The 68,603-nt window shown below is 43.6% G+C and overlaps 1 long non-coding RNA gene across 1 annotated transcript; it reads left to right on the top strand.

Annotated features, from left to right (window-relative positions):
• The first annotated feature begins 40,950 nt into the window (after window positions 1-40,950).
• Window positions 40,951-42,596, top strand: LOC139363654 (uncharacterized). The gene is made up of 3 exons (XR_011624376.1): window positions 40,951-41,053; window positions 42,030-42,158; window positions 42,531-42,596. It is a non-coding gene; the product is annotated as an uncharacterized lncRNA (long non-coding RNA).
• Window positions 42,597-68,603: the final 26,007 nt, after the last annotated feature.

The following is a 68,603-nucleotide window of genomic DNA, read 5'->3' on the forward strand; positions in this document are numbered from 1 at the left end:
TGTAACAAACGTGCACATTCTGCACATGTATTCTGGAACTTAAAGTAAAAAAATAAAAGTTGATGCTAGATTCTAAACATGCAAAGTTGTCAAAGACAATCTCCACCTGACATGGCAGAAGTGCAGACCAGATTTGTTCAATCTCTGTTTAGCTCACACGTTGTTGGGTGTATGTGGGCCTTGTGTGAGCCACCAGTGATCCCAGGTGAACACCAAGCAGACCTTGGTTTAAACCACAAAGAGCTCACGGTGTGAAGGCAGGTAATAGCGATGTAATGTAATAAGGCGGATGGAAGGTAGGGAGCTGCGGAGGGTGAGACCGCATGGCGTGCAGGAAACACGTGCGGTTCCCGCTGTGATGCCTAAAGTACGAGGCCGAAAGACAGTGAGCGCGCCTCTCAAGGTGTGACGCAGGGTCCAGCTTGTGAGACTCCACGGGGATATTGAAGAACTTAATTCCCCAGGACGACAGGCATGTAAATTAGAAGCAAAGGTTCTCAGTAGGGAAAGTCACACAGGTCTTACAATGACGTCCCTGCAGCCACGGAGGAAACCCCAGAGGGAAGCCTGGAGGAGGGGGCGTGTGAGAAGTTGCTGCATGGTCTGTGGAGAGTGTCCACAGGCAGGGGTCAGTGGCAGACGTGATTTGCAGATCCGATAGGGTCAGGGAGGAGAGTGAAGAATTCCCAGGAGGGCAACTGAGGGACATAAGCTCCAGAAGCAGCTCAGAGAGGATGTCCACAAGGTCTGGACCTCAGAAGCTCAAAGTCCAGGGTGAAGGAGGGCAGGAGGTGTGATTGGAACTGTGTCTAAGGCCATCCAAGCAGACGAGAGTGAAGGCTGCAAAGCTCACGAAACAGCTCAATGTGGGGGTGGCCTCGTGCTCCTGTTCCCCTGGCAGCCCTGGCATCTACCTCTGTCCCAGCAGCATGCAGAGCTCCCATGCACACTCCCAACACCCCACGTGGATGGTAAATTAACACGATCGAGCTCCTCGCTAACAGTCAAACACTCCCTCACTATGGGGAGGGATAGGCGGGGCTGGGGAAGATTGGAGGTCAGCCTTGCTGGTGATGAGTTGGCTGGAAGGCCCTCTGTGCACAGGTGGTCTCTGCTGAGGTAAAAGTGGGAAATTCAACTGCAGATCCAAGCTCGCGGTGGAGGGGAGATTTAGAGTTCGAGCAGGAGGAATCTCGGCCTCCCCATGGGGAAAGAAGCAGGTGTTTGGCTTGTGGCTCCAGAGTCCAGCGAGATCCTCTCACCCAACCATCTCCAGGAGGAGTAAACTGGTGGCCACCAAGCCAAGCAGAGGGAGCGATGCTGTGCAGAAAAGGAACCTAGCATAGTAGATCACCGTCGCTCAGCACAGCCCCAGAGCTTCCACGCACAGCCGTGAGACTCATGCCAGGTGCAGCAGAGGCAGGTCCCTGTCCTGTGCAGCTGCTGGTATCTGCACCGTGTGTTTACATATTAGCCAGGGAAATGGATTCCACCTTCACGGTGAGGGGGGCGGGGGGATGGGGGACATTCTGACGAACTCCTTTGTCAAATGAAGTGAAGTTTGCATCACTTCATTTACCCGTCTGATGACTCCAGGAGGGCCTTGTTATTATGACCATTACACAGGCAAGAAAACAGAGGCTGCTAACCCTGGAGCTGTTCGCTGCCTCGCTCCATGTGGTGCAGCTCCAGGAAGGGTCAGAGAGGATCTGTCCACGCCCCGCAGCTCACTGCTTTGTCCATTGTGTGTGGCCCACGCGCAGGGTGGAGGTGGGCCTGAGGGCACCAGGCACAGGGTGGCACTAGGAGGAGACCTCCAAGAGCCTTGCCCTCCCACACACAACCATCACAGCCTTCGCCAAGACGCCGGCATTCACCATTCCTCCCGCAGGGCCTGGGCTCAGATGGGGTCATGTCTGGTGCCGGTTTCTCTGATGCCGAGGATGTTGCGTTTGCATCTCTGTGATGAGGGCCTTTGTCCTGATTCCTGGAACCCTGGGCACCTTCCTCCACGACAGGACCCAGTTGTGACACTCTGGGGGTTTTCCCCGGCTGGCTCTTTAAAGACTCCTGGTTTGAGGTTGCAGCTTCTGTGGGGCCTGAATAACATGGAGCTGGACTCTTGGTGTTCATGGAGACGCTCTCACAGTGCCTCCTGGCAGCCTGGTGAGGCAGCCGTGTCAGAGGACGTCCAAGTGCCGCTTGTTTTAACAGTAAGTTTGAAGAGGGGCGGTCACAGGGGGATTAAACCAGCAAGGTCCCCACAGGGGGGCATGCTCAGGACCCACCAGCTCTCACTCCCCCATTCAGGGACCTTTCCCATGCGTCACTGAAATACATGGTGGGTGCTCTTGGCTTGTGGACATTGTAGTAAAGATCAAGTCCTTCCTGGGAACATGCAGGACGACTGAGTGAAGAGAGGCTGGAGCACCGAATCTGACTGCCTGGAAAATGGCCAGCCATCCTTTAAACTGTACCGGAAACACAGAATCTGAGTAATGATCTTTGTAAAAGACACGTTTTCCATCAGGAAGGTCCTTTCTGCTATTACCCATTTTTGAACTCTTTGATAATGAAAAGTCGGGAGAAAGAAATCTTTAGGAAAGGCAAGTGCCTTCCCCTTGATCTGAGAAGCCCATGGAAATTCCTCTGGAAGAGGAGCCCCAGTTGGCACACCTGTCAGGAAGACCTCGAGGGCCGGACCGCGTGCTGCGTGCTCCTCCACTGCTCATTAATCACAGCCTGTTACTGTAATTTTAATGAATGTTTATCTTATTTTCTTTGTGTAATCCAATTACTTTTGTTTTCTTAGCCAGCGTCAGGGATCTCTCTGTTGCCAGCATTCTGCCAGTCAGTCCACTTTAGATAGGAACAATTCAATTCATTATCATTAAGTGACTACTTTTAATACCACTTTGGGGGAAAATCGGTGAAAGAAACTCCATGTGGCACAGCCCTTGCCTGGTAGGGGGGAGGCGGTCTGTTCTGGGCACCTGAGTGCCCCAAGCCATGGTCCTGTGGGTCCCTGATGCCACTCTGAGCTCATAGCTCACAGCTCATTATTAACCTGGCATCTGGCAGTCCCACTCATGGGGAAGAAATTCAAAGTTAAATGTGAAGGTCGTGAAAATGGTCACTAGTGGAGGGATCCACGTGAATCGACCACTGATGCTGTCATTGGCCAGGGTGCCTGAGGTGGGAGGAATGCCCTGTGTGTGTGTGTGCATGCATGTCCCGCATGTGCATGGTCGTGTGTGTGCATGCATGCCTATTCATATTTGTGTGTTCTGTGCTTGCATACCCATGCATGTGTGTGTTCTGTGCTTGCACGCCCATGCATGTGCATCTTTTCTGTGCATGCACACCTATTCATGTGTGTGCTCTGTGCATGCATTTCCAGCATGTGCATGCTTGTGTGTGTGCATGCATGCCTATTCATGTTTGTGTGTTCTGTGCATGCACGCCTATTCATGTGTGTGTGTGTTCTGTGCATGCATGTCCAGCATGTGTGTGATGTGTGTGCTTGTTTGGGTGCATGCATGACTATTTATATTTGTGTGTTTTGTGAATGCACACCCATGCATGTGTGTGTGTTCTGTGCATGCACACCCATGCATGTGTGTGCATGTGCATTCTGTGCATGTACAGATGTGTGTGTAAACAGGAGGCCACCATGTTATTCCAATGGCCCCAGCCCTCTCTTGTGACTCGTGCTGGTGGGAGCAGCAACCAGGAGATCACAAGCAGGGGCAGAAAAGAGCCCAGACTCCTGGTTCCTCAAGTCAGCAGAGAAGACAGCAGCAGCTGCAGCAGCCGTTTCCACTTGATGATGTGTGAGATGTGAGAAACCTGCTGCTTTCTATCTCTCAGGCGCCAATGCTGGTAGAGTCCAAGACTAGAAACCATACCCGACATTCTTTACCTGCTTCTCCAGACCAGCCCCTTTAGCACATGCTGAGGGAAGGAGGTTTCTGCCTACCTTGTTACCCAGGGAGCCTTTCTGCCAGTTTCTGTGGAGCCCCCAGAGTTCAGAGCCTCCCCGCTGGCTGGAGGGGTGCTGGGGCAGTTGTGCGAGCCACTCGGAGGCCGCAGTGCAGCACAGAGGGGCCTCAGACCTAGGAAGGAGATAACTGAGCATAACCAGAGGCCTGGATAGAGGGAGCAGAAACGCAGAACAAAGTATCTTTTAAGTGCCAGGTGATCTTGTCCAAGCAGCAGAAGTAACTGAGAACCACAATCACCCATTGGGGGTCAGCAGATTGCACAGAAGGTGAAGGTCTACATTTACAAGGTAATGGCTTACCCTAGAAAAATCATTAGAGAACTGCATGGTTGAATTGTACTGGGTGAGTGGATGAGGAGGAAAACAATCAGAAACAGAGAGCTTATCTAGTAATGTCTAGTTGCAGACTAGCCCGGCATCCAAAGTTCACAGGGAAAATGAGCAAAGATTAAGGATTTTGTTAGGTAATAAATGCTAAATTATGGAATATTCCTGAACAGTTAGCCAGTCAAAAAGAATACAGCTCTTTCAGTATTGACACATCCAGGGGCTTCGTTGAAAATGTGCATGCTTGGCTGACCCCAGCAGTGAGGACTGAAATGCATTCTCATTCTGATGGACAGCATCTTGAATATCCAACACACGGTCTAACGGGCTTCTAAGCCTGCGGCACTTACCTCCAGCTTGAGTTGTGTTTGTTTGTTTGTTTGTTTGTTTGTTTGTTTTTGAGACGCAGTCTCGCTCTTGGCCCCCAGGCTGGAGTGTGATGGCACGATCTTGGCTCACTGCAACTTCCACCTTCTGGGTTCAAGTGATTCTCCTGCCTCCGCCCCCTGAGTAGCTGGGATTACAGGCATCTGCCACCATGCGCAGCTAATTTTTGTACTTTTAGTAGAGATGGGGTTTTACCATGTTGGCCAGGCTGGTCTAGAACTCCTGACCTCAGGTGACCCACCCACCTCAGCCTCCCAAAGTGCTAGGATTACAGGCGTGAGCCACTGCGCCCAACCTGTTTTTACACATTTTTGGAGCAAAGATAGTTCACAGAGAGCATCTGCTGCTATGAGTGGATTCTCAACGTAGTCAAAAGTGTGCGTTGTACTTTTCTATCTGCTACTTATTAAAGCACAAGAATCAGCGGCAATTTTCTCAAATGTCTCTGAACTACGTGAAAATAATGACAGGAAATGATTCACTCGAAAGTATTGCTTGAATCCTGGAGCAGCAAACAAATGCAAGGAGGCGTTATTACAAAAGCGTTTTGTGTATTTACTTATTTCAATAAAATTGAAAATAATCCCTGACATTGTTTGGAGCAAACACGTGCAAAGACACCATTCTGTGTAGACAGATGATCTTGGGGGTTTGTTAAAATTTGAATTCTGATTCAGGATATGAGGTTGGGGTTAAGTCTGAGATCCTCACGTCTGACAAACTCCCAGGCGACGCTGATGCTGCCAGACTGTGTATTGAGTCCAGGTGATGTCGGACTGCGTTGTGAGTGGCAAACATTTCCAGAACAGACTCTGAAACTTCCTGTGTACCAAGCCTTGTGGAAGGGGTCGGGATCATCGCCTACTGCATAGAGCTGAGAGGAGGATTCGACCCGCTGAAACATGGAATGTCTTTGTTCTGACACTGAACCAGCAAAAAACTATCGGCTATTGTTAACACTGTTGAGTGTTCTTTATTTAATCATTGGGTGGTGCTAGATATATACTGATATCCTGATCTTGGGAAAAATATTGCTTATCTCACAGTTAAAAATTGCTGTTTTATTGTGAATATGTATAAATAAAATCATAATTTTCAAAGACTCAAAACATATTATTTGGTTATTAAAAGTTTGATAGGTAACTACTGCATTTTATTTATACTGTATTTGAAGCATTCTAGATACTTAGACAATTTTTTCATAAAAGCCATTTTCTAATGTTTGATCTGTGAAAAGTAACCTCAATTAAAGCATGAAATAATGAAATAAACCATCGTTATATTGGTTTCTCTAGCCACAAATGTATACAGGAGGCTAATTAAATATCACCACGTTAAATATATAATTTATCTCTATTCTATGATTGCTACTTTTATTTTAAGTGAAAAAGTTTCAGCTTGAAGTACTTTGGCTTTTAAACTACTTCTCTATATGTTTTATAGCCACGCACAACTAGGGACACAAGGTGGGGCTTTAAGAGGCCGGGTTGTGAAACTGAAACCATACGAATTTGACTCGAGTCATTTGACGACGAATATTAAACCTGTGCCTTAACCCTTGCTGCACAGGCACACAACTGGAAAGCCGCTGAAAGTGCCCATGATAGTCTTCACGGAAGAATTCCAACTTCTTCATCTGTTTGGAGTGTAGCCCCGCATTGGTAATTTTTGGAGCTCCTAATGGAACCCAGAGTTTAGAACCACAGTCACAGCAGCATTCTCTGATGTGCTTTTGTGTTTTTCTCCGCATCGTGTACGTTGGAAAGCTACTAGAGAATCAAGTTTTCTTGATCGTCCAGGGACCATCATTAAAATCCAAGGTGAACTGGAGTAAACACATTTTAGGCACTTCTGTTCCCAAATTCTATAGATGCAGAATGTGCACTAAGTCTGTCTACTGTTTATATACATTTGGTTTAATTGCTAGAATTTTTTTTTTTCCTGCAATCTTTAAAGGGCTTAGAGAATCAGAAGAAAAACACCCAATAGTCAATCAAGTTTCCCCTCATCTAGGATTTGTTCTCTTGCCTGTGTCCACAGCTTTGGGAACTTTACTGCACCCAGGATTTGTGCCCTGGAGTGAGCATTTGGTTAAAGATGAAAGTTGTACAGAGGCCCTCCAGCTGTGGAAGAAACCCTGGCCCAGGCAGCTTACTCTCCACATGAAGATGAACTGAATGTGAGGACCAAGGATTGGCAAGTGGAGTGTCCTAGCTCTACAGACAGAAGTGAATCCTTAGAGCAAGAAATACAGCATGTAGCTGACTAAATCACAACAATGAAACAAACATAAAACAACAACAACAAAAAGGAAAACATACAACTCTTCTCACTTGCCATGACTCTTCTGTTCTTTGCAAAGGAACATTGATCTGGGTATCAAAATCCATCATGCATCCTTTCTTTGCTTTGCAAGCTAAAATGATCTAGGAAGTGATGTTTATTATCTTCTCTGTTGATGACATACTACTTTGTGGGCACTTCTTACATTCTTACAAGAATTATAGTATTCTTGTTTAAGTATTTTCTTAATACACTTCTCTTGCATTTAACTTCGTATTTCCTACATTTTTGTATAAGTTATATTGCAGAGTGTCAGTCATGTATGCGTTTTATCCTTCCAAAGTAACCAACACAATAATTTACTTAAGAAAAATATCAAGAAGAATTGGTTTTAATAAAATGTATTTTAAGACATAGAAAAGGAATTAAAAACCATTCATATGTTTAAAACTAAAAATGAAAGGTCTCATCACTGAAATTAACTAAGGAGTGACATAAAGATGGCAGAATAGGAGGTCCTCAGTTTCAGTCCCCCTCGCAAAAAGTCTAACTAATGACTATCCACAGATAAGAACACACACAAGATTTTTGCGAAAAATCCCAAAATTCAAGAGTGAAGTTGAAATATCCTCTTCAACCACAGAGCTGTGAAAAGCAGCATTAGAGGAGTAGGAGGAGCAGTTTCACTTTGACAACAGCACTCTGCCCCACTCTCAACAAAGAGGATTCCCCTGGGCCTGTGGTTTCTAGAAAGGGTAAAAGAGAGTCCAAGGTGGGCGTTCAGCTTCCCTAGCTTTCTGGGATTCTTGCCAGGAGGCCCTACTTCTGTTTCACCTCACAGGGAACACTGAAGTTACATGCAGGACTAGACCACTGAGGGCTGGCTAGCAACAACATGGAAGGTGGGTGCACAGAAACAAGGGCATGCAGCTTCACAGTAGCTCTGTGTTCCTCCCAGTGACAGCACCCAACCACAGATGCCAGCCAATAGCACAACCCACACACAAAGCTGAGCTAGTTGCTTCCAGAAGCATGGTTGAAGGTTCCACCTGGCTTGAGTCCCCAGTCAGCCACCCTGCTCAGCCTCAGAGCCCACCCCAACCTCTGACCTGGCATGGAGGCTAGCTGAAACCATGGATGTCTGCAGAGCATAGTCTCTGACACCCGATCCTGAGTAGCCAAATAGTGACCCCAACCAATATCACAGCTTAGTATTTAGTCCTGCCAGACTGCAAAATTCAAAGAGTGGTGCCACCTGGCCAAGGAATACAGCCTTTGGCCCTGCCCACTAAGAGGCAAGAGTAGTGCTCAGCCAGGAGCTCTACCTGATAGCAGACCCAGTCAGTGGCCTCACAGGACAGCAGAGCCCAGTCAGCAACCCCACATGACCTAAGAGTGCAGGCAGTGGCCCAGTCCAACTAGAGTCTGATGGCAAGCTCTGTCTGCCCATTGTTGGCACTAGCTGGCACATCCAGAACCACAGGCTAGACTAAGAGTAAAGGTCTATGTCTACCAAAAAACAACTATAAATGCCAGAAGAGATGGCTTCTTCCTCAAATCAACAGACGCCAATGCAAGTACGCAATGACTCTTAAGAATCAGGGGGTTTTTGACACCACTAAAGGAAACTAATAAGGATGCAATACAAAACACTAAATAAATGGAGATCTATGAACTGACTGACAAAAAATTCAAAATATACCTCTTAAAGAAGTTAAGTGACCTAGAAGGAAATACAGATAGAAAACTAAGTAAAATTTGAAAATTAATAAATGAACAAAATGAGACGTTTGACAAAGAAATGTAAATAACCACCCTAAAAGCAAACAAATAAAAATCCTAGAGATGAAGCATAGATGATTGAACAGAAAAATTCAGTAAAGTTTTGCACATAATCAAGCCGAAAAATCAGTGACCTCAAAGACAAGACTTTTAAACTATCCAGTCAGAGGAGGAAAAAGAAATATAAAAAGATGAAGAAAGCCTACGGGAACTATGGGACACCATCGAGAGAACTAATGTTCATATAATGGGCATTCCAGAAGGAGAAGAGTGCACATGAAACATTCTCAATGATAGATCATACTTAGGTCGCAAAATTGTTAACAAATTTAAGAAGACTGAAATCTTATCAAGTTTATTTTCTGACCACAATAATATATAACTAAACATCAATAACAGGAAGAATCTTGGAAAATTCACAAATGTTTGAAAGTTACATGACATGTTCCTGAACAACCAGTGGATCAAAGAAGAAATCAAAAGGAAAATAAAAATATCTTGAATAAAAACACGACATACTAAAACTTACGGAATGCAGAATGTAGTTCTAAGGGGAGGGTTTATAGCAATAAGCATCTATATCAAAAAAGAGAAAGAAATAAGTAACTTAGCATTACACTTTAAGGAACTAGAAAAAGAAAAGCAAAGCCTGAATTTAGCAGAAGGAAGGAAGTAATAAAGACCAGAGCAGAAACAAATGAAAAAGAGAATAGAAAATCGATAAAACTAAAAGTTGATTTTTTGAGAACATAAACAAAATTGACAAACCCTTAGCTAGAGCAACTAAGAAAAAAAAAAAGAGGGGAGACTCAAATAAATATAGTCAGAAATAAAAGAGGAAACCTTGCAGCTGATACTACAGAAATACAAAGGGTCATAAGAAACCACTATAAACAATTATATGCCAAAAAATTGGATGATATAGAAGAAACAAATATATTCCTAAAACCTACAAACTACAAAGACTAAATCATGAAGAAAGAAACAATAGGAGTAGACCAATAATGAGTAAGGAGATTGGATCAGTAATAAAAAGTCTCTCATCAAAGAAATGCTCAGAACCTAGTGCTTCACTGGTGAATTTTACCAAACACATGAAGAACTAGTATCGGTCCTTCTCGAACACTTCCAAAACATTGAAGTGGAGGAAATACTTCTCAACTCATTTTAGAAGGCCCACATTACCCTGATACCAAAGCCAGAAAAAGGCGTTTCAAGAAAAGAAAATTACAGACTAACGTCCCCGATTAATGTAGATACAAAAATCCTCAATAAAATACTAGCAAACTGAATTCAACAGCACATTAAAAAGATAATTGATCATAATCAAACGATTCACTCCTGGGATACAAGGAAGTTTCAACATATGCAAATCAATAAATGTGATACACCATATTAACATGATGAAGGACAAAACCATATGATTATTTCAATAGATGCAGAAAAAGCATTGGACAAAATTCAACATTTTGTATGATTAAAAACTCTCAACAAATTTGGAATAGCAGAAATGTACCTCATCACAGTAAAGCCCATATATGGCAAGACCTCAGCTAACATCATATTCAATGGTGAAAAGTTGAAAGCTTTTCTTCCAAGGTCAGGAACCAAACAAGAATGCCCACTCTCCTACTTCTTTTAAACTTAGTGCTGGAAGTGCTAGCTTCCAGCAACTAGGAGCAACTAGGCAAGAAAAAGAAATGAAAGGCATCCAAATATAAAAGGAAGAAGTGAAATTGTCTCTGTTTGCTGATGATATGATCTTATACACGGAAAACCTTAAAGACTCCACCAAAAAACTTTTTAGAACTGATAAACAAATTCAATAAAGTTGCAGGATACAAAATTATATACAAAAAATCAGTAGCATGTCTATACACTAACAGCAAACTACCCAAAAAGGAAATTAAGAAACAATCCGATTTACAATAGCATTAAAAATACTTAGGAATAAATTTAACTAAGGAAATGAAAGATCAATATACATAAAATTATAAAACATTGATGAAAGAAATAGAAGAAAACACAAAGAAATGGAAAGGTGTTCTGAGTTCATGAGCTAGAAGAATTAATATTGTTAAAATGTCCATGTTAAAGAGATCTATAGATTTAATGAAATTCTTATCAAAATTCAAAATCCAATGACTTTTTCACAGAAGTTCATATCAAAAAATATCACAAGGATTTAGTAATCAAAATAGCAAGGTACTGGCAAAAAACCATAGCAACCCATGAAACAGAATAGAGAACCCAGAAACAAATCCACAAATTTTGAATCAATTTATTTTCAATAAAGTTACCAAGAACACACAATGGAAACAGATAGCCTCTCAATAAATGGTGCTGGGAAAACTGGATATCTACATGTAGAAGAGTAATAGTGGATCCATATATCATGCCATATATAAAAATCAACTCAAAGTGGATTAGAAATTTACACATAAGATCTAAAACTATAAAACTACTAGAAAAAAAAATAGGTGAAAAGCTTCAAGACATTGAGCTGGCAATTACTTTTGGATAAGACTCCAAAAGCACAGCTAACAAAAGCAAAAACAGACAAACAAGATTGCACCAAATTCAACAGTTTCTCCACAGCCTAGGAAAGAATCAACAGAGTGAAGAAACAATTCATGGACTGGGAGAAAATATTTTCAAACCATACATATGATAAGGGTTTAATATCCAAACTATATAAAGAACTCAAACTACTCAAAAGCAGGAAAATAAATAATCCGATCAAAAAATAAAAGATTAGACATTTCTCACAAGAAGATATACAGCCAATAGTTTTATGAAAAAAAGTGCCAAAGGACTTATCGTTAGAGAAATATGGGTTAAAATCACTACATATCACCTCATACCTATTAGAATAGCTATTATCAAAAAGACAAAAATAACAAATGTTGGTGAGAATGTGTATCAAAGGAAACACTTACATACTCTTGATGGGCATGTAAATTAGTACAGCTATTATGAAAAACAGTATGGAGATTCCTCAAAAAATTAAAAATAGAGCTATCACATGATCCAATAATCCTGCTCCTGTATATATATCAAAAGGATTGAAATCGGTATATGGAAGAGAGGTCTGCACCCCATGCTCATTGCAGCACCATTCATAATAGCCAAGATAGGAATGAACTTAAGTGTACATCAAGGATGAATGAATAAAGAGCATGTGGTAAATATACACAGTGCAGTACTATTCAACCTTGAAAAAGACAGAAATCCTGACATTTGCAACAACATGGATGAGCCTGGAGGGCATTATGCTAAGTGAAATAAGCCAGGCACAAAAGGATAAATGCCGCATAAGCTCACTTAATGTGGAAAAAAAAAGGTATAACTCTATAAAAGTCAGACTTACGTAAGTAGAGAGTAGAATGGTGGCTACCAAAGGTTGTGGGAACAGGAAAGGTGTCGGCCAGAGGGTAAAAATTTTCAACTAGACAGGTGGGATGAGTTTTAGTGATCTGTTGCATAGCCTGATTACCATAGTTAATAATAATATGTATTTCAAAACTGCTAGCAGAGTAGATTTAAAATGTTCTCACCACAAAAAAAATATAAGCATGTGAGGTGATGGATATGTTAACTACCTTGATATTGCCATTCTACAATGTATACACATATGAAAACATCACAGTGTACCCCATAAATATATTCAACTCTTACTTGTCAATTACAAATTTAAAAAATCTAAAAAGGAAATTAACCAAAAAGTATTGAAAATAGTGGATTCAATGGGTTAATTTTTATATCAGCAATGTGCTTGATTCTGAGACTGCAAAGGTGGACCACACAGAGAACCCCTGACCGAATGAAGGTTATGGCACCAGGCCGAGGAAGTGGACAGCCAGGGGGTGAATAAAAAACAGCAACTTCGTCATCACCCGATGGCTAGGATAGTAAAAGTGAAGAGGCAAGTAGCTTAGGCCAGGGAGGGCAAGGGTTAGGAGGTGAGTTCAGAGAAGCCTTCCTGGAAGAAGTGGTCTCAGATGAGACCAGAAGAAGTAGCAGAAAGGAGCCCGGTAGGCCACACATGGGCAGGGATGGGTAAGGGCCACACGCAAAGGAGCATGGGTAAAGTTGGGGTTGTCAAAAAGAGCCAGGGTGACTGGAAGTCACGGGGAGGTCACCAGAGACCCAATGGTGCAGAGGCTGTCAAATCACATCAGGGATTCTAAACTTTATCCTAAGGACAAAGTGGGGATGTGACCACGGGAAAGACCCTATCGGATCAGGCATTTAAAAAACTGCCCTGACTTCTGTGTGGAGAGTCTCATAGCCATCTGGGTGGCATGCTAGGTTTGTGTGCATGAGGGTGAGGCCTGAGGAGAAGAGACTGAATCAGTGGCATTTAGGACTTAGAAACGGGCAGAGTGGGAGCAGAGCTGGGCGTGACTCCTGGGATGCCGTTCTGGGTAACAGATACTTCTCCAATTCCCCAGTGTGACTACACAGGGTCAGGTTTGGGGACTTGGTGGAAAGGAGACGAGAACGGTTTCAGATGTGAGTGTGGGAGGTGTCCACGGAACACCAAATAGAGACGGCCAGCAGGCTTTGTCCAGATGACTTCGGAGCTCAGCAGAGAAGGCCGAGCACAAGCTAGAGACTTGTGAGGGATTGGTCAGTAAAGATGTGAGGATCTCAGTGAGGGAAGTTGACATCACCAGTCAGGTGAATATGGATAGGAATAGGAAGGAGGCCCCAGGAAATGTTTTAATGTTGCTGCTATTTAAAGGCAAGACAGAGAAGGAAAACAACTTGGAAAGGAGCTGAGAAGCAGTAGCAGGGGAGGTAGAGAGAAAGCCACAACTGCCTGCAAACACGAAGGAAAACGTTATTCTGACCGCAAGTCTCTCCAGAATGGAGGGCCCTATAGAGTTTCCAGCGGCTGTTCCTCTGTGTAAGATCGGACAAGATGATCACAGATTTTGAAACCAATGCAGCAGCCCCTGTTCTATGTTGAAGTCCCACTTCTTCCCTGGGACGTGATGGGTCTGCCCCTGAAGGGACAGAAAGAACCAGAAGGGTCCCTCAGCTGCCTGGATGGGCACATATGCACCAAGGCACAGTGGATGTTTCTGTCCAATACCCATGATATTTAGTTTTTAGGAAGGCTAGAGAAAACCACAAACAAAAAAGTAATAAAGAGAAAGGAAGGAAGAGAGAGAGAAAGGGAGAGGGAAGAGAAAGTTAGTGCATCACTCAGTCTCTCAGAGCACTATTGGCATCTTATTTCAATAGTTCATTTCTACTGGTGTTTATTTCGCAGAAACCGACATCACAGAATAACGTCCAGATGCACATGCGTCACTCGGCTGCCCCCAGGTTCCAATGTTTGAAGTTAACTGCTGGACTCTTTGGGATTTGCTGCTGGGCTCTGTGTTCTGTGCTTTCATGAACAGCGTCAACATTTACTCACTGCTGCTCATTTAAGTGGCACCCTGCTCATTGTCTTTCCCTAGGGATGATTCATTTCCCCAGCTGCCTAGTGTCCCTTTGAGCTGAGGAACCAACCTCCATCTCCCAAGGGGCACCCACGGCTCCATTGCCATCTCAAGGTGCATCTCTCTTACCTTGGAATCATCTTCCTCCATCAGCCGTTAGCAGTCAGAAACCATCAAGCCATCCCTGAGCAAATATTAAAACATCAAACCCACCATACTACTCAGCACACACACTAAAAACATCAACCCTAATTATGTTTTATGTTTGCGCAAATCTTACACATTTGTTTTATGTTTTCATGTGTATATTTGCTTCAATGTTATCTCTTTTAAATTGTTAACTAGAGAGCAGAGAAGTATATTTTTAATGATGTTTGCACAAGGCTTAGCATTAAATCTCAACTAGAAGAACAAGGTCAAATCAAGTAATTCAGGGGAATTCAAACATGTACATTTTTCCAAATCAACAATTTAAAATGTGTATTATGGTGTATCTCTTGTCCGTGTAGGTATCAGAAGCTAACATTTATTCAGTGCTTACTACACGTGTGTGCCTTTTCGATGCATTTATATCTCCCAGTATAATAAAGGCAGACATTATTATTACCTGCACCTGACAGGTAAGGTTCTTAAAGCACAAAGCATATCACTAATTTGCCCACATTCACACTGCTGGTAAGCTGCAGAGCCAAGATTCAAACTTTCTCAGGTGGACTCTAGTGTATGCTCCCTAAACTCTCTCACTCAGACTCCTCAGTGATGGCATCTCTATGGTTTTCTAGGCTGCATAACAAGTTGCCACAAACTTGGTGGCTTAAAACAACATCCATTTATTATTTCAGGATTTCTGTGGGTAACAGGAATGAACACAGGTTAGCTTCATTCCCTGACTCAGGGTCTTAGCAGGCTACAATCCATACATCAGCCAGGGCTGCAGTCTCATCAGAGGCTCAACTGGAGAAGGATCTGCTTTCCAGCTGTTATTACTGGCAGATGTGTCCATCTGCAGTTGTAGTACCAAGGTCTCTATTTTCTTGCTAGCTGTCAGCCAGGGACCACCCTCAGCTCCAAAAGGCCACTCTAAGTCACTACTGAATGACATTTTCACAGCATGGCAGCTTCTTCTTCAAAGCCACAAAGGGACCCTCTCACTTGAGTCTGCTGAGTGCCCTCACATGATTACATTATTACCTAATCATAAGAGTGGTAGCCCATCATCTTTGTCACACTTGGTTGGTTAGAAACACATCCACACTCAAGAGCGGGGGTTATACAACAGCATGACTCATGGGTCACCCTAGTGTGTGTTTGCCTCAATGCTAGTAAGAAAACAGTATTAATGCCGGAACCTCACAGTGTTAACTGCACTTGGTTGAATTTAATCTCCATTAGATCTCAACTTTTCTATCTGTGAATCAAGGAATACAACACTGGAAAGAGGCTTGCCTGGTAGGAGACCTGGGCTCTCTCCGGAATCTGCCACTGACACCCTCGGTAAGCACAAAGAGACCAGCACTGGATGGGCATACTGAGAATGTAATTTATTGTATAAGTCAGAATACTTGGAGAGTGAAAGAGAATAATGTTTTTTAATTTTTTGTGTGTGGAGATAGGGTCTTGCTATGTTACCCAGGCTGGTCTTGAGCTCCTGGCCTAAAGCAGTCCTCCCACCTCAGCCTCCCAAAGTGCTGGGATTACAGGCAAGCCACCATGCCCAGTCAGCTGAGAACAATTATAATAATAATTCCATGATAAGCCAAACCAGAATCCCCCTGAACAGATGAGGCTCTCTGGCCTTGCTGGTGATACTCACCCCTTGGCATAGCCCTGGGAAGTCCAGAAGCCACAGGGAAGATGGATAATGTGGCAGGGGACTCTGTGCATACGCACGATGACAGGACACAGGTGCAAAGCCCACTGCCCACCCTCACCTCCATGCAGTCTTGGATAAGCAGCCCTCTCCCAAGTGCAAGTGAGGACAATTGAATATCTTGCATTAAATATTTGATGGTGTACATAAAATTCTTAGCAAAATGTTTAGAATATGAAAGTCCCTGATGAGTGGCAGCTGTTGTTATCATCATTATGAAATGAGATTCAATGTTTAGATTGCATTTTGTTGTTATCATTGTGTAACTTGTTGAAAATCAAGCACAAATGAGAAGCCCACCACTTTTACTGAGGTAAAAATCTTTCCCTGAAAATGGGAGCAGGATCTGCAGAAAGAGCCACAGACAAGAAGTGTCTGGTTGGAAATTGAGTGGAGGTGCCTTCTCTTGGAGGGAGCAGGGAGGCTGGGACAGAGAGGGAGGAAGGAAGAGAGATAGGGTTTGGAGGTCCCCAGAGAGGAGCAGAGTGGAGTCACATGAAATGGCCCACAAGCAGACAAACAGAAAACATGCATAAATGGGTATAGAGATGTGGCCTCTGCAATCCTTTTGATTTGTTTTCACTGCATTTTCAGTAGACATTTTAGTCTCCATGCTCGAACGGTGGGCTCCAGCCACCAGCTGATGCATGGTCCTGGGTGAGTGTGGGATGGACTGAGTGTGGCCAGCCTGTGAAGGGCTGGGGTGAAGTCCCAGTGCCTGCAATACAGCCTGGGTGGCAATCAAAGGTCATGGCTGGGTTCAAACGTGAAGGAAAAGGAGACAAACAGATGTGTTCACAAAGGGAACTCCTGTGGGGGTGACAGATGCATGGGGCTGAGCAGAAAGTGCCGGTGAGGAGGTGAGGAAGGAGGCATGGGCCAGGCTCTGGAGAGCGGATACCAGGCTCATGAGGGTGGTGGGCTGGAAGGGAGAGGAGAAGTGAGGAGCCCCATGGCTGGGCAATGGCTTTGCAGGAAACTCACTAGAAACACAACTTACCAAGGCTCCCTCCACAGTCTAAGCAAATTAATTCTCTTATTTAAAAACACCCTGCATCTCTGTCACTGAATCCTGCTTTAAATGTGCACACCAGATGACATTTTCAGATAATTGGCCAAGCACCTTGTCATTGTTTTCCACATATCCGTAGGAGTGGATTTCATGCCACTCACATATTTCTAATATTTTGCACTTACCTTGAAGCTAATTCCTATCTGTTTTTAATATCGTGGCTTTTTGATGATCATAGCTCTGTTCGCAAGTGCCTTGAAGGGGCGTTAAACAAAAATGCAAGGCAGGCTGGGATCCTGTGCTGTTCAGTGTTGCCCCATCGTGTTCTCTTTCTGACATTAGCATAAAAGAAAATTGCTGGTCATTACAGCATCCTTAACACTCTTACAGTTCCTCAGTACACTGTATAAAAATCTTTAATTATTGCAATAAAGTAGAGGCACATATTATCTGTGGTGCATCTTGGTTCCTCTTCTGCAAGTCCCTCCCTGGGGCCTGTAATTGCTTTAGCCAACCATTTACCCAAAGCAAGAGACTAATAGAGAGTATATTATTGTTTAAATAATGCATTTGCTTTGAGTATACAATTACGGAGAGGGGATGGGGAATCATGAGAGGAATATAATTTAGTGTGGATCTTTAGCAACTGAGTTGGGTGTTTTAGCCAGTTTCTTCCATGTTCTCCTTTCAAAGGCTCTGAAAGGAATCTGTTCATTTGCTTAGCCTGCATCTTAAATAAGGCTTGTCTATGCATGAATGGGGACAAGAATGTGTGGACTTTACCCATTTCTCTTATCCCAGTGATTCATAGCAAGCCCCATACTTTCATTGATTAATCAGTGACCTGCATCAATGACTAATAAATTGAACTAAGTGATAATTTAGTTGTCATTGCCACAGAAGAGAGATGGCTGCCCTTGTTGAGCCAGCCAGATTCGAAGCACATTAAGCAGATATTTATTGAGGGTCTGTTATGGGCCAGACACTGTGGGATTGTAAAGATAAATACACTGAAATCATTCACCTTGAGTATCTATAATCTAGGCTGGGTGGAAAGATAAAACACTCCACGGAATAGCATGGTACACAACTTGGAAGCTGCTAAGAGTCAAATATAAAGAGAGGCAGCCTCAAAGGAGCAAGTCATTTCTGCCTGCCTGCAGAGTGGCTACTGAGCTCAGCCTTGACAGACAGACAGGTGGTGCATCAGCAAACCAGAGTCAATGAAGCACCCGGAGGATCCCGTCTCAGACGGGGGAAACTGAAGACAAGAGACAGCCACAAGCAATGGTTAGGCAACTCCAAGCAGCTCAGAAACTTGGGAGACAGCAGCATTGGGCAAACCACGGACCCTGAACTCACATCTCCTCTGGACCAGAGGGCTCTGCGGGGTATGGAGCCTGCTCATGAAGGTAGTTGGTTTGGGAAACCCAGCAAGCGGGTCGAGTTTTTCCCACGAGTGCTTATAGTCCATCCATAGTCAGATTTTTCAGGCCCTTGAAGGCTTCCTAATCAACGAACTGGCATTTTCAGAAACTCTGGGATTGTACAGACTTTAAGGCACCTCTGGTCTAAGGAATAAGCGTAGTAGGCGATCAGGAGTACCTCAGCGACCCTGGGGCTTGGCAGGCAGAGCTAAGGAGGGAGACGCGGAAGGTCTGAGCACCAGGGAAGCCAGAGCCTGACCAGGCTGCAGAGAAAGCCAGCCAGGTGTGGGAGGGTGGACCATGTGCACCAAGAGAGCACAGCCCAGTCACGGCCTGTGGACGGGAAATCAAGGAGGCCTGGAGGCCATGCACACTGTGAGCCCCACACCAAGAGGCTGGAGTCCCACATGCAGGGGAAGGGGCGCTGTGGGGGTGGGGATGTGCAGGCCGAGCCTCCTTCTTAGGCTGCTATCAGAGCATGGTCGGATCTGAGTTGCAGAAAGAGAAACAGACACCACTCAAAGGACCACAGTGCAGAGGGTGGGGATTTCCATTTAGTCCAGCCGAGGTTTGCAGGAAGTGCATCCTGGTCAGTCCCTGGGCACCGCCTGATGCAATGGCATAAAGATGAAGAAGCCATGACCCGGTCCTGGGGCTTTCCGCAGAGACTGTTAGGGGTAAAAAGGCCTGGGAGCCAAGGTCAGGTTCTCAGCTGGGGTGGAGCAGAAAGCATGCCTGCACACACGAGGGCAGGTTTGTAGATCTAGGGACTCCCCAGCGGCATGGAAATTGGGCATCCCTGGCCACCTTGTCATCTAAAGCCCAGTGAGTGGGATTCCAGGACAGCTTCCAGCCATAGATGTGGTACTCATGGAAGCCATCACCTTGGGCCACTGCGTAAGTGAACATGGAGGATCCCAGCTAGGAAATTCCTGCTTCGACCTCTCCCACCATGCAGGGTGGCTCAAATCATGCGCGGGACTCAGACTTGTCAAGACTAAGAAGGCCTCTCCCTCTCTATCAGCTTATTTTGGAGAATTTTTTTTCAAGAGGCCAAGTGCTTGAGGAACAGGGAGTGTCGCCAGGCGTCTCAAGTACCAGGCTGCTTAATGGCAAAGACGAGATTCCACCGCTCAGTGTGGAACTCAGGGGCAAAAGATCTGCTGCTCTTTTTCTCTCCACGTTGCTTTGAAAGTGTATGCTAATTCTAATCCCCAAAGTGCCCTGCTGGCTCTCAAAATCATAGAAAAGAAAATAATTAGCAGCTGTACCAGCAGTCGGGGGCAAACCACCCACCATTGTGATTCTGGTGTAGATTTCTGGCCAGTGTTCTTAAAAGCTAAATTAACTCCAAAGTACATTTGAGCATTGAAATATATATTCTTAACTTCTCGGGAGTTGTGGTCACAACCTTGTGTTAGGGGCAAGACTACTATCCTTGCCTAGCACTTGGCCTCATGCACAAAAACCATCCGACAGATGTTTGAGGAATTCACTCAACTACCCACTGTTCTCATGTGTGAGGAGTGGGTTGCAGAGAGAACTGGCAAGGACTGCTCATGCTAGAGGGGCTTAGGATGCAATGCTTTTATCACATTGTCTTCCAGTTTATATAAAAAAATCAGAATGTGAAAGATGATACAAAAATCTGTCAATGGTTTCCTAAATTAAATACCAAGTACTACACTTCCAACGATATAGGACACAGATAGATAGGAAGGGTTGTGTGTGTGTGTGTTTACTGGACGTGGACTCCACAAGGATAAGTCACTTGCCCCAGGGTTACACAGCCCAGTGATGGCAGCTGGATCTAAGTTCAAAGACCACTTTCGATAATAGTCCTCTTCCCAAATGTTTGCTCAAGGCACTGATGCTGCCACAGACTAGATCCCCAGACAGAAACTCACATAAAACCCATGCAGTGCATGCACCCACGTGCTTCTGCACAGATGTGAAAGGGCAGGTGAGGAACACACTCACACTTGTCCTCCCAGGGATGAAGAACAACTAACAAGCTGATTGATAAGGAGGAATGTCCCCTTATACTCAATATTCGCCATGGCAATCACCTGTGTGGGCTTCTTCCAGACAATGTTCCTGAAGGGGTAAAGAAGCGGCAAAAGTGGAAACGTGGAGAGCTGGGTTCTCCCCGAACATGCGTGATCTCCTTGTTTGCTAGGAATGGCGGCACCTTGGGCAGCCGCTCTCAGGGCCCCTGCCACCCGCCTCATCCTCGTTCTTTGTATTTGATGGACACAGTTGAATGTGTCAGTCCTGTCCTTCATGGTTTCATTTTTTTTTTTACTTATTTTTATTATTTACTTATTTATTTATATATTATATTATTTTATTCCTTCATGCTTTTATTTTTTAAAGTCTTGTTTTGGAAATCTGTTTGTATGATGAAGCCATAAAAATACTTTTCTACAAAAGTTGCGAAGCTACTCCTATCATATTTAGTCTTTTAATTTGTGTATCATGCAAGTTAGAGAACCCCAGACTCCTCATTTTTGCCTGTGGGTAATTAATTTTCCAGACCAGTCATTAAGTCTTCCACCTCTTTTTTTTTAGGAATTTTTTTTTAGGAAAAACAAATTTAAGATACTGAGGATTCCAATCTATAAATATCTTTCCATTCAATTTAGATCATCAACAAATTTATCTATAATAAAATGTTATAATTTTCTCCAAATAAAAGTGATACGGTTTGGCTGTGTCCCAACTCAAATCTCATCTTGAATTGTCCCCACATGTTGTGGGAGAGACCTGGTGGGATGTAACTGAATCATGGGGGTGGTTACCCTCATGCTGCTGCTCTTGAGATAGTAAGTGAGTTCTCACAAGATCTGATGGTTTTGTTAGGGACTTTTCCTGCTTTTGCTCAGCACTTCTCCTTCCTGTCACCATGTGAAGAAGGACATGTTTGCTTCCCCTTCCGCCATGATTGTAAGTTTCCTGAGGCCTCACCAGCCATGCTGAACTGTGAGTCAATTAAACCTCTTTTCTTTATAAATTACCCAGTCTTGGGTATGTCTTTATTAGCAGTGTGAGAATGGACTAATACAAAGAGTATACAAATAATCTTTTGTACATTATTTTAACTAGTGTATTTTTTAAATTACATCTTTGATTTTTTGCCGGTATATTAAGATTGATTTTTGATATCGAATTTGTATGTAGCAAATGTACTGATTTTTCTCAATGACATAACAGTTTGTAAATTTTCCTGCATTTTCTATATACGAACATTGTATTATTAAAAACAAGAACACTGTAGCCTCTTCCATTAAAATTTAATAACTTTGTTTTTCTTATGTTGCTGCAATGACTATGACTTTCAGCAAAATACTGCAATAAAAAAGCGTACTAGCAAATACCTTTGACCTGTTTAAATTATGGCAAATTGCTTTAATACATTTCCTAATGTTTAACCATCTTGCATTCCTGGGATAAGCTTAACTTGTTCAATATGTGTAATTACCACTTCTCAAATTAACTTCTGTGGGAACGTTATCTTGACATTTGTTTGGCATTTTGTGTGTTCAATAGTAAAATTGGATTTTGGTTTCTACTTTTTATCATGGCTTCATCTGATTTGTGAATTGGATTTGAAAAGTCTCACAAATATACCTGGATAATTTTTTTTATTCTTCTGGAAATTTTTTAAATGAGATTGCATTTTTCTGGTTTTTGAATGATTGCTGGAATGTGCTTATAAAAACATCTGAACCAAATTGTTTTTCTGAGTATTGAACTATTAACTAGTTCTTCAGGGATTTTAGTATTATTCTTGAATATTTTGTCCCCTCAATTCAGTTAAAGTACATATTTTCTAAGAAATAATCTAATTCAGTCTCAGTATTTAAATGTATTGGCCTAATATTTTTATAAAGCCTTTGGTTATTTTAAAAATCTCAAGTGTATTTACAGTCATTATCTTTTTACTTGTAATGTATTTGAACCTTATCCTTTTTATTGATCAATCTTGCCTGATATTTTCTATTTAATTTATATCTTAAAGCATTATTATCTGCATTTGTCCTTATCAACTGTACTCTTATTTTCAATTTCATTAATTTTTATATAGTCTTCATTTTCTCCCTTTCACTTGCTTTGGGTATCATTTTTCTAATTTCTTAAGACATTACTTTTTTTAACTTCTCTTTTCTGACAAAATAAAAGGACAACACTACTTTCCTTAGCTTCTTTTTAAAAAAAAAAATAAGCATATGGACCTCTATATAGTCCTTAAATACTTTTCAAAGATTTTGACATATACTATTCTCATCATCAGTCTGTTCTTTTTAAAGAGGTTTACTAGGCATAATTTGTAAAATTCACCCATTTGAATGTATAGTCAAAACACTTGTTAGTAAATTTATAACATTGTACAATAATTACCACAAGTCAATCCTAGAACGTTCCCACTGCCCTAGAACATCCCTTCTGCCCATGTGCCGACACCCTCCACTTCCAGTGGGAAATCACTGAACTCATCACTGAACTCTTTCTGTCTCTACAAATCTGCCTTTTTTACAAAGTTCACATTGATTTTTTGTGCCAGACGTGCTTCGATGTCTTCTCTTCCTGGTTATGTGAGAATTCAGAGCTTTAATGATGATAGGAAGTCTATCAGGGACTTCTAAACTGGAGACAGACAGGTGCATGTGTCTGTTTACCTCCTGTGGACTCTTTTCTGTCTTATTTCTTCCACTGAAAACGATGCTTTTGAAGTTCGTGTTGTAGGACACATCAACACGTGACTGCTTTTCATCGCGAAATGACATCCCATTTTATGGGTGGACAACATTTTACTTATTCATGGGTTGATGGACTCTATTGTTTCCAGTGTTTTGCTTCTATAAATAATGCTGCTATGAACACGGATGTACAAGACTTGGTGTAGACTTATGTTTTCAGCCCTCTTGGCTGGATTTTTAAGAGTGGAATTGCTTAGTCATCTGATAAGAACATGTTTAATATTTTAAGAAACTGTCCAAAGTGTCTCTACCATTTTACATTTCCACGAGCAATGCGTGAGGATGCATTTCTTCATGTCATCAGCAACGCTTGGTATTGTCAGTCTTTTCAAAAAATTAACCTTATGTTTTAATGCAGTTTTAGGCTCCCAGCAAAATTGAGTGGAAGATACAGATTTCCTATATTTCCTCTGCCCCAACTTGTGCATAGTTTCCCCCCATTATCAACATCCCCCACCAGAGTGATCTAATTGTTACCATTGCGGAGTCTCCACTGAAGCATCATCATGACCCAGAGTCCACAGCTGACATTAGAGTTCTCTCTTGGTGGTGTGCACCCTGAGGATTTGGATACATTCATCATTACAAGTATCTACCATTATAGTATCAGTCAGAGTCGCTGCACTGACCTAAATTCCTCCATGCTGCACCTGGAAATCCTTCCCTCCCCCCACATTCTGGCAACCTGTTTTTGTCTACCTGTTTTGCCTTTTCCAGAATGTCATATGTTAGAATCATACAGCGTGTCGCCTTTCAGATCGGCTTCTATCACTTTGTAATAATTCTATCACTTTATTTATCCGTTCACCTACTAAAGGGCATCTCCGTTGCTTCCAAGTTTTGGCAATTATCAATCAACATCTGTGTGCTGCTGTAAACCTGTGTGTGTAGGTTTTTGTATGGACAGAGGTTTTCAGCTCCTTTGGGTAAATACCAAGGAGCATGATTACTGGATCACATGATGAGAGTATGTTTAGTTTTGTAAGAAACTGCCAAATTGTCTTCCAAAGCGGCCGCACCATTTTGCATTCCCTCCAGCGATGAATGACAGCTTCTGCTGCCCCACATCCTCACTGGCCTGTGGTGGTGTCTGCGTTCTGGATTTGGGCCATTCTAATGGGTGCGTAGTGGAATCTCAGTGTTGTTGCAGTTCACATTTTCCTGATTACCTATGATGTGGAGCACATTTTTATATGATTATTCGCTATCTGCATTTCTTCTGGATTGAGGTGTCTGTTAAGATGCTTGGCCCACTTTTTCATCAAGTTGTTTGTATTCTTATTGTTGAGTTTTAAGAGTTTATTCGTACATTTTTGATAACAATCTTTTATCAGATATGTCTTTTCCAAATATTTTCTCCTAACCTGCAACTTTTCTTTGAATTCTCCTGACAGTGTGTGCGCCGTGCAGAAATGTTTAATTTCAACAAAACCCAGCTTATCAATTCCTTTTTCATGGAGTGTACCTTTGGTGTTGCATCTAAAAAGTTATCATCAAACCGAAGGTCATCTAGATTTTCTTCTTTGTCTTCTTGACTCTAATCACTGTAATGTGCATGCAAGGATTTGTAATTCCAGTTTTAATTTGTGTTACTCTAATGATTTATGATTTTTACCATCTTTACAGGTGCTTATTAATCATGTATACACCTTCTTAGGCAAAACGTCTATTTTACCTATTTTAACTGGGTGATTAGGTTTTTGTTTTTTTATTTTCATTTTTTCCAGTTTTATTGAGGTATAATTGATAAAATTATATATATTTAAGGTGTACAGTGTAATTTTTAATATACATTGTGAAATTATCACCACAATCAGACTAACATATTAATAACCACATAGAGTTATCATTTTTTGTGGTGAAACCATTTGAGATCTACTTTCTTAGCAGAATTAAAGTACACAATATAGTATTATTAACTGTAGTCCCGTGCTGTACAGCAGAGCTCCAGAATTTATTCATTCGACATAGTTAAAACTTCATAGTCCTTTAACCAACAGCACTTCATTTTCCTCACTCATTGGTCCCTTGCAACCACCATTCTAATCTCTGCTTCCGTGAGTTCTACCTTTCTCGATCCTATATATAGACAATAGCATGCAATATTTGTCTTTCTGTTTCTGGCTTATTGTACTCAGCATAATGTCCTCCAGATTTATCCATGTTTTCACAAATAATGGGATTCCCTTTTTATAAAGCTGACTAATGTTCCACTATTTGTATATGGCACATTTTGTGCACACACACACACACATACACCGACACTGGGTCTTCAAAAGTTTAAGAACAAATGCAAGTGAAAGAATAAAAATAAAAACTTTATTTCTTCACATAGACACCATCAAATTCAAGATACCTTTGTAAGTGATGATGTCTACCATTTAGTCCACCCCTAAATAACTGAGGGTCCTGGGAATTTAACGATGTAAATGAAGCCATTTCTACATTATTAATTAAAGAAAAATGGCTGCGCTTTACAGATTTGTTTTTAGATTAGAAAACAAAAAGGAGTCAGAAGAAGCCAAATCAGGACTGTAAGGTGGAGACCTATTGATTTCCCATCAAAACAATAAAAAAAAATTCCCTTATTTAGTGAGAGAAATGAGCAGAAATATCGGCATGGTGGAGAAGGACCCTCTGGTTAAGATTTCCCAGGTGTTTTTCTGCTAAAACTTTGGCTAACTTTCAAAAAACACTCTCCTAATAAGCAGATTTTACCATTCTTTGGCCCTTCAGAAAGCCAGTGAGTGAAATGCTTTGAGCACCCCCAAAACTGCTGCATGACCTTTGCTCTTGACCGGTCCACTTCTGCGTTGTCGGGGCTACTCCACCTCTCAGTAGCCATTGCTTTGTGCTTTGTCTGCAGGGTCCTGCCGGCAAAGCCCTGTTCCATCTCCCACACAGTTCTTCCAAGAAATAGCTCAGGACCTTGAGGACACTTGTTTAACTTTTCCACTGAAAATGTCATTCTTGTCTGCAGCCGATCTGGGTAAAATGGTTTCGGCCACCCTGGAGTGAAAAGTTTGCTCAACTTGAATTTTTCAATCAGGACTGTGTAAACGGCACTGACTGAGACGTCTGTGGTGTTGGTTGTTATTCATGCTGTTCGTTGCTGGTCTTCTTCGATTGGGGCACAAACAAGATTCATCTTTTCCTTGCAAATTGATGTGGATTATCTCCTGAGGCCTGCTGCATGTTCAACATAGTCTCATTCTCTCTTAACACAAGTTATCGCTTTCTACACTTCTGATTTCTTTGGGGCAAGGTCTTGATAAACTTGTTTAAAGTACCAATGATTTCACCATTCTTCTATCCAAACTTCACCACAAATGTGATGTTTTTTATTGTTTCAACTTTAGCAGAACTCATGTTGCTTGGATAGGAGCTCTTTTCAAACTACTTTCTTATCCTTCTTTGTGCCTCAAACTAGATTCTGTTCAGATATGTTATAACAAGTTACTACGAGTTTATTCCACTGCAAAACTTTCTGAAATCGTGCATTTTTTTATAACAGACATTTTTCTTGAACTTTTTGAAGATGATTTGTGTGTGTGTCTGTGTGTGTACAACATGCTTCTTTATTCATTCATCCATTCGTGAACACTTAGGTTGATTCCTTGTCTTGCCTATCGTGAATAACGCTGAAATAAATATGGAACTGCTGCTATCTCTTTAAGGTGGTGATTTCTTTTCCTTTGAATATGCCCAAAAGTGGAATTGCTGAATTATATGGTAGTTCTATTTTTAATTTTTTAGAAACCTCCATACTGGTTTCCATAATGGTTGTACTAATTTACTTTCCCATCAACAGTGTACAAAGGATCTTTTTATTCCACACCTTTGCCAATGCTTGTTATCTTTTGTCTTTTTATAATAGTCATTCTAACAAGTATGAGATGATTCCTCATCTCATGCTTTTTTTTTTTTTAAGACGGAGGCTTGCTCTGATGCCCAGACTGGAGTGCAGTGGCACAAACTCGGCTCACTGCAGCCTCCCCTTCCTTAGTTTGAGAGATTCTCCTGCCTTAGCCTTCCAAGTAGCTGGGATTACATGTGCCCGCCACCACACCAGCTATTTTTTCATATTTTTGGTAGAGACTGGGTCTCACTATGCTGGACAGGCTGGTCTCAACTCCTCACCTCAAATGATCCACCTGCCTTGGCCTCCCAAAGTGCTGGGATTACAGCCATGAGCCATCATGACTGGCCCTCATGTGGTTTTGATTTGCATTTTCCTGATGATTAATAATGTTGAGCATTTTTTCATATACCTATTGGTCATTTGTATGTTTTCTCTTGAGAAGTGTATATTCAGGTCTGTGCCCATTTTAAAATCAGGATGTCTGTTTTATTGTTATTGCATTCAGTTCCTCATATATTTTGCATATTAACTCTTTATGAGATTTATGGTTTGCAAATATTTTCTTATATCTTGTAGCTTATATGTTTACTCTGTTGTTTCTTTGCCATGCAGAAGCTTTTTGATTTTATGCATTCTCATTTGTCTATTTCTTGCTTTTGTTGCCTGGGCTTTTGAAATCATATCCAAAATTCATTGGCCAGACCAATGTTAGGAAGTTTATCTGTACGTTTTCTTCTGTTACTTTTACATGTTCAGGTCTTATATGTAATTCTTTAATCTATTTTGAGTTAAGTTTTAAGTTTTATATATGATGTGAGGTAAGGTCCATCTTCATGCTACTGTATGTGAGTATCCAATTTTTCCAACCCTGTCTATTGAAAATATTATTTTTTCTCTATCATGTGTTCTTGGTAACCTCTTCAGAGATCACTTAACCAAAAATGTATAAATTTATTTCTGGGCTTTCCATTCTGTTCCGTTGGTTTATGTCTGTTTTTATGCCACAACCAAACTGTTTTGTTTATTGTAGTTTTGTAGTATATTTTGAAATCAGGTAGTGTAATGTTTCCTGCTTTGTTCTTTTGCTCAAGATCCTTTTAGCTATGCAAGGAATTTTGTGGTTTCATTCAGAGCCAGTTGATATTGACTGCTTTTTGTCCTTAGTGTGAGTTTCATTTTCCAGTTTTGTAGGATGTCTTATAATTTTTTTGTTACATTTGAAGATTTTAGATACTGTATTGCAGCAATTCGGGGCCTCAGAGGTATTCTCTGAGTTTTTCTTTTCCTTTTTTCAGGTTGACCATTCAATTATGCTTCTCTAGTATTTCATTCAGTGTCACTTGTTGTACAATGACTTGATTTGTGAATGAGGTCTTCACTCTTAAACGAGGCTTTGCCAGTGTGTGCCGCTGACATGGAGACAAATAGAAGGAGCAAGTAAATACATCACCTTCAACTGAAACATCCAGATGCATGTATCAGGATGCATCAAGGCAATAACTCCACCTGTGGAGAGCAGAGAAAAGTAAGACAGAATGACTACCCACCCAGGAATGACAGAGAGCCAGGGGAGTCTCCCCTGCCCAGGGGAGCAATGAGTGAGTGACTGACGCCGGAGGACCCATGCTTCTCTCACAGATCTTTGCAACCCTTGGGTTAGGAGATTTCTTTATGAACTCACTCCACCAGGGCTTGCAATCTGACATGCACAGCTACATGAAGTCTTAGTAGGGCATCCACCCAGGCACATGCAGAGCCCAGGAGTTTTAGATACCTGGACTTCCCAGTAAAAGCAGCTGCAATTCCAGCCAAGTGTGAAGTTAGACCTCCATACGTACCCTTAAGAAAGGGGCTGAGAAACAATGGTCTGCAGACCCCACTTCCACAACACCTTGCAGAATAAGACCTACTGGCCTGGAAATCCAACCAGCCACCAGTAGCAGTGTTACACCTCCTTGAGATGGAGGTCCCAGAGGAAGGGCTGGGGCACCATCTATGCTGTTTCAAAGCAATTAGCCATTTCAGTGCAGCCACCCTACAAAAAAGCAGCCAGACTGCTGGTTTTATGTGAGCCCCTGACCCCATTTTTCCTCACTGGACAGGACCTCTCAATCAGGGTCACCGGCTACCCTTGCCAGTGTTTTCCAGCTGGCACTGGTTCTGAGCCTTCCTGGGGCAGAGCTTCCAGGGGAGGGGATGGGTCACCATCTTTGCTGTTTCATAGCTTTAGCTGTTGTTGCCTTCAGGGTCTAAGGAGTCTGAGGTGACTAAGAACTGGAGCGGTCCCCTGGCACAGCACAGTAGCTTTACAAAGAAGTGGCCAGACTGCTTTTTCACCCAGGTCTTGGATCTCATTTCTTTTCACTGGGTGGAGTCACCTGACTGAGGTCTACAACCACCCCTGTCAGTGTGTTTAGGTCAGCAACAGGTCCATACCTCCCCAGGATGGAACTCCCAGTGGAAGGGGCAGGCTGCCATCTTTGCTATATTGCAGCCTTCATTGTTGATACCTTCAGATGCTGGAAAATCTGGGGTGACTAGGGAATGGAGCAGACCCCTAGCATACTGCAGCAACCCTACTAATACATAGGTCCCTGATCCTGTATCTCCTCACTGGGCAGGTCCTCCAAACTTGGGTCTTCAGCTACCCCCTGCTGAGGTCATTGAGTCTATAGCAGCTCTGCAACTCACTGAGGCAGAGCTCTCAGAGGAAGGGAGCTGTTGCCATCTTTGCTATCTCACACTTCTCGCCTTTGCTGTTGCCAAGCTCTGGAGAGTCTGCAGGGACCAGGGGCAGGTTCAGACCCCAAGCACAGAGTACCCACCTCACAGAAAAGTGGCCAGACTGTTCTCCACACAGGTCCTGGTGTTCAGTTCTCCTCACTGGTCAGGGCCACCCAACCTGAGACTTCAGCACAACCACCCTGCCCCCCATCCCCCCCACCCCAGTTACTACAATCAGAGGCAACTCAGTGGTAAAAGGCTCACTTACACACAGAGATGAGAAAGAACCAATGCAAGAACTCTGGCAACTCAAAGGGCCAGAGCGTCTTACATTCTCCAGATGATCACACTAGTTTTGCAATAAGGGTTCTTAACCAGACTGAGTTGGCTGAAATGACAGAAATAGAATTCAGAATATGCATAGGAATAAAGATTATCTAGATTCAGGAGAATGGCAAAATCCAATCCACGGAAACTAAAAATCACCATAAAATGATACAGGAGCAAACAGATGAAATAGCCAGTAGAAAAAATAACCTAATTTATCTGATAGCACTGAAAAACCCACTAGAAGGATGTCACAATGCAATCACAAGTATTAACAGCAGATTAGACCAAGCTAAAGAAAGAATCTCAGAACTTGAAGACTACTCTCTAAAATAAAACAGACAAAAATAAAGAAAAAAAGAATAAAATTGAATGAACAAAACCTCTGAGAAATATTAGATCATGTAAAGAGGCAAAATCTATGAATCACTGGCATCCCTGAAAAGAATGAGGAGTAAGCAAACAACTTGCAAAACAAATTTCAGGATAACATCCATGAAAACTTCCCCAACCTTGTTAGAGAAACAAACAGTCAAACTCAAGAAATACAGATAAACCCTGCAAGATTCTACACAAGAAAATATCCCCAAGACACGTAATCAGCAGATTTTCCAAGCTCAAAATGAAAGACTGTTAAAGGCAGCTAGAGAGAAAGGGCAGGTCACCTACAAGGAAACCCCATCAGGTTAACAACAGACCTCTCAGCAGAAACCTTACAAATCACAGGAGATTGAGGGCCTATGTTCATCATTCTTCAAGAAAAAAAAATCTTAAGCCAAGAATTTCATATCCAGTCAAACTAAGCTTCCTTAGTGAAGGAGAAATGAAATACTTTTCAGATAAGCAAATGCTGGGGGTGTTTGTTACCACCAGACCCATCTTACAAGAGATCTTGAAAAGAGCTCTAAATGTGGAAAAGAGAGAGACGATTACCAGCGAATACAAAAACACATTTAAGTATACAGACCAGTGATGCCATGAAAGAACAACATACACAAGCCAGCAAAATAACCCACTAACAGCACAATGACAGAATCAGATCCACACATATAAATACTAACCTTGAATGTAAATGCGCTAAATGCCCCATTTTAAAGGCAAAGAGTGGCAAGCTGGATGAAAAGCAAGACCCAATGCTATACTGTCTTGAAAAGACCCATCTCACATGCAGTGACACCCATAGCCTCAAAATAAAGGGATGGTGGAAAATCTACGAAGCAAATGGAAATCAGAAAAAAAAACAGATATTGCAATCCTAATTTCAGACCAAACAGACTTTAAACCAATAAAGATCAAAAAAGACAAAGATGGGCATTACATAATGGTAAAGTATTCAATTCAATAAGAAGAGTTAAATATTCTAAATATACATGCACCCGACACAAGAGCACCAAGATTCATAAAGCAAATCCTTAGAAACCTGCAAAAAGACTTAGACTCCCACACAATAATAGCGGGAAACTTCAACACTCCACTGACAGGACAGATCACTGAGGCAAGAAATTAACATACATATTTAGTATCTGAATTCAACATTGGACCAAATAGATCTAATAGACTTCTACAGAACTCTTTATCCAAAAACAACAGAGTAGACATTCTTCACACTCCACATGACATGTACTCTAAAATCACCCACAGAATCAGACAAAACAGTCCTCAGCAAATGTAAAAGAGCCAAAATCATACTAAACACACTCTTGGACAATAGCACAATAAAAAAAGAAATCAAGACTGACAAAAATTGCTAAAAACCATGCAATTACATGGAAATTAAACAATCTGTTCCTGGATGACTTTTGAATAGTGAAATTAAAGAAAATAATGAAATTAAGGAAGAAATTACGTTGTTTGAAACTAATGAGAAAAAAAATACAAAAGTATCTTTGCAACACAGAATCTTTGGAACGCAGCCATTGCGGGGTGAAGAGGAAATTTATAGCACTAAATGCCACATCAAAAAATTAGAAAAATCTCAAATTAACAATTTAACATCACAACTAAAAGAAATAGAGAAGCAAGAGCAAACCAATCCCAATTGAAGGAGACTGACACACAAAAAACAATTCAAAAGATTGATGAATTCAGTTGTTTGTTTGAAAAAAGAATCAATAAGATATGCCATTAGCTAGACTAATAAGAAGAGAAAGAAGTCCACATACACAATTCGAAATGACAAAAAGGGCCAGGCGCCATGGCTCATGCCTGTAATTCCAGCACTTTGGGAGGCCAAGGCAGGTGGATCACCTGAGGTCAGGAGTTCGAGACCAGCCTGGCCAACATGGTGAAACTCCATCTCTACTAAAAATACAAAGCAATTAGACAGGTGTGCTGGCAGGTGCCTGTAATCGCAGCTTCTCGCTTGAACCCGGGAGGCAGAGATAACAGTGAGCAGAGATCGCATCATTGCACTCCAGCCTGGGCAACAGAGCAAGACTCTGTCTCAAAAAAAAAAAAAAAAAAAAAAGAGAAGAAAAGAAAAGAAATGACAAAGGGGATGTTGCCACCAACCCGACAGACATACAAACAACCATCAAATACTGCTATGAAAACCTATATGCACACAAACTAGAAAACCTAGAAGAATAGAAGAAATGAATAAATTCCTAGAAACACACACCTTCCCAAGACTGAACCAGGAAGAAATTGATTCTCTGAACAGACTGATCACAAGTTCTAAAATTGAATCAGTAATAAATATCCTACAAACCAAAAATAGCTCAGGACCAGAAAAATTCATAGCCAAATTCTACCAGATGTATAAAGAAGAGATGGTACCATTTCAACTGAAACTATTTTTAAAATATTGAGGATGAGGGACTCCTTCCCAATTCATTTTATGAGACCAGCATCATCCTGATAAAGAAAAAAGAAAAACTAGCAGAGACACAACAAAAAAAGAAATCTTCAGACCAATATCCTTAATGAACATTGATGCAAAAATCCTCAGCAAAATATTTGCAAACAGAATCTAGCAGCACATCAAAAAAAACTAATCTACCATGCTAAAGTAGACTTTATCCCTGGGTTGCAAGGTTGGTTCAACATATATGCAAATCAATAAATATGATTCATCACATAAACAGAACTGAAGACAAAAATCACATAATCATCTCAATAGACGCAGAAAAAAATTTTGATAAAATTTAACATCACTTCATGTTAAAAACTCTCAATTCAGATACTGAATGTGTATGCTAATTTCTTATCTCAGTGATCTGTCCTGTCTAGGCATTGAATAAATATACCTCAAAATACGAAGTGTCATCTATGACAAACCCACAGCCAACATTATACTGAATGAACAAAAGCTGGAAGCACTTCCCTTGAAAACTAGCACAAGACAAGTATTCCTTCTCTCACCACTCCTATTCAGCAAAGTACTGAGAGACCTGGCTATAGAAATTAGGCAAGAGAAAGAAATAAAGGACATCTAAATACGAAGAAAGGAAATCAAACAATCCTTGTTTGCAGACAACATGACTCTATACCTAGAAAACCCCATAACATTGGCCCAAAGTATCTTCAGCTGATAAACAACTTCAGCAAAGTTTTAGGATACAAAGTCAACATACAAAATCAGTAGCATTCCTATATACCAGAAACAGCCAAGCCAAGAGGCAAATCAGACATTCAATCCCATTCACAACTGCCACAGAAAATAAAATACCAAGGAATACAGCTAAACAGGGAGGTTAAAGATCTCTACAATAAGAATTACAAAACATTGTCTAAAGAAACTGGACATGAAAAAAACAAATGGAAAAACATTCTATGTTCAAGAATAGGAAGAATCTATATCATTAAAATGGCCATCTGCTCAAAGCAATTGACAGATTCCATGCTATTCCTATCAAACTACCAATGACATTCTTCACAGAACTAGAAAAAACTATTTTAAGATTCATACGGAACCAAAAAAGAGCCCAAATATCCAAGGCAATCCTAAGCAAAAGAACAAAGCTGGAAGTATCACAGCATCTGACTTCAAACTATACTACAAGGCTATATTAACCAAAACAGCATGGTACTGGTACAAAAACAGATACAGAGACCAACGGAACAGAATAAAGAACCCAGAAATAAGACTGCCCAACTACTACTATCTGATCTTCTACAAATCTGACAAAAACAAGCAATGGGAAAAAGATTCCCTATTCAATAAATGGTGCTGGCATATCTAGCTAGTCATATACAGAAGATTAAAACTCGGCCCCTCCCTTACATCATATACAAAAATTAACTTAAACATACAACCCAAAATTATAAAAACCTTGGAAGACAACCTAGGCAATACCATTCTAAACATAAGAACTGGGAAAGATTTTATCATGAGGATGCCACGAGCAATTGCAACAAAAGCAAAAATTAAAAATTGAGATCTAATTAAGCTTAAGAGCTTCTGCACAGCAAAATAAAGTATCAACAGAGTAAACAGACACTCTACAGAATGGGAGAAAATATTTGCAAACTATGCGCCTGACAAAGGTCTAATATTCTGCATCTATAAGGAACTTGAACAAATTAAGAAGCAAAAATCAACCAACGTCATTAGAAGTGGGCAAAGGACATAAACAAACACTTTTCAAAAGAAGACATGCATGCAGCCAACAAGCATATGAAAAAGTTTAATATTATTGATGATTAGAGAAATGCACATCAAAACCACAATGAGATACGATCTCACACCAGTCAGAATGGCTATCATTAAAAGGCAAAAAATATATATATAGAGAGAGAGAGAGAGCAGATTCTGGCTAGGTTGCAGAGCTTATACATTGTTGGTGGGAGTGTAAATTAGTTCAACCTTTGTGTAAGGCAGTGTGGTGATTTCTCAAGGAGCTAAAAAACAGAAGAACTACCATTCAACCCAGAAATCCCATTAGTGGGTGTATACCCAAAGGAATATAAATTGTTCTGTTGTAAAGATACATGCACATATATGTCCATCACTGCACTATTCACAATAGCAAAGACATGGAATTAACCTAAATGCCCATCAGTGGTAGACTAAATAAAGAAAATATGGTACATATACACCATAGAATACTATGCAGTTATAAGAAAGAATGAGATCATGTTCTTTGCAAGAACATGGATGGAACTGGGAGCTATTATCCTTAGCAAACTAATGAGGAACAGAAAACCAAATACTCCATGTTCTCACTTATAAGCCAAAGCTAAATGATGAGGACAGATGAACCCAAAGAGGGGGACAACACACACTGGGGCCTACCTGAGGGTGGAGGGTGGGAGGAGGGAGAGAATCAGATAAAGTAACTATTGGGTACTAGGCTTAGTACCTGGGTGATGAAATAATCTGTACAACAAACCCCCATGACAGGAGTTTCCCTGTATAACACACCTGCACATGTACCCCGAACCTAAAATAAAAGTTTAAGAAACAAAAAAGAAAACTAATATTTAGCCTGATTACAAGCTATAAAGCAGTGGCACTGAATCAGGAATTACTGATGTGTTGTCTGCATATGAAAAACACGCAATGCGGAGTGAAAAGAATTCTGGAAATCTCAGACCAAAACATAATACCTAGAGAAATCTTGTTTTAGGCTGGGATCACCCACCCATATTGGTTGTTTAGGCTGAATTAACTGGGAACTGAATTGAGCATTAGTCTGGTAACAGACAAACCTCCTTCTCAGGCAAAGCTCTTCTCTGTGGCTTGGAAAAGAGGAATAAATATATTAATATACTTCTCTGGGTGCCTGGAGAATTTGCAGGATAATGTCTGTAATGAACTCTAAGCTTCTTAAAAAATAATCCTTGCAAAGTCATGCAGGGAGACTCATTATAATGGTGTCCTCAGGAGAAGCCAGGCCAGGTGAGAAGTGTGTGGCATCATAATGATGTCCTGGTGGTATGTGGAGAAACAGACCCCTATGGATACAGCAGAACAGCTGGTATGTAACACAGAAGTCCAGAAAAGTCATTTTTGCACCATGACCAAATGCTTTTTTCTGCCTAGGTAGAGCCCACACCTGTGTGGTGGGACTTGTATACAGGCATCTCTGAATTTTCATCCTTACTGAACTTCTATGTGCAAAGCAATCAATACAAAGGTCCTTGTCTTCGATTCCTTGACAGTGTCACATGGTAACACCCCTATTTAAACACAAACAAATAAAATGATGAAATCCAAAAGATCCCTGTAAGATCTGTGACCCCTGTAGATTGCATGTGATTTTTAAAAGTGTCCCCAAAGCCCCTGGAGGGACAGTGAGCTGCGAATAGAAATATCACGTCCCTGGGCTTGTGCTTATGAAATCCAGAACAATGTTCTCATTGTGTCCAGAACTGGGCGTTTCCATAGAGTCATGTCCTCAAAACGACTTTCTTTCTGAGGCAGGAAGGTGGCTGACAAGCTTCCTAATAAACTCCTGATTTCGTTATCTGACCATGAGCTGGCTCAGTTTCCCCATCTGTGACTCACAGGAAGGGTCACATGATGCGCTTGGTGCCACTGTCATTGTGCATCCTGCGTTACAGAGTTCTTAGTATTTGGACGGTCCGCTGGAAGGCGGGCAAGGGAGATTGGGGGTTCCCATGGGCTGGAGCGTTTTCGTGAGTCACCTCCCACTTCTACTCAGGATGCTGAGGAGCACCACCGTTTTGTGACGCTCAGCATCTTTCTTTCAAACGTCACTGAACTTGGCGAAACCCGGCTTCACAGTCATTCTGATGGATCTGTGGAACATGCAAGCAAACCGTGATGGGGCCAGCCCGGGCTGCGCCCTGGGCTCGCTGCCATTCCCTAGCAATCCCGACACACTGCTCAGGTCTTGGGAGGTGCTGAACATTAAAACATGCAGACAGTCCAGGATAGCAGCCATTGCCCAACTTTAGCAGTTATATGGGAAACCCACGTAGGTGCCACGACCTTCTTAGATGCTATTTTCGATGTGAAATGGTTTTCTAAAATGTAAATGGGCCATTGTAAATCCCCATGTTTATTCTAATTCTGCACCACCTGACAGAACTGGGCATGGTAGTAACACACTCCAGCTGCCTCTGCTCATTCTTTTTGTTTTTTTTTCTTTCCTTTTTGTCTGCGGTGCCCTCTCCTACGTCCATCCCCACTGTGTTCAGAGCAGTCATTTAACGAGGCGCTCTAATTAGCAGTGCTTTGGGGTAAGGTTGGACACTTAAAGTAGTTCCTCGCTCCCCAGGCTTTCTTCCTCAGTAATAATTAAAAACTGAGGACGAGATATTTAAACTGTTTTGCTGAGATGATGGCCACAGTTTCCCTGGAAATGTCAAGAGGGCACGAGGTGCGAGTCTTCAAAGCACCCCTTGAAAGTTTGCAGGCTCACGATGCGGCATCGAGAATTTCAATGAGATCTGTATTCAAATGACCAAGAAAGAGAAACTTATGCAAGTTGGAGGAAAAGGTATTGGTTACAGTTATAATAAAGATCTCAACTATATTTAAAATACATTGCTTATGAAAGGAAAATTAAGTTTTTCTTAATATCCAAGTGCATAATTACGTGTTTTATTTGCATCACAATTTGTATAATTTTTCAGAAGGGCTACCAATAGGAGAATTTAAAATTAAATTGAGGTGATTTGCGTCTCACACCTGCAGAGTGGAAGGAGATTTAACCGTGGGTCCATGCAGCTAACTCCAGTTTTAAACCAGACACCACGGGATGGCCTGAAATCTGCCTTGGTGGGAGTATTCACGCTACCAAAATTGACAAGTGCTATGCATCAGGCTGGATTTATTGTTTTTTGATCATCTAGACTTGAAAGAGTAATGGATAAATGGTAACGATGCAGATATAACTTTAAGATGTGGTGTTTCTACAGCTATTACATTGTGAATGGCACAGAAAACTAAGGAAGCATTCTTTGAATATTCAAAAACTACTGCAAAATTCAGCAAAGAAGTTGCTCTCATTGTTACATTGATGAACAAGCCCAACATATGTTTTTGCTGTTTCACTTTTGTCTTATTAATGCAAATAAAACATCAATGAACATTCATGTCAAAACTTCAGTTTATTACGTGTGTGTGTGTGTGTGCATTTTATTTTCCATGTAGCCACCACTGAATCTTTCAATTAGATCCTGCTGACTTTTGAGTCTGAATGCTCTCCATCAGCATCTCTCATAGGAACAGCAATATGTGTTACCTCCACCAATGGGAAAGTAAAGCAAAGTGCCATACAAAGTAAATTTTCATTAGTCTCCACAGTGTCTGTTCTTTGACACCTTCTTATTTCTGGTTCTCTGAAGATTCTCCACCAAGATTTCTCATGTTTTTGTGCAGAGCTGTTTCTCCTGGCAGTGTATTTTATTTTGTTTTTATTGTGCCTGTGTCTCCAGAGATATTTCTAATTTCTGCATCGTAATTACTCACTGCTTCTTTACCGCCACCTTCCCCTCTCCTCATCTCTCAAACTGCAAGGAGTGGGAAGGCAGACAGGTAAGCCAAGACATGTACAACTGCCGTAAATGCAGCATCTTCTCGGGCAGGAGCAGGACTGCCAAGGAAAAGAGGCCCAGGGGCCTGGGATTCTACATCTGTCTGCCACAACTAAAGAGGAAAATACGCTTTTGACGTAACACTGATCACGTGAGCTGTCCAGGGTGGGCAGGATTTGCAGCCTGTATCCCAAGTCTTCCAGATTTGTGGGTGGACCAGGCCATAGGCACAAAGGAGTGTGACTGTCCCTCCCTGGCAAACTCCTCCTGGCTCTCTCGGAGGGTCTCCGGCATGCCTCGCCTCGTGTGAGTACCTTGGGATGACTCTCTGGGGCCTACTTTTTCTCTGTCCATCCCCTGGGGTTGTTTCTGATGCTGACGCCCAGATCAGCAGCTCTAACACCAGCGCCCCACACAGGTAGTGACAGTAGGCCGCAGTCCACAGACACCGTCTCACAACCACCAATGCCTCCTGCCAGGGTCGCTGTGGCCCAGACAGGGCCCGTCCCCGCCGCAGGAGGAGCTGCTGGTGCCGAGTCAGTTGGTAGCTGGACCTTTCCATGAGCCACACAGATCACAGGAAACAAGGGTTCCCTTTCCCTGTTTATCAGCCGTCCTTCCCTGGAGGCAGGTGGGAGTCCATGCGGTTTGGGCTGTAGGATTCAGAATCACCCTAAAATTTAATCCCATTCCCTCAGGGGGCTCTGGAGGCACATGCACTTGGGCCCTTCCATACTTGGACAGGCACACAGCCCTCTGGGTGCCACCGCCCAGGGCCTCTCCCTGGGACTGTCATTGTGTGAGTCCTCCCCCGTTAGAGGAAGGAGCCCACAACTACCTCACAGGTGGGTTGTGTTTTGCCAAAGTTAGTGTTTCTCCAGTCTGACCACTGTGATGGGTTGAATCGTTTCCCTCAAAATTCACACTTTGACGTCCTCACTCCCAGCACCTCAAACGCTGACTGTGTTTGAAGACAGAGTCGTTAAAGAGGTAATTACCTGAAAATGAGATTATACACACAGGCCCTAATCCAATCCACTGGTGTCCTTAGAAGAAGGGAGAAGTTAGGACACAGACATGCAGGGACTACAATGCTGTGAGGACCCAGGAAGACAGGTGCAGTCTGCAGGCCCAGGAGAGGGGCCTCTGGAGGAACCAGTCCCGCAGACACCTTACCCTTGGGCTGCAGCTTCCGGAACTGAGAGAATAAAGTCTTGTTTAAGGCCCCTTCTGCAGCGTTTTGTCCTGGCAGCCCAAGCACATGAATACAGCCACCAAATGTCCCCAAGCACATTTATGGATCCAGGGCTTGGATGTTTGCAGCCCCCAAGGCAAAGGCTAGTGAAGTCCGATGTGACCACCGTTTGGATAACGTTAGAGCGTGTGTCCGTTCTGTAATGTATCATGTCATTATGTGAACGGATGTTCAGTTTCTCAAAATACTCAACTAACATTCACAATTCTGAAAGGAGCCGTGTGTTCAGCCTGGATCCACGTGGTCGGAAGCCCATAGATCAGAGATGACACAGGAACAGGAGCTCAGGGCTATGGCACAATGCATAGCATGAGCAAGTCATGTGGACACTTCCAGAGGTCACAGGAAGGTTTGAGAAAGGATGTTATTCCTCACCTCATTTCCATTCAATAGGTTTGCATTTAAAAAGAAAGGGAATCTGCAAAATCAGAGTCTGAAGGAGTCAGCTGCACTTTTTGCTTTTGTTCTTTTTAAAGCAGCGATTGCATTGATAACCCGAACATAGACTGAGGAATGCGCCCTGTGCGGGGGAGCCCTCTTTAAAGCGTCTGAGAATAGGTGGTGCCGGGCAACACAGCAAGTGTCCTCGGGTGCTGGGGACCGACCTTTCCATCACTGCGCGTGCTGGACACACAGACCACAGGCGCAGGGGCGGGGAGGCCTTACTGCCACATCCTGACAAAATGAGCCCCTTTTCAAAGCGAAACAGCATTATTGATCAAAGCGTAGGTGGCTCCATATGTAGAGAAGAAACAGCCGGTGTCACCCTGGGCCACTCGCACCCACGGGCACAGACACTCCCTCTCATTAAAAACGGGTTGGATTGCATTCCAGGCCCAGCCTGCAGAGTTAATGACGAGCTCGCAATGTAGCACCCGCATGGATGGGAGCCTTGTACTGCCCCGCGATGGCCGGTGTTTTATTAGTGGGCCTGAGCAGCGTGCCTGGCCGGCTGGTATTTGACACGCAGACAGGGATGTTCCCAGGCGCGCTGCGCGGCTGACTCACTTCAAAGTCCCAGCCCTGCTGGCTTGGTTTACACCTGAGCCAATTAGCTCCGGAGATCAGAAGAGGCCTGAAAACGGAGCCGGGCCCTTATTCCCGGGATGGAGAAAGTCACTTGATCCCAGGTAAATGATACAGAAGGAACAATGGAGGCGGGAGGTGGGCGCAGCAGGACGCTGTGCCCCTCCCGAGGAGCAGAGGCGCAGGGACTGGGCGTTGGCGAGAGCGCTCATTCAGGGTGTTCGTTGGGCTTTTATTGGCAACAAAGGGGCAAATTGAAATGAAGCCGTCTGCATTCTGTTTGCTGCACATCAAATATGCTGTAAGATATGCTGATTCGCGCTTCTCCTGAATTATTGAACACTGAGGCTTCCAGAAATCAGGCAGTGGGGGGAGGCCCAGGAGGAGGGACCCTGACAGAGCAGCCCTGCCTTCTGCACGCTCCGCTGCGTCTGCAGAAAAAAGGGAGGCCTCCAGTGCCCCCTGCACCCTCCTCAACTCCCCGTCAGTTGTGAAGTTGCTGAACGGGCCTAGGGCCTCAAGACGGATGAGGCTTGCTGCTGTTTTTGTTTTTTTTGTTGTTGTTGTTTGTTTGTTTTTGTTTGTTTGTTTTTGAGACGGAGTCTCTCTCTATTGCCCAGGAGTGCAGTGGCGCGATCTTGGCTCACTGCAAGCTCCGCTTCCCGGGTTCACGCCGTTCTCCTGCCTCAGCCTCCCGAGTAGCTGGGACTACAGTCACCCGCCACCGCACCCGGCTAATTTGTGTGTGTGTGTGTGTGTGTGTGTGTTTTTAGTAGAGACGGGGTTTTACCATGTTAGCCAGAATGGTCTCGATCTCCTGGCCTCGTGATCCGTCTGCCTCGGCCTCCCAAAGTGCTGGGATTGCAGGCGCGAGCCACCATGCCTGGCCTTGCTGCCCTTTTTTGGTTCGAGTTGGTCAAGGCTGCGGCTGGAGGGGCCTCCTACACAGCGCGGCGATCTGTCCATAAGCCAGGTGGGATGTTTACACCTGCCACAGGTGAAATAGGCCAAAGAACAGGATATACTGGAGTCAGGGCAAAGTTCTGCCCATTAAACAAATGCGTTCTGAACACCTTCCAGGGATGAGGCGACACATTTTGGTGTTGGAGACACAGGATGAAGGGGGCACAGCCCCAGTGGCATGGCAGCTTGGCCTCTGTCTGGCAGGGAGTGATGGACACAGGAGTCCTTGCTACTGGCATCACACAGGTATTGTGGAAACAAGAGTGGAAATGGAGTTCCCTTTAGAAAAAACATAAGAAGCAGCAGAATATGTCTATTTTTAAGAACTGGTGCATGTATGTGGGTGCGTGTTCCTGTGTGTGGACACATGCTTGTTTCTGTACAGTGAGGTGAATAGTGCACAAGTGATGACAAGGGAAACGTCAGGCAAGCACTTGTCACAGGGCCCCAAATACAGTGGCCAGAACAATACACTTACTGAAACCCTAAGGTGGTGTCTTGATTAAACTCCTTCATAACCTAAGATATGTTTTATTTCCGCAGTAAGTTGGAATTACACTCCTGAATTTTGCAATAAGACAAAATCTCAGGCTTTTTTTTTTTCTATGATGATTCCAGGTGACTGCATCTCCAGGAATGGAGAATCAACTCTTCCTCGGGTGGAATTAGAGATCATGCTAATTAGAAGGCCCTCTTTGGACAGCTTGCTTGGAGTTTAGCCAAGACATGCATAATTACTTTTCTAATAATGGGAGTGTGGAGCCCATGGCCTGTGGGTGAGTCTGGCTACGGAGTGAAGCTGTGACCACAGCCTATGGAGGACAGGATGGGATGACATGAGGCCCCTCCCCTAGAGGAGACCCTGCCCACTGCACATGGAGGGAGAAGAAATTAGGGGCCCCTGGGGGAACTCAAAGGTGCTGCTGGCTGACTTGGGCCCCACTTCCCAGGGTTTCCTTCCTTCCTCCTGCCACACCCTCCTGGAGAAGGGGCCTTTCTGGTTTTACTGGGTCCTGGATACTAACCTGCTCTACACTCGTGGTGGACATTTGGAGGCGTCATTAAAGGAGAGGGGAGCAAACTTAGAGCACTCCAGGTTTTGTTTCCAAACATCATCCTCTTCTAGGACCTGTGTACACAGTTCTAAGGAAAGTGAGGTGTGAGGGTTACTTTGAGGGTCCTGGAATCAATGTGAGATGTGTCCTTCCTTATCTCCCTACTGCTCCCACTCTGTCTCCTTCCAAGACAAGCACCAGCACAACCACACACATATGTGCACACAGACACACACACGTATCATAAGTACATACATGCATGCACACAGCAAGGCACAGGCACATGTATGCATCACTGGTACATGCGTGCATACACATAGCACACACATGCATCATAGGTACATACACATATGCACACAGCAAGACACAGGCATACACATGCATCACGGGTACATGCACACACACAGGCACACACATGCATCATGGGTACATGCATGCACATACAGGCACACACGTGCATCAGGGGTACATGTGTGTACACACAGGTACACACAGGCATCACCCATACATGCATGCACACACAGGCACATACATGCATCATGGATACATGCACACACACAGAGGCACACACAGGCACATGCCTCATGGATACATGCATTCATGCACACAGCACAGGCACAGACACAGGTACACACATGTTGATATGGTTTAGCTGTGTTCCCACCCAAATCTCATCTTGAATTTCCACCTGTTGTGGGAGGGACCTGGTCAGAGGTCATTGAATCATGCAGGTGGGTCTTTCCTGTGCTGTGCTATTCTCATGATAGTGAATAAGTCTCACAAGATATGTTGGTTTTAAAAATGGGAGTCTCCCTGCACAAGCTCTCTCTCTGCCTACTGCCGTCCGTGTAAGACGTGACTTGCTCATCCTTGCCTTCTGCCATGATTGTGAGGCCTCCCCAGTCACGTGGAACTCTGAGTCCAGTTAAACCTCTTTCTTTTATAAATTGCCCAGTCTTGGGTATGTCTTTGTCAGCAGCATGAAAACGGACTAATACACACGTCTACTGCTTTCCTTTGTGTGCGGCTGCCCGAGGTTCTTGTGGGTTGTCTGTACTCACTCTTCAGGCATAGCCCTTTCCGCCGCCTCCTTGCAGCTCAGCACTACACAGCCCTCTCTGTGCAGCCACATGGCCACCTTCCCCAGAGAGCCTTGATTGTCTCCCCTGAAAAGAACAGTCTGCATTGCATTTTTCCCATAGCATTTCTGTTTGGTAAAGCAGTGAAGCGGACAGATCGTCTCCCAACTGGACAAAAATTTCTCCAAATGCAGGATTAATTCGTTATTTTAGTAAATGTGTTGAACGTTGACCACATGCCAGAGCCCACACCGAATGCGGAAGTGGGAGGGGTGGCAGGTGCTCAGAGACGATGTCATCACTGCTGAGGGGCACCCAGTGAGGCGCAGAGACCCCTCTGCCAGACGTTGGCTTGGTCCTGCTGTGATTCAAGGTACACTGTTAGTAATAGACACAGACAAACATTCCAATGGCAGTGACTTGCAACAATCATCATTTTAATTTATTCTTCACAAACTTGTATTATTAAAATGGCTAAATACTTTCCAGCTAGGAATTAGGTGTTAAAAATTAGAGCTGAAGTAACAAACGTGTCTCATACTGGGACATCTTTTCCTTCTGACAACTTTTGGTTCTGCTGAAACGCTGTTAAAACACGCATGCCGAGATAGTTGGAATGGGTGGCTGTACAGGTGAGTGGCTGAGCTTTTAGAGTGGCAGCTGGATGCTTTCTAACCCTCTTAGCCAGGTGTGCGTGGGGCCACCCATTGACCAAGCAGCCGTGGATCCCTTCCTGTGTCCCAGGGTTCACGGGTTAGATTCAACAACATGGACACAGCTTCACAGTGAGGTCTTAACTGTATCCCCAAGTTTAAAAACATTGATTTCAGTTGTTTGTTTGTTGTTTGTTGTTTGTTTGTGACGGAGTCTCAATCTGTTGCCAGGATGGAGTGCAGTGGCACCATGTCGGCTCACTGCAACCTCCCGGGTTCAAGTAATTCTCCTGCCTCAGTGTCCCAAGTAGCTGGGATTATAGGTGCCCACCACTATGCCCAGCTAATTTTTGTATTTCTTTTAGTAGAGATGGGGTTTCACCATGTTGGCCAGGCTGGTCTCAAACTCCTGACCTCAGGTAATACGCCTGCCTCAGCCTCCCAAAGTGCTGGGATTACAGGCATGAGTCATTGTGCCCGGCCTAAGTGCAGTTTTAGGAAGTGGCTCCTCCCCACTTTTACCGGGGCTGGGCTCTGGTGGAGGGCAAGTGTTACCCATTTTGTAAATAGACGAGCAGAGCCTGTGATGCCGACTGGGGAGAGCTGAGATTCCTGGGGAGCTGAGAGATTTGCTGCCGGGACCTGAGCCCCTGGACCACATCTCCCACCCACAGCTGGCTCTCGGGGCCCCCATGGCTGCTGCAGAGGATGAGGTCAGGCAGGCATGCGCTCTTTTCATTATCAGTCTTTAGCCCCAAATGCTTGTGCAGGAGCCCAGGCTCTGAGGAGCTGGACTGACCACACAGGAGCCCAGAGCCCTAAACCTGACGAGGCCCAGCCTCCCTCCAAGGCTGCCTCCCCTTGGACCCACTGCCTGCTTGCCACAAAGGCAGGGAGCATCACTGGCCTGAGCCAGCTTGCCGGCGGGGGGGCACCCAGGGCACAGGCCAGCGCAGACCCCCAACAGCAGCAGGGTGGGTGGCTCCAGGAAGCAAAGCCATCATGTGGCTTGGACATGCAGCGGCACCCGGGATCTCTAACTGGAGCCCACACTCCCTGAGCCCCTGGTTCAGAATATCAGGTCTCCTGTCCGTCTTCTGGGCTGGAAGTGGTGCCATTTACTGTGATATTTACTCCAGCAAACAGCCGTTAATAAGCACTTCAAGTAATGTTTCAAAGGCCTCTGTGTTTGGAGAGCAGGAGGCGTATTTCCCACTACGCCACCTGCAATGGATGGAAAGAGTTCCCCCGCATTCTGTGTTGAGCTTGTCTCCCCCAGTGTGATGGTGTGAGGAGCTGGAGCCTCTGGGAGATGATGAGGTGGGAAAGGTGGAGTCTCAAAGACAAGATCAGAGCCTTCACCAACGGGGCCCAGGGAGCTCTCTTGCATCCTCCGCAGTGTGAGGACACAGTGAGAAGTCGGCAGCTACAAGAGGCCCCCATCAGAGCCCAACCCTGCTGGTGCCCTGATCTCTGACTTCCAGTCTCCAGAACTGTGAGAAATGCTTGTTTATGGTCTAAAAGTCACCTGGTCCGTGGTATTTTGTTATAGACCTCAAGCTAAGACACCTCCCATGAAATTCACATACCCCTTGTTCATGGACATCCAGAATTAAGCAAATGTCATTGAATATCTTGGGCCATCCAGCAAACATCCCTGGGAATGCAGACATGAATTCACCTCTGTGAAATATTGGCATGTAAAATTCCCAGGCATATAATTGTGGATTTCTGCATCATATCTCCTCATGGCAGGTGTGAGAGACACTTCCATGTAGACACACCCTGTGATCCACATTAGAGAGAGCTGTTATCACGGTTTCCAGGGCTGGTGCACGTGTGTGTGTGAGCCCACTCCCGCGTGCCGGGCTGGAGGTACACAGATTCACAACACACATGCTGTCCTCAGATGGCCAGGCTCACAGTCCCTCCAAACAGAGGAGGAATTGGAAAAAGGAAAGCATCCGAATAGGTACACAGGAGGCTGGAGGACTCCAGTCAGGTAAATTAATGCTTCATCATTGTATATGTCTAAATTAGATGAACAGACCACCTATCCCTTTCCACAGAGCCCTAGGACTCCTCCAAGGCACAGAAGGAGATTTGGGTACCACAGAGCCACCCTATGAGGGAGCTGTGGCTGGCAGTGGCAGCTGTCCCCTCCTATCCGGCATTCTCCCAGGCTGTAAAGACATTTGATTATATGAAACAGGAGGAAATCATTTTTTGGTGCTCCATATAAAAATAGTTCTTTGGCAGATACCCTCTTCTCTTCATTAAATATTTAATATTTTATATCTAGAGTTGTGTTAGAAATTTGGCCTGAAATGTCAAAAATCTAGGTGTGGTGCTAAGACTCAGATTGTCAATATGGAAATAAATTCTTCCTGATTTTCTGAGAATTGAAATCTCCTCTGGGGGCCCGCCCTCAGTTCCCTGATTCTTAATGAGGGTGGAGTGGGTGACTGTAAACATTGGCCCAGGCTGGTTTCCAGTTTTGTAAATAAAGCTTTATTGGGACTCAGCCATGTCATTCGTGCCACAGCATCTGTAGCTACTTTCACACCATAATGGCAAGGCTGAGTAGCTGCCCAGGAGACCACCCGACCTTCAACACCCAGCTGTTTATGGAAAAAGTCTGCACCCCTGTTTTGAAAAAGCTTAAATATGTAGGCATTGGCAGACACACAAACCCACAGTCACCTTGGTAAGGCTTGGGCTGAACTTGGGAACAAGAACAGACCAAGGCATGGGGCTCATTGCTCGGCCAGAGAAACCAACTTGATTAGAAGGTGCCATCTGGAAGAAGCGTCTCCCAGCGCTGGAGATAGGAAAGACCCAACTGGATGGTGGTTCCAAGGGAGGTGAAAGGCTAGATCCTCTCTTCCACTGCTGAGGTGTCCCCACATGAACGTGGAGGCAGGGGTCAGCCCCTGTGTTTCTCAGCACGACGAGGCCAGGAATCCAGGGACACCAAAGGTGACTCTAAAGGGCCAGTGATGCAGAAGACAGAGCAGCCCCTCCCTCGGAGCGCTGGTCTCTCGCCGGCTGCAGACTCCCCACGGGCTACCCATGGCCTGGGACCTGTGCATGTCAGAGAGGGGCCAGCCTGGTAAGTCTCGTTCTCATGCAGAGGAAGCAGCCCTGGGGCAGAGGGAGGGGCCGCCAGCCAGTCAGAGGCCACTCAGGGAAGCAGAGCCACCAAGACCTAGGGGAAGGTGGCTTGGAGAGAAATTGCCCCCACCCACCTGTGGAAGCCGGAGAACTGCAGGTCCAGGAGGCCAGGAGGGGCAACCAGCCAGCCAGTGGGCCCAGTGTCCTGGGATGGCCCCTGACTCTGATGCCAGCGACAATGACTCCTTCTTTTGTCTTTCCAGGCTGGAGGGTAATGCCTTGCTGTTGCTTAGAGTTCCAGGTTGCTTCTCAGTGCCTTGTTTGACCTCTCAGCCATCCCAGCACTGTTTTAACCATATCCTGGTGTTAAGTCTCATGTTCGCCTCTCTGGACTCCTAATGATGGGAGCAGGTGTTCAGAACACTTATCCCCTTTGGACCACACAAGGATGTAAGCTTGGGCCAGAGTGTATATTTCCATTTATCAGAATCTTGGCAGAGACTTGGGAAGCGGTGTGGACGGGCAGTGTCAGGGTGTGAATGGCACATTTTAAAGAACCAGGGGTGAAATCAATGCAACATGAAGCCAGAGCAACCAGGGAGCCCCAGGTCACTGGGGCAAAGTGGTGATGAAGGCAGGTATCTGGGTCCAGGTATTGCAAAATACAATGCCCTGGCGTGATTTCCTGCCTCACTGTCGCTGAACTGGCCCCATCCCCAAGACGGCTGAGCCCTGTGGTCAGCAGCCCCCTGCCTGCTCAGCTGGACCTGGGCTTCGGTCCTGGCTCTCACCAATTCTGTAAAGTAGAAATTGTAAAAGCCCCTTCCTCCTACAGCTTTCATGGAACCCAAATGGGATAAGCCATGGCTCCAGGCACACTTAACTTCTTCCCACAGACTGCCTTCTTATTTTCCTCTCCAATTTCTTCCAGGCCACACTTGCTCATGCTCGCTCACTCCGAGTTCTTTTCTGTCTCAAGGTGATTGCGTGGGTTACGGTATTTTCCTGGACTTGGGTTCTTGCCTTTGCCCACAGTGAATGTTGAGCGCTCTGCTCATCTCCTCGGATTTGCAACCCCACTTGCTGTTGATGAATGCTTCCAAAACGTGCTCCTGTGTTTCTTCCACGTCCAGGTGACACACAGCTCCCAGCTGATGGAAGACATCCCCAGGCAGAGGAGGGAGAGCAGGTAAGACTCATTTCGGGAACAACGTTGTATTCCTAAAATTCGTAGTTATTTCCAAAGGACTCTGGAGAAGGGATTTTGACTAGGAAACAATGTTTTACCACAACAAACATAGCAGAGAGCTCAAGGAAAACCATTCAAATATGTGTGTTATGCCTATCTAGAGGGATTCATCTATTCTTTTTTCTAAAATTAAACCTACAAGCAGCCAAACAGGGTTATAGTTTCAACCTCAGGGTTTAGGTCCCAGGCAAACAAGTAAAATGAGTGAAACATGCAGAGATTAAGAAAGACACATCAAAGGGCAAGAAAACTCAACAAATCTGAAAAATTTCCCTGCCCCTCTTTTCCCCCATTCACTGTTGTATCTATCTTATCATTCAATACCAAATTCCTAAATACTGTTCCGCATCTTCTGCCTCCGTTTTCTCACCGTTCAGTCCTTTTGCAACTATTTGCAAAAAAAAAAAAAAAAAAAAAAAAAAAAAAAAAAAAAACGGACTGCATCTGATTAGAATTAACTTTGATTAATTCATGTTATCAAGTAAAGACTCAACAGCCTTTCCATTAACCCCATTAGAGTGAAGTTTCACACCTCTCATCATGCAGCCCGTTTTAGTCTCATTTTCCTACTGTTTTACTCCAGGCTGTCACTCAGAAAAGCACTGTTTAGTGAAGACTAGTTCCTTAGGAAGACAGACACTCTTGGCTGGACTCCATTTTTATAACGGTATTTCCTCCACTGGGGAGAAGATCCTCAACTTTTTACCTCAGAAACGTTGCTTTTCACCGCAAGGAAAGGGTTACTTTTCTTTCAGGAAGAGATTTTGTGAAAACGAAAAAGAACAAAGGTAGCGAGGACCAGCTGATCCCTCTGCTTCTCTCTGAAATGACTTCTCTCCTGAGCCCCGCACTCCACCTGCCTTGCGGTAAATGTCAGGGCAACACACCTAGAAAGGAGATCCCAGGGCTTCCTGCCACGCTCCAGACTGCGGCTGCTGCTCGGGGTTTGTGGGTGAAGATGGAACCGGGAGGGACAGGACCCACCAACAGCTGCCCCTACCCGCCCCTCCTGCTGCTGAATGAAAATCGGATCAGTACAGGGGCACAGTCTCAAATGTCAGCTCACACTCCAAAGAGAACGTTGCCAAGAACATCTCCTGCCCACCCCACCTCCACCCCAGCCCCAACTCCTAATCCACAGGGCAAAATAATCAACTATTGGGCTGAGCGTGGTGGCTCATGCCTGTAATCCAAGCACGGAGAAGGTTGAGGTGGGAGGATAGCTTGAACCCAGGAGTACTAGACCAACCTGGGCAACACAGGGACACTCTGTCTCTACAAGTAAAAAACTAAAAGGAAATTTGCTGGGCATGGTGGAGTACATCTGTGGTTCCAGCTACTCTGGGCTGAGGCCAGAGAACGGCTTGAGGCCAGGACCTAGAGGTTACAGTGAGCCATGAGTGTGCCCCTGCACTCCAGTCTGAGCAATAGAGTGAGACCATCTTAAAAAAAAAAAAAGAATCAAATTAACTGTTGACTCTTTTAGATGTTTTTCCTAGCGTTCCATTTTGTATTTTAAGTAGCACATTTATACTGCTGCTTTCTGATTATTTAGGGTTAGAAGCTGGGTACTGACTCTCTCCTATGGATAATTCAGTGGGTGTATTCCTCAAACTCCACTGCACGTGCACACACACACACACACACACACACGGTCACAACCACCGTCCAAAGTAGACTACAATTTCCTTTCTTTGTACAGATTTTTCTTTTTGTTTTATTTTTCCTGGCTTTCATAATTTTCTTTCACCTATCACTCCTCTGCACCCAAACTTCTCGTTGGAGCTAGAAGGTTCCTCAAGACGCAGGGAAGCACATCAGCCCCTTTCATTAAGGGCTGGAAGAGTCTCTCCATCCTGCCTCCCCAAGGCCAGGTCCCCAGCTCTCCCGGGGGCTCCCCTTCACCCTTCCCCTGCTGGCACTAGCACTTCTTCCATGTCTGGGACTGTACTTGGGATCCTCCCTCATTCTCTTGTTTGAAACACAACGCCAGTTAGCTTTTGGGGAAAAAAATGCATACAAGATCTTTCATTGAAACTTTGAATGTTTGAAAACACTTTTAAATCTTACTTTGACATTAGAAACCTTAGACTATGTTTTAGAAATAATTGAAAGAATGTGAGTGTGAGTGTTTGTGTGTGTGTACATTATTGTTGGAACTGAAAGAATCCCAATCTGAAAACCATTAATGAATTCAGGGGTCCTGGGTTGGGGCTGGACAGTTTTCTGAGAGGAGAAGGCTCCAGGCTCCATCCACCCCTTGGAACTGGAAAGGAAAGGGCTGGCAGGCCCTGCATGGGGCTCCGGGTTTGGGAAGACGCCTGCCGGCGTCCTGAGCTGTGCAGGCGTCTTAGGGACCACAGCCCCGCAGGGTAAGGCCTCCAGCTGAGCTCCCTGCCTGCTGGCCTGTGTGGGGGTCCAGGGAGCAGCTGCACATCTGTGTGTGGAGGGGGCAGCAGGGGGCTGTGCATTCTGCTTTTCATCAAACGCAAAGACAGACTCATCCCACTTCCCGCCCTCCCCACCGTCCTGGCCTTCAGGGCTTCTCAGTGGTTCTGATTTCTCCTGGGCTTGGTGATGCCTCTCCACCTCCCGTGTGGGTTCCCCTTCCTGAGGCCGTGGCGTTAGTTCCCTACATTCTCGAGGCCAGGCCACGTGTCCAACCGCCTTCGACTTCCAGAATCACCTGAACTCACCTGTTGAGCTTTCATCCCCTTTTCGGTTCTCTCTCTCTCTCCTAAGTCCCTGCTTATTTTTATTCCTTTATTTTATGAAAGCTCTGAGCAAGAGGGGACTCAAGTGAGCCTGTTCAGATATATGAGATGAACTGGAAGCATATGGATTGTATATTAAGAAAAACAAAAGAAACATTGGTTTAAAAATATATTGGACCATTTTCCCATTATGTTCTGACAAAATAAATTCTGTCTACACTTAGAGGCTCGAGGCAGACAGAACGAAGTTGCAGGTCCCCCTGGGGCTTTCTCTTCTCCCCAGCGGCTTTTCTGGATTCCTCTGTGGATTCTTCCTCCCTGATTTTATATGGGGTTGCCAGAAAACAAACAACAACAACAAACACACACATACACACACGTGCACACACATACACACACATGCACAGGCATGCACAGACATGCACACACGTGCACAGACATGCATACATGTGCGCACACGTGCGCAGACGTGTGCACACGTGCGCACATGTGCACAAACGCACACATGCACACACGTGCACAGACATACGCACACATGCACAGATATACACACACATGCACACACATGTACACACATGCACAGACATGCACAGACATACACACACATGCACAGGCATGCACACTCACACACGCACACACTCACACGTCCACACTCATGCACGCACACAGGTACACACACATACACTCATGCACTCACATGTGCATACACACACGCTCAGGCACGCATGCACACACAAGCAAGTACACACTATCACAGGCACACATGCACACACATGCACACAGACACACACAACTTCTCAGAACTCCCAGGACCCAGCACATGCCTCATGGTCTTTTGGGGGATGGAGGCTTGAGGGCACTTACTGTTCCTCCCTGACACCCACCACAACTTGGTCTGCCATTAGGCCACTTCAGTAAATACTTTTATATCTAAATTTTCTACAGGAACTTTTCACTATCCCTTTCTGATTTCTCCTGGTATTTCATTTCTTCTGCTGCTTTCTTTGCCTCTGGGGCCGGCTGAGGCCTCAGCTTCATGGTCTCTCAGCCTGGGAGGCCTCCCCTCTGCCTCAAGTCCCATGTGCCCAGGCCCCAGCACCCAGCACCCAGCTCCTCCTCCCTGCAGTTGGCATCCTTGCAATTTCAATTGTGCATCATTCCTCCTGTAGTCTCTGGCTCCCCCAGTAGACAGTCACTGTCCCAGGCCCCAGCACCGAGCTCCTCCTCCCTGAGGCTGGCATCCTCGCGATCTCACTTTTGCCTCATTCCTCCTGTAGCCTCTGGCTCCCCCAGTAGACAGTCAGTGCTCCGTGTGCAGCACCATGACGGGCTCTAACCAAATGGCAGGTTCCTGACAGATATTCCCAGGAAGCAGCTACCCCAGCTCTCCGTCCTGGTACACACAGGTCCCTCATTACAGACTTTCCGCGATGTGCACCCCCCTCCACCGTTTCAGGTGGGAATTTTAAAATAAAATGTATGTTCTTCCTTTGATGTTAATAACTACAGAGTTATTTAAAATCCTTATTGGATTTGATCTATGAAAATAACACATTAATTTTCAAATATATAAAAAATACTTCCAATTCTTAAATGCGTGTTTTTATGGAAATTTTTACACATAGGTTGAATACCAAGTTTGTGCTCATCGTGTTAAATACTGAAACTCAAGTGATATGTGGCACCCCGTGGTACACAGTGCACCACACAAGCGTTTTAATGTCATTCTATTTTATTTTTATCATGGTCCCCTCACCCACATGCACACTCGGTTGTTTTTTCTTTTGGTTGGAATAGGAAGAAGTCAACCCGGTGTTTAAGAGTGGCTTGCAACACTGAATTTTTATTTCTATTAAGACAACTGATATCTTTCTGTTTCTTTTTTCCTCAAATAACTCTGTCCCCCTCAAGTGGTTTGAATTTGTGTCCCTGCCCAAATCTCAGGAGAATTGGGGGAAGAGCCTGGTGGGAGGTGATTGGATCATGGGGGTGGATTTCCTACTTGCTGTTCTGGTGACACTGAGTGAGTTCTCACGAGATCTGGTTGTTTGAGCATGTGTAGCACGTCCCCTTTCACTCCCTGTCTGCCCTGCTCCACTTTGGTAAGACATGCTTGCTTCCTTTCCACCTTCCACCATGCCTGTAAGTTTCCTGAGGCTTCCTAGCCATGCTTCCTGTAGAGCCTGCAGAACCATGAGCCAATTAAACCTCTTTTCTTCGTAAATTACCCAGTCTCGGGTAGTTCTTCATAGCAGTGTGAGAATGGACGAATATACCACTTAAGGCATCTTTCGGTCACAGTTTTGACTGTGTGTGGTTGTGTACACCTGTAGTCCCAGCTACTCGCTGAGGTGGGAGAATCATTTGAGCCCAGGAATTCGAGGCTGCGATGAGCAATGATTGTGCCACTGCATCGCCAGCCTGGGCAACAGAGCAAGACCCTGTCTCAAAAAAACAAAACAGAAACGAAGCAAAACTAAAAAGAACAGACAATCCCACAGGCCCCAGATCTAGCTTGAGACTTGGCACAGTGAATGTGCTGAAATTCAGCTGTGATTGTTTACCCGTTGTTCTTTCCCCAGTCTGAAATGTTAAGAACATGCAAAATAGAAAGTTACATTCTTTATTATTTATTTATTTGAGACAGGGTCTTGCTCTGTCCCCAGGCTGGAGTGCAGTTGCTCAATCTCCGCTCACTGTAACCACCACCTCCCGGGTTCAAGCAATTCTCCTGCCTCAGTCTCCTGAGTAGCTGAAACTACAGGTACGTGCCACCATGCCTGGCTCATTTTTGTGTTTTGAATAGAGACAGGATTTTCACCATGTTGGCCAGGATGGTCTCGATCTCTTGACCTCATGGTCCATCGGCCCCGGCCTCCCAAAGTGCTGGGATTACAGGCATGAGCCACTGTGCCTGGCAGAAAATTACATTCTTTAAAAGTCTATGTTTTAAGCAATTTCATTGTTTTACCACTTAATTACAGCTTATTAATTTGCTTGATTTTAAAATAACCATTGAAGTTAATAAGGTCTGTAATGTGGCAACAAATATTTCCCAGGGTACAAATTCTCTAATGCGGGTAAATGCATTCACATGGCAAATACTATGAAGAGTAAAATAAAATAGCAGTTTTTAAAATACAAGACTATTAAATTTAACTGTAGGCTTTTAAAAATTAACTTTCATTGCCTTCACATAATTTTAAAACTTATATTTCTTTCATTGAATCTTAAGAAAGCAGAAGCAAGATCAGGACAAGACATTTATATTAAATAACAAAAGGAAAAGTTCCCAGGACGAGGAGCTATTTGATATTCGAATACATTACCAAGAAAAGGTGTGAAATTTCTGAAGCTTTAAGGGGAAAAAAGTGACACCAGTTTGTATCTGTTTGATGTAACTTTAAGTATAAATCCCACAGTTGAAAAATGCCTGGCTGAAATGGTTGAGGGGCAAAGCTGGCCCTCATGTCTACTCCAGGGCACCAGGGCAGAAGATTTTTGACTTTGCTGAAATGTCAAAGAATAAATACTGTGCTTACAATCTGCAAGTATCACAGTGAAATTAGCTATCAATATTTCCCAAGGTTCTTTTTGCACAACTTAGCACTTGATTGGTTCATCATCTTCTCCATCAGCCGTCTCTCTCTTTCTTGTTTCTTTGTTTATTTATTTTTATTTATCACTCCAGAAAGGATATGCTGAAATATACATAAAGAGAATGCTCTGGAATGAAGACCAGACAGTGTAGGGTTAGATGGCCAGGACTGGGAAGCAGGGGTGGGGTCAGAAAGTGAAGGGAGGCCGGCTCCATGCACACCTTCCCCGAGAGTGGATTTCAACCTATAGCCCAAGGTTGTCTATCCCAAAGGAATAAGTTGAACGTTTTCTTTTTCTTTTGATTTTTCATGGCTAATGATAAATTCAAAAATCGAAGCAAGGGAAAATTAGGAGAATTCACTGGATAATTTATAATTAGATTATGAAGGAACAAAGCATGCATTTGTACCCAGACTGTCCACCTCCGTGAGTGGAGGTTCTCTGGGCATGCCTGGAATTCTTACCTAAATCACTGATCGATAAATATCAGCACAGTGCAGCATTCCTTTCTAACCATCTAAATATTCCATGACACTCGACATTTCTGCCTCTCAGGGTGGCTTTGAGAGGTAAATGAGATTTAGGTGGGGACACAGAGCCAAACCGCATCACTGTGGTTTTTACCTTAACAGGCAGCATTGTTTACAAGGGCTTGATTTTTCAGATGAGGAAATTAGCCCAGTTCCTTCTTCTCCCTAAGGGTTAACTGCTCCTTGGTCACACCTGGGCTTCCCTAGTCACACAAAATCCACGTGGCTGTGGAAAATACAGCATCGATTTTTCTTGACCTCTCTGCCCTCCCAACCATGGAGAGCACAGCATCCATTTCCCACCCTCCTCTTGCACCTGAATGCTTCTTGGATTAGTCGCCTGCAGCCTCAAATCCTGGGTAATACCCGGAAGGCGCCCCAGCCCTTCCAGCTAAAATCCTTCCATTGCTCAAGAGCAGAAGCTGCAGGGAATGCAAGCCCTGGGTGCAAACGTCCCCATGCTGTGTGCGCCTCCTGGTGCCACTTCCAACGGGGAAACTGATCTAGACCAGGCTGGGCAATGCCAGGACCCGTTTGGTCTCTTACCACCCCATCTTCCACCCCCGTGGGCGCTTGGAGTTAGCACCACACTCCTTAGGCTCCTGTCTCCTCTTCAAAGGGTGAAATGTGGCCACACACTGATGCATGTGACTTCTTAATTCCCCTCCAGGGCATCCTTTTCTTCAACAGATGTTTTCAAAATAATTAAGTGATGGGGATCATGCATTATTGAAAATGCTGGATGCCTCCCTAATGTTCTTCACATTTGTATATTTGTCAGCACAAAATTGAGTGCTTGGAAATGTTGTGCTTATTTATTTTTCAAATTACTGAACACTCACCCTAGCCAACTGAGGAGAGGAGAGGGGAGCAGCAGCTCAGCATTCTCTCTGGTTCCTGCAGATGTTCCACAATCAGTGGTTTGGGGAATCATGAAGTCCTGTAGGATTTGGGAACAAGGAACCCTTTTAAAAGACTCTTCAGCTGATCACCCATCCTTAAAAGAATCCCTAGAATTAGGGCTATTTCTTTCTTTTAAAATTTTCAGGAATTTCACATTCTCTGTTGGTAGCCATTTTTCAATATTAAATAACTCTTGGTTTAGGAAAATGTCCTTTTGCCTTGACATATCTGTCCAGTATCTAGAATCTTAAAGTCCAGTTCACCTATGGCCCTTACTGTAGCCTTGGAACTTGCTTGAGGCAAATATTGCATTTCTGGAGGTGCCCCAGTTATTTTTATGTGATTCTAGATTGCTATCTCCCTTTAACAGCATATTTTTGGGATTGGCACTTATTGTTAGAAAATATTTGAACTTGGTGCTGCAAGTCTGGGCTGATGACCTGCAGTTTTTCACTTGGTGTCTCAGATCTGCTTGGTAGACACTCTCTGAGGTCACAAGTGTCTTAGGATAAGATGCTTTCAACAAGGTCGGCAGATTCTCATGCCCCTAAGAGCTGTGCGGATAAAAGCATGTGTTTCTAAAAGGGAATTTTCTGGAAAAATACATTGTTCCAGAATGCCTTGGCTTTGAAGGTAAAAAACTTGCATATTTATTTTTGCCGCACATATTTACAGAGTAGTCACCTGGTTGCAGGGTCTGTCAATTCAGCCATAAATGTGACAAAACACCCCTAGCTTTCATGGAGCTTAAACAGATGGGAAAAGGTACTCAGCAGTGTCTTAAGGCACGTCCAGGTCTCCTGACACCTGTATGCATGCAAATGTGTCATTTCCTGGTGATCATATTCCCAACTGCCCCATGCCAAATTGGGAACTGAACCTGTTTTCTGGGACTCACAGGGAGGTCACAATTGAGGTCTGGGTTCAGGGCGGCTGGTCAGTTGTGGTGATCTCTGTGGGAGATGTGGCAAGCAGGACAATGACCTCACACACCATCTTCCCCCCTCATGCCACTAATGCAACGAGGAAGCACCAAGATTAGTGCCAGAACCCTTCCAAGATTCTGAAATGGGATTTGTGAGGAGGTGTCAAAAACATGATATTGGAGCTTGGGCTCTAGTAGTACAAGACAGAGGAAGAAGGGGGAGAAGGATATTTAAAACACAAAATCAAACAGTATTTCTGGTTCTAGATCCCTGAGGAATTGCCACACTGTCTTCACAATGGTTGAACTAATTTACACTCCCACCAATGGTGTAAAAGCGTTCCTATTTCTCCACATCCTCTCCAGCATCTGTTGTTTCCTGACTTTTTCATGATTGCCATTCTAACTGCCATGAGGTGGTATCTCACTGTGGTTTTGATTTGCATTTCTCTAATGACCAGTGATGATGAGCCTTTTTCTTATGTTTGTCGGCTGGGAGGGGAACATCGCACACCAGGGCCTGTCAGTGGGTGGGGGGCTAGAGGAAGGATAGCACTAGGAGAAATACCTAATGTGGATGATGGGTTGATGGGTGCAGCAAACCACTAACAAACCTGCATGTTCTGCACATGTATCTCAGAACTTCAAGTATAATAACAATAAAAAATAGCAAATACAAAATCAAAAGAAAAATAGCATGTATTTCTTTTTGATATTAAAATGGAATTTTTGGTAATTTTTGACAAATGATTTTTAAAAATCATCACCTAACACTATACTCTTTAAGCGACTTTGGATATTAGAAACAAGGGACATTTTTTACACCTGACTGAAATGTTGTGTCATGAAAGTGGAATAACCAAACAATATCCTTTCAAATAGGAAGTATAAAACTGATGTTTTAACATGTCGATATCACCAAGATTTAGAAAAATTCTTTTGGAGATAAATAAATGATGAGAGAACTTCTGTTGGGGAAGAAGGAGTACATTTTTCCTATTTCTTTCTCTAAAAATAACTAAAAACTCTGGGCATTGTATAGGAAGCAAATACACAATGAATCTGGAAGGTGGAGAGAGGGCAGACTGGCTAGAAAACCTGGGACCAAGGGAACAATTCGGTGATGAATTAGCTGTATTTTCTTTCCTCTCCAGAAATCCCAGACTTGATACTAAAGTTAGCAACTCAGAAATTCAACAGGTGCAGAAAAACACATCAAGAAAAGCACTCTCTGTATACAAAAGACCAGCAAAGGAGTAGCCTAGCAAGACAGAAAACTTTAGACAAATCCACACCTCTTCCTGCCAAATGCCACCTAAAAATCATGGCCCCACCAAACCCACAGCAGCCAGGGTGAGTGGAGCACTTAGACTTCACCTTCATGAGGCTGTAATGAAACATCGCAACATCCCAGCCAGGTAGTGGCAGAGAAGGCCAAATAGGGAGGCTGGGTTCTCTTCAGCAGTGGGGAGTAACCAGGCCACCACCCAAGATTGGGGGACCACATGAGGAGCCTGAACTTCCACCCCAAGCAACAGTCATGAGGTACACACCTCCCCTTGCTTCTGGGTGGGAAAGCCTGGTAGAGAATCAGGACTTTCACAACTACCCAGCAGCAGTGAGGCCAGCCCACCAATGGGTCAATAGAGCCCACTTGAGAAGCCAGAGTGCCCACCCAGCATGCAGGAAGAAGAACCCCTCCCTTGTGATGGCAAAGGAGGCTATTGGGAACTTGGACATTCAGCCCTACATCCTTCCACTGTTGAAGTGTGCCAAAGAATATCAACTAAATTAAATGGTATAAAGAAGATCCCGAGTCTCAAAATAGTGTATAAAAATATGGTTTCCGTTAAAAATCACTCACCATACCATAAACTAGAGACGTCATAAATGTTAAAATTGTCGACAAAAATTCAAAGCAGCCATGGACAAAACAGACTTCAGGAAAACATAGGAACACACTTGAAGCAAAAGTAGAAAATGGGAAAATCCCAGCAAACAAATAGAAGATGTAAAAAAAAATACCAAATGGAAGTTTAAAACTAAAAATACAAGAATTAAAAAAAAAAAAAAAGAGTTTACTTGATACTAGCATAGAGGAAACAGAAATGGTAAACTTGTAAATAGAATAATAGAAACCACCCAATTTGAATAGCTGAGAGCAAATAGAAAAAAAAAATGTTATCAGAGCCTCGGGGATCTGTATGATAATGATTGTTTTTAAACTAACGTTTATGTCAGTGGAGTCACAAAAAGAAAGGGGAGAGAGAAAGGGATTAAAAAGTGCTCTTAAGAGCCAAGTGCGGTGGCTCACGCCTGTAATCCCAGCACTTTGGGAGGCCAAGGCAGGCGGATCACGAGGTCAGGAGATCAAGACCATCCTGGCTAACACAGTGAAACCCCGTCTCTAAAAAATACAAAAAAATTAGGCAGGAATAGTGGTGGGCGCCTATAGTCCCAGCTACTCGGGAGGCTGAGGCAGGAGAATAGCATGAACCCAGGAAGCGGAGCTTGCAGTGAGCCGAGATCACGCCACTGCACTCCAGCCTGGGTGACAGAGCGAGACTCCGTCTCAAAAAAAAAAGTGCTCTAAGAAATAATGGCTGAGAATTTCCCAAGTATGACAAAAGACATAAATCTTTAGGTTAAAGAAGCTGAGCAAAACTTTCTCAAAATAAAATTTCCAAAGGAATACAATTCCCCAAATTTATACAAAGACACATCATAGTCAAGTTTCTGAAAATTAAAGACAATTGAAATCTTGAAAGAGAAGCAATACCTTACCCATAAGTGAAAAAATGGTTCAAAGTACAGCAGATTTCTCAAAGGAAACTATGGAAGTGAGAAGGAAGTGGCACAACATTCCTGCCACTGGAAGAAAAGAACTATTAACCCAGAATCACAACCAAGTAAGAATCTTTGAGGAATGAAGAGTATATCTAGACATTCACAGATAAAGAAAAACTAAGAAAAAACTTTTCATCAACTGATTTACCCTAAAATACAGACATTTCTTTAAACAAAAAGAAAATAATAAAAGAAGAAATCTTGGAATATCAGAAATAAAAAAGGAAGCTTACAAAAGTTGAAATTATGGGCAAGTGCAATTGGTTTTTCTTCTTCTTGAATTTTACAAATTATGTTTAATAATTGAAACAAAAATTTTAGCAGCACTTGATTTACTTCCAAATATTTGCATGGAAATACTTAAAATTATTTATAAATAAGGAGGGTAAAATCACATAAAAAGAAGTAAGGTCTCTATATCTCACTCAGACTGGTAAAATATTGTCACAAGTTGACTGTGAAAAATTATGAATATATAATGTAACACCTAGAGCACCCCCTAAAATGCTATATAAATAAATACTCTAAAAAATTATAGGTATAGCAAAACTAAATTTGAAAAAAATACTTCAAGTAACTCACTGGATAAAGAAACAGGAATGAAAAACAGAGGACACGTAGAAAACAAATAATAAAATAAAAGTTTTAATTTCCAACACATTAATAAATGCATTAAATATAAATGGTCTAATATCACTTAAAAGACAGAGATTGATTTAGTGGATTTTTTTAAAAGGACAACCATGTCCAGGTGCTGTGGCTCATGCCTATAAGCCCAGAACTTTGAGAGGCTGAAGCATGTGGGTTGTTTGAGGCCAGGAGCTTGGAATCAGCCTGGGAAACATGACAAACCCAGTCTCCACAAAAAAATACAAAAATTAGCATGTGTGGTGGTACACACCTGTGGTCCCAGCTACTCGGGAGGCTAAGGATCACCTGAGCCTGAAGAGAATGAGGCTACAGTGAGCCATGATCATGCCTCTGTACCTCAACCTGGGTGACAGAGTAAGACCCTGCCTCAAATAAGTAAATACATACATGCATACATACATACATACATACATACATAATTAAAGAGACAACTATGACTCAACTATATACCACCCACAAGAAAATCACTTCAAATTTCACAATAAAGGCAGATTAAAAGTAAAAGGATGGCTTAACATGGTTTAATGCAAGACCTATTATAATCCTAGCAAGGTTTTTTTGTAGATATAGACAATATTACTCAAAAAAAATGTAGAAATCAAAAAGAAGTAGAAGAGTTAAAATTTATGAAAAAGAACAAGAGAGTTAAAAATTATGAAAAAGAAAAATAAAGTGAGAAGAAACAGTCTAACTGGTTTCAAGACTTATTTTATGGCTACAGTAATGAAGACTGTGTGATACATGGTGGATAAATGGTCGCATAAATTAAAGGAACAGAATAGAGAACTAAGAAATAGACTCACACAAATATGTCCAACTTATTTTTGACAAAACTCCAAAAGCAATTGAAAAGGAGAATCTTTCAACAAGGGGTTCTGGGTGCAACTGGGCATCCACAGGTCAAAAAAAGAAAAAAAAAAATCCCTGAAGTAAACCTTACAATTTATACAAAAATAACTCAAAATAGATTATAGACTTCAATATAAACTGTAAAATCATACAACCTTTGAAAAAAAACATAGGAGAAAACCTTCGAGATAGAGGTTTGGCAATGGTTCTGAGATTTGACACCAAATATGATCCACAGAAGAGAAAAATTGATAAATAGGACTTCATTAAATTAAAAACCTTTACTGTATGGGAAAAAATGTTAAAATATAAAATAGCAAGCTACACACTAGGAGAAAATATTTGGAAACAACATGGTCATCTCAGGCTAATATCTAGATTATATAAAGAACTTTCAAAGTATTTTTTACAATCAAGTAGAAAATGAGAAAAACACAGGAACAAACATTTCATCAAAGACAATATACAGGTGGCAAAAAGGCATGTAAAAATATTATCAACATTATTAACAATTAGGGAAATGCAAATCAAACGAAAATGAGACATCATTTCACAGCATTCAGAATTGCTAAAATTAAAAAAAAAAGAAAAAAACCAGTCACACCACCAAATGTTTCAAAGATGTGGAAAAGCTAAATTTCTCACGCCTAGCCAGTGAGAATGTAAAAATGGTACAATCATTCTGAAAGACAGTTTTGTCATTTCTTTTTTTATTTTTTAAATATTTATTTATTTATTTTTTGAGACAGAGTCTCGCTCTGTCACCCAGGCTGGAGTGCTGGGGCATGATCTTGGCTCACTGCAAGCTCCACCTCCCAGGTTCACACCATTCTCCTGCCTCAGCCTCCCAAGTAGCTGGGACTACAGACGTCTGCCACCACGCCTAGCTGATTTTTGTATTTTTAGTGGAGATGGGGTTTCACCATGTTAGCCAGGATGGTCTTGATCTCCCAACCTTGTGATCCACCCACCTCAGCCTCCCAAAGTGCTGGGATTACAGGCGTGAGCCACCGCACCCAGCCAATAGTTTTGTAGTTTGTTACAGAAACATGTGTCAACCTAAATAACAAACAGAGAGAGGCTCTCTAAAGAAAAATGATATCATTCAGGAATAGGACATAGCAGGGGGAAACATATGCCGTAGCAAACAATGTGTGTATTCAGGGAAGTCAAAGAAGACAAAAGTTTTTAAAGGAAAATTGAAGAAGATGACATAATTGTCTTGAGATAATTATCCTTGGCTACAGGTAACAAAAACAAGATGGATTCCAGTCCAAGGCTGGAGAGGCATTTGCACGGCAGATGTTCTTCTAGGAATATTGTGTGTGTGTGTGTGTGTGTGTGTGTGTGTGTGTGTTTGCAATGGCCTTTGTACAAGGTTCTATTTTTTGCCATTTTTTATGATAGTTCTTTCTGTCACAAAAGATAGAAGGCCTTTTCCGGCTGTATTTGTCAGGGCTTGTTTGTTTTTGTTTGAACAGAAGTGACTCCATTTTGACTCTGACAGCTTTCACACATGCAACCACCATTTGACCCAGCAATTGCACTGCATGCCTGGGTCATTATCCCAAAAAAATAAAAATGTCTATTCATAGCAGCTTTGGCATAACAGCCAAAAACCAGAAACCAACCAGATGTCCTTCAATGGGTGAATGATTAAACAAACGGGTCTGTCTACATCATGGAATACTGCTCAGCAATAAAAAGGAAAGAACTATTGATCCATGCAGCCACATCAGTGAGCCTCCCAAGAATTACGTTGAGTGAAAAAAAACAATTTCACAAAGTTACATGCTGTATGATTACATTTATATATTAATTATGGAAATTGAGAACAGATTGGTGGTTGCCAAGGGCTCAGCAGAAGTGTGGGCGGGAGGAAGTGGGTGTGGACATCAAACAGTGACAGGGAGATTCTTGTACATGGAAAGTTCTGAGCCTGGACTGTGTCAGTGTCAGGTTCCTGTCTGTTACATTGTACTACAGTGTTGCAAGATGTTACCATTGAGGGGAACTGGAGTATATGGGATCTTACTTTATTATTTCCTACAAAGCAGGGGAGACTTCTAAGTTCTTGAAATTGCTTAAATAATTGAAAAGACAAAGAACAATGTAGAAGCTAGACGTGTTTCCTCATTTTGAAAGAATGTAGAGTTAAGTCAGTTATTTATACTTTTATTTCATATATGTCCATATATAATACATACATCATAGCAGATAGAAAATGTTTTGTGTTTGACCTAATTGGAGCATGGAATCAGTAGAAGCTGTTTATCTTTCAAAGCCGAAACTTCCGTGAGCAACATAACATTTGGCAGTTCCTGCCATTGGTTCCATTAATTTTTGTATTAACGTCTTCTTAGATAATTGTCTTGTTCACCTGGAAGGTGCCAAAAGAAAGGCAGAAAAACTGTAATAGTAAAGGAAGATACGTCCAAAAAGGAATACAGAAGACTTGCAGGGATATTGCCAGGAAATCTAAATAGCAGACTGGCCTGAGATGTGTAAAAGTGTGATACAGTAAGCACGGGCCTTGGGGTCATGTGTTTCTATTTAGAATAAGAGGAGCAGGAGGGCAGCCAGGCCCGGGCACCTGATGGAAGCTTTGTGAAGTCACTCGTGGAGGGACGGTGGGAGCTTCCAGCTCCACTCCCTGTGGCTTCCACATTCTTCAGCAGGTGAGAAGTTGTGTGCTCTCCCTGCCCAGGAACAGTGCTCTTAGTGTGAGTGCTGAGATAATGTGGGCAGGGATCATCAAAAATTACTCCGTTGTCACTTCCCTTTGTCTCTGATAACACAGCTGTTGGTTCCTCCCAGCCAAGCCTTCACCCCCACTCTAAGCGCCCCCACATTCCATAAAAAGCAGGGCAGGTCTTCCTGGCATGTATCAGTTTACAGAGTGAAAACATTCGTTTGGTTGGTTGCTTTTGTTCATGTCTGGAAACAAATTCTAAGTTCTCCAGGCTGTGAGCAGGCTGCCTTGCTGAACACATTCTGGTCACTATAAAGTGGTGATCACAACAGCTGTTTCAGTGTGCGGTCTGCAAAGACAGCCAGAAACTCTCCCACAGCACCTGGTTCTGAAGAGGACGTGGCCTTCCATTCCTCTCTCTTCCTTGTCTAGACTACAAGACGCTTGATCGTAAAGGTCACGTTTAAAGTCGCATTTGTGTCTAGTACCTGGCAGCACGGTGTCTTCAAGGGATAACTGAGGTCCCTGAGCTATGCTTGGTGAGGTTGAGGACACACACACACACACACACACACACGAGAGAGAGAGAGAGAGGAAAACACACACACAGAAAACACACTCACACATGTGCACAAAAGCAAAAGAGAAAACACGTAGAGACAGGAAACAGACAGGAAGCACACACAGAGGAAACACACAGACAGGAAGCACACACAGAGGAAACACACAGACAGGAAGCACACACAGAGGAAACACACAGACAGGAAGCACACACACAGGAAACACACAGACAGGAAGCACACACACAGGAAACAGACAGGAAGCACACACAGAGGAAACACACAGACAGGAAGCACACACAGAGGAAACACACAGACAGGAAGCACACACAGAGGGAAACACACAGACAGGAAGCACACACAGAGGAAACACACAGACAGGAAGCACACACAGAGGAAACACACAGACAGGAAGCACACACAGAGGAAACACACAGACAGGAAGCACACACAGAGGAAACACACAGACAGGAAGCACACACAGAGGAAACACACAGACAGGAAGCACACACACAGGAAACAGACAGGAAGCACACACAGAGGAAACACACAGACAGGAAGCACACACACAGGAAACACACAGACAGGAAGCACACACAGAGGAAACACACAGAAAACACACTGACACACTCACAGGAAACACACAAAGATTCACACTCACACACGCACACGTAGCTGGAGATGAGCACAATATCATGTCCTATTTCAAAAAGGACGGCCCTTGTCAGCAGCTCTGGGCCACATTCCAGGGTCAGGTGAAATGGCCAGCCCTCCGCACCCCAACTCCAAGCGCAGAGATGCTCCGTAAGAGAACACACCCCACTAAACACAGTGCCACAAGACTCATGCTAAAATCTAGGTGTACATATTTCTCCAGGTCCCTCATAAGATCGTTACAAGCAACATGGAGAAATGTTGGCCTGCTGGAAGTAGAAGTGCAGAGACTCGCTCCTGTGAGAGAATAAGACATGGAGGATTCACAGAACTGTATCCTCAATGGCCCCATAATGATACCATCTTATATTCCTTTAACAGCCTCCTCAGTGCCCTGAGTGAAGGCGTGTCCGTGTCTTCAAGGAAATCCGGAACAGAATTCCACTGTGATGTGTTTCCCGACTTGAAATTCATCACAGTTACATTTTAATCCTTGGGCAACCAGAGACCATCAGCATCATAGTGATGCAAGTGGCACTTTAGTTACCATCCCCATTGCTAAGAAAAGTACCAAGAAAAAAAATTAGGTTCAGTGAGAGACTTTGTTTCTACAAATAGTGGAGCAGTTTGCAAGCCGGGGAGACACAGTTGTTGGCACAAAACAAAGATGCCAAGAGAGGCTTCTTTTGTAGAAAAGGTTTTCTCCCAGGCTCCCATCCTGGTCCACCACATAAATAAGGGATGCAGGCTTGTTTGGATTGCATTGCTTGTTTGGATTGCATTGGTTGATAAGATTGACATAGACCAAGCATCCTAGTCCACTATGTAAATACGGGATGGAGACTTGTTTTATTTCATTGGTTGATAAGACTGATGTAGGCCAAGTCTGATGTGTAGGTCCAGAAGGAGAAGTGGGAGTTCCCATCCGCCATCAATTCAGGCACCGTGAACAGGAACAGGCAACCCTGAGGTTCCCAAGACGACACAAACATGCGTTTTCTGCCAGGAACGCAGGATACACATGTGACCTGCAGTCAGCCGACAGCCAGGTGCCTCCACCTTGAATTTAGGGCGGTCAGCCACTTGGGCCCCATCTCGAGGGGCCGGCTCCTCTGGGTTCACACTGTGGACCTCAGAAGGGCGGCATGTGTCGTAGACAGTGGGACGTTGTGTTACAGTGGGACGTTGTGTTACAGTGGGACGTTGTGTTTGTTACAGTGGGGCGTTGTGTTACAGTGGGACGTTGTGTTACAGTGGGACGTTGTGTTACAGTGGGACGTTGTGTTTGTTACAGTGGGGCGTTGTGTTACAGTGGGACGTTGTGTTACAGTGGGGCGTTGTGTTACAGTGGGACGTTGTGTTACAGTGGGGCGTTGTGTTACAGTGGGACGTTGTGTTACAGTGGGACGTTGTGTTGCAGTGGGACGTTGTGTTACAGTGGGACGTTGTGTTACAGTGGGACGTTGTGTTACAGTGGGAAAACAGCACCACAAAGGCATAAACCTCCTCTAACTGAAAAGGTCCCACATGCAAAAGCACGGAGTTCCAGTCATGTGAGAGCACATTCAGTTTGGGGAAACCTTTTTTGGTCTCTTCCCGTTCTCTCTCCAACAAGACACATTCTGTGCATTCCAAAGAGATGGAAAATCTTGCACTAGCCAGTCCCGTGGTGCGCGTTGGTAACTCTCCAAATTTATAGCCTGTGGGTCTCATCTTCACAGTTTGTTAAAAATAAATGTCCTCAACTCACCCCCACCCCAAAATTCTGATTCAGTAGCTCTGGAATGGGGCCCAGGGATCTGCATTGAAGACTGTCTTGCAAGACACCCCCAGGATCTGAATTTGGTGGCCTCTGCACTGCACTGAGAGGGAGGACTGTGCCATTCAGACCCCTCCTGTTAGGGGCTGTGTTAGGGGTCATGGGGTCCCAGCGTGACTCCAATATGGTTCCCCCACCCTGGCAAGGCCCTCTCCACTGGCAATGGACAACACGCTCCCAGAGTGACCACGATCACTGTGGAGGTTCGTCAGTCTTTTTTGTTTGTTTGTTTCTGAGACACAGTCTCACTCTATCACCCAGGCTGGAGTGCAGTGGTGGGATCTCAGCTCACTGCAACCTCCACCTCTTGGGTTCCAATGATTCTCCTGCCTCTGCCTCCTGAGTAGCTGGGATTACAGGCATGCGCCACCATGCACAGCAAAATTTTGTATTTTTAGTAGAGACTGGGTTTCACCATGTTGGCCAGACTAATCTCAAACTCCTGGCCTCAGGTGATCCATCTACCTCAGCCTCCCAAAGTGTTGGGATTATAGGCATGGGCCACTGAGCCTGGCTGGAGGTTCATCTGTCTGTCTTTTAAGCCTGCTTTAATAGCGTCCAAAGAGCACATATTTTCTTTAACATTCATAGATTGTTTCTTCCCATTTAAGCTTAAGACACAGCTCGTTTGGACATGGGTGTGATTAGAAGGATACATATGTGCCAAAATATATTAGCACATTTCATTTCCTGAGGACTTCCACCATTGTAAAATAAATGTCATTTCACTTTATGCCTTCTTTTAACATTTGGTCAAAGTAAGCTGTCCATGTTTTTTCTCCAAAATGCTTGGCCCT

Source organism: Macaca nemestrina, chromosome 6 (genome assembly GCF_043159975.1).
Source record: "Macaca nemestrina isolate mMacNem1 chromosome 6, mMacNem.hap1, whole genome shotgun sequence".
Classification (NCBI taxonomy): Eukaryota; Metazoa; Chordata; class Mammalia; order Primates; family Cercopithecidae; genus Macaca; species Macaca nemestrina.